The 72,089-nt window shown below is 45.4% G+C and overlaps 1 protein-coding gene across 1 annotated transcript; it reads left to right on the top strand.

Moving 5' to 3' along the window:
- Positions 1-22,284: 22,284 nt before the first annotated feature.
- Positions 22,285-67,685, top strand: LOC137299236 (forkhead box protein N1-like). Its single transcript, XM_067967899.1, has 8 exons — positions 22,285-22,348; positions 37,526-37,704; positions 45,836-45,967; positions 48,445-48,557; positions 51,822-51,918; positions 63,352-63,559; positions 64,746-65,189; positions 67,273-67,685. The coding sequence occupies exons 1-8, from the start codon at positions 22,285-22,287 to the stop codon at positions 67,542-67,544; spliced, it is 1,509 nt and encodes a 502-aa protein (XP_067824000.1). The 3' UTR covers positions 67,545-67,685.
- Positions 67,686-72,089: the final 4,404 nt, after the last annotated feature.

Raw genomic sequence — 72,089 nt, 5'->3', positions numbered from 1 at the left:
AATGTTATCTGCTTTTAATATAACAGGTCATTGACTGTCTTCCTTCTCTCTCTCTCTCTTTTTTTGGGGGGTTTGTATATTCGGTGGCCTTTTAGGTGACACCTCTCTGTCTGCTCACTGTGATTGCCTTGGCAACGGGCAGTAATCACCAGGTATTGTTCTGTGATTTACAAATGCGAAGGATTCGAAAATTCCATTTCCACACCATTCACCTGAGGAAGGAGGAAGCCTCCGAAAGCTTGTGGAATTTAAAATAAATTTGTTGGACTATAACTTGGTGTTGTAAAATTGTTTACAACTTTTTATAATATGATGACCAGGCTTATTGTTCTATGTCGCTTTCTTGATGAGGGGTCTTGCAACCGTGCTTGGTGAAGGGAATGTTTCTCACAGAGCAAATCAGTGATCTCCAAATCATTCTCATCAAACCAGTCTTAGTCTTTTCTGGTTTTGGCGCCAGGGTCTTACTGGCTGCAGGGTATAAGGCATCCCTGAAGGCTTTTCCCATCCATTTAGATGCCGCCAGAAGCTGTGTTGACAGTGATGAGGGGTCTTCCATCCTGCTGCTTTAAGTTTGGTGACATTTTCACAGTATTACAAAAAGAGTTTGCTGTATAGTGAAAGACAATAAATTAATTTTTCATCTCACAAGATGAGACACTGAAAAGAAAGATTTGCATTTCTATAGCGCCTTTCACAATCTCACGTCATCCCAAGGCGCTTTACAGCCAATGCAGTTCTTTTACAACGTAGGAAACGTGGCAGCTAATTTGCGCACAGCAAGATCCCACGAACAGCAACAAAATAATGACCAGATAATCTGTTTTAGGTGTTGGTTGAGGACAAATATTGGCCAGGACACTGAGGAGAACTCCCTTGCTCTTCTTGGAATAGTGCCGTGGGATCTTTTACATCCACCTGAGGGCAGACGGGGCCTCGGTTTAACGTTTCATCCGAAAGATGGCGCATCCAACACTGCAGCACTCCCTCAGTTCTGCACTGGGAGTGTCAGCCTGGATTATGTGCTCGTCAGTGGAGTGGGACCTGAACCCACGACCTTCTGATCAAAATGGTGGAGAATGATCTGATGAAGGTGGAGGCTGATGGAAGGCCTTGAAAGACCAGGAGGCCTTCGTCACGGTTGTGAGAGGAGGGAGCCGGGGAATGCGATGGACCCAATCAAGGGCCCTGCAGAGGGGGAAACTTCTTCTGAGGATAAAGGAGAATATTTCAGAAATTCTGGTTCAGAAGATAGAGTCATCAGAGCAGATTTGAATGAGATGGAGAAACTGCGAGAACAGGATGGGAAGAAGCAAAGTTGTGGGAATCTTTGGGCTTGTAACAGATATTACTGGAACGACCATCATCGGAGATAGAGAGAAGGCCAGAAAAGGAAGGGAGGAGTCAGATATGGACGGGGTGGAAGGGGAGGGAGGGATGGGTAGAAATTGCAAACATAGTCAACAAAATTCTCAAGAACAGAGCGTGAGCAGAAAGCAGCACCCACACAGTCATCAGTGTAATGGAAGAAGAGGTGAGGGACAGGGCCAGAGTACAACTGAACTAAGCATTCAACATACCAGACTAAAGGACAGGAATAGCTGTCTTTCGAGTAATGCTTGAATTGTTTATGGATATTATTGGAAGTTAGAGATTAAATTTCAGCCTTTTACTCAGTGGAACTACATTTGTCTCAATAAGATGAAACCAGTGCAGTGAAAGGTGAAAGATAATGCTGAAAATAATTTGACAGAAGACTGGTGAAAGGCTTTGCAAATTCATCACTGAGGAGTTGTGTCACACAGTTCACAGGCAGGCCTAGTGCAAGGATTATTTCACACTTCTTTATCACGTTTCTTTTGTGAAATTTTGTGTTCCTCAGTTGAGAAACATGAGCGCTGAACAATGGAACACACTGGATCCACAGTATCCGCATCAAACAGATCCAGGGCAGGTACAGCACGGGTTAGATACAGAGTAAAGCTCCCTCTACACTGTCCCATCAAACACTCCCAGGGCAGGTACAGCACGGGTTAGATACAGAGTAAAGCTCCCTCTACACTGTCCCATCAAACACTCCCAGGGCAGGTACAGCACGGGTTAGATACAGAGTAAAGCTCCCTCTACACTGTCCCATCAAACACTCCCAGGGCAGGTACAGCACGGGTTAGATACAGAGTAAAGCTCCCTCTACACTGTCCCATCAAACACTCCCAGGGCAGGTACAGCACGGGTTAGATACAGAGTAAAGCTCCCTCTGCACTGTCCCATCAAACACTCCCAGGGCAGGTACAGGGTTAGATCCAGAGTAAAGCTCCCTCTACACTGTCCCATCAAACACTCCCAGGGCAGGTACAGCACGGGTTAGATACAGAGTAAAGCTCCCTCTACACTGTCCCATCAAACACTCCCAGGGCAGGTACAGCACGGGTTAGATACAGAGTAAAGCTCCCTCTACACTGTCCCATCAAACACTCCCAGGGCAGGTACAGCACGGGTTAGATACAGAGTAAAGCTCCCTCTACACTGTCCCATCAAACACTCCCAGGGCAGGTACAGCACGGGTTAGATACAGAGTAAAGCTCCCTCTACACTGTCCCATCAAACACTCCCAGGGCAGGTACAGCACGGGTTAGATACAGAGTAAAGCTCCCTCTACACTGTCCCATCAAACACTCCCAGGGCAGGTACAGGGTTAGATCCAGAGTAAAGCTCCCTCTACACTGTCCCATCAAACACTCCCAGGGCAGGTACAGCACGGGTTAGATACAGAGTAAAGCTCCCTCCACACTGTCCCATCAAACACTCCCAGGGCAGGTACAGCACGGGTTAGATACAGAGTAAAGCTCTCTCTACACTGTCCCATCAAACACTCCCAGGGCAGGTACAGCACGGGTTAGATACAGAGTAAAGCTCCCTCTACACTGTCCCATCAAACACTCCCAGGGCAGGTACAGCACGGGTTAGATACAGAGTAAAGTTCCCTCTACACTGTCCCATCAAACACTCCCAGGGCAGGTACAGCACGGGTTAGATACAGAGTAAAGCTCCCTCTACACTGTCCCATCAAACACTCCCAGGGCAGGTACAGCACGGATTAGATACAGAGTAAAGTTCCCTCTACACTGTCCCATCAAACACTCCCACGGCAGGTACAGCACGGGTTAGATACAGAGTAAAGCTCTCTCTACACTGTCCCATCAAACACTCCCAGGGCAGGTACAGCACGGGTTAGATACAGAGTAAAGCTCCCTCTACACTGTCCCATCAAACACTCCCAGGGCAGATACAGTTCAGTTACACATAGAGTAAAGCTCCCTCTATACTGTCCCAGCCATGCGCCTCAAAAGAACACCCCATACTATAGCCACTACAAGTGAGGATGCCAATTTAGTGCCAAATTGTGTGGTACTTTGTACTGTGGGCCCATATACACTAAGAACTGGATTAAGACTGCCCAAATCATTTGAGATTGCAGGCAGAGGGCACTTCCATCTATCAGTCTGGGCTGCATTTGAACTTCAGCCCCAGATCTGAGATGATAGTAGATGATGAGGGAATTAAGAGTCTGATGTACATTAAATTCATTTGAGTTCTGATGTAATGTTTGCAAATTGGAATCTAATGCAGCCAAGCTACAAACTCAGTATATTCTATCCTGCACTTACACAGCTGTGGAAAAAGCCCATCACTTGCAACATGACAAGCAAGCCATTAGTTCCTTGTAATGCCAGGTGCAGTAAAGTATGCAACGTTTAAATTAACTTATGCAGCCATGGGATCAAATCTGTGCCACTTTCTGTAGCTGCCAGAGCACCTCAGGACACAGCTGCATGTCTGTACTGTACTCTACTCCATTCTCAACATGTCACAGATCATGTTTCTTTATTACTCATCTCACTGCCTGATGCTATATCTGTATCTGATATCAACTGGATCTTGTATTTAGTTTCTGCTGGCTAGATTTTACAGTATTTACAATACTGCTTTGCAGCCATTTACCTATCTGGTTCCAAGGATGAGACAAATTCTTTCACCACATCAACATTGTCCACCTCTCGTCCACTGAAACCCTAACCCACGCTTTTGGCATCTCTGTACTTGATTTCTCTAATGCCACCCCAAATTCCGGTAACTCTTAATTTATACAAAATTCCACCGCCAACATCCTGTCCCACTTCCCGTACCCCAGGGCTCACCAACCTACACTGGGTCTCTATCCCTCAATACATCGAATTGCCCCTAATTTGCAAATCTTCCCTGGCCTTTCTCTCCCCGCCCTCCATGACCTCTCAACCCATAGGCCTGGCCTGAGCCCTTTGTTCCTCCAACTCCTTTCTCTTGTGCATCTCCCCTCCACTCTACCATTTGTGGCAGAGTTTACAGCCCTCTCAGCATTACTGATTGGCACTCCCTCACTAAATCCCTCCGCCTAGCCTTCTCTCTCCACTTTTAATAGCTTCTCAACTCTAACCTGTTGAACCATCCTTTCAGTCGCCTCTCCTAACTCCCCGATCCTAATGCCCAGTTTCTCTCCGCCACAAACACTACATTCAGGAGATGTTTTGTAACATCTTCTGTTTTTATAAATTGAGAAACCTGAGCAAAGGGTCATGCCCCATTGTGCAGGGCACCAACGGGTAGGAGATGAAAGGAGGTAAATCCAGATGTAGTTATTTGATGGGTTTTAAAGCTTATAGATTGTAGGAGGAAGGAAAGACTGAGGGAGGGAAGGAGTTCCACAGTTTTGAGGCTCTTCAAAAGAACGAATTAGAGTATGAGGGGTGAGTCTTGATTTCAACACAGCAACACATTCAAAGAGGTTGGAGTTGGGATGATAATTAGAGAGGACAGATGGGCACGAGCAGTTTTACAGGGGAGGGGGATGATACCTGAGTAGAGGGAACCATTGGTGGGCGGGGAGAGAAAGGCCAGGGAAGATTTGCAAATTAGGGGCAAGGATTTCTGAATTCAGTGTATTGAGGGATAGAGACCCAGTGTAGGTTGGTGAGCCCTGGGGTACGGGAAGTGGGACAGGATGTTGGCGGTGGAATTTTGTATAAATTAAGAGTTATCGGAATTTGGGGTGGCATTAGAGAAATCAAGTACAGAGATGCCAAAAGCGTGGGTTAGGGTTTCAGTGGACGAGAGGTGGACAATGTTGATGTGGTTGGCCTGCAGGAGAGTCAGCTGACTGAGCACGGGCTGAGGGGGGAGGAGATTGAGGGAGCAATCGGTGGGTCTTGTGGATGAGTTGAGTTTGAAGAGGGCAGGGAATGGAGATGGGGGAGAAACTGAGGGCCAGGTTTCAGGAATGGAGTGGGGAGGAGACAAGGACAGGTTAGGGGCAGGGAGCAAGGCGGGGGGAAGGGGTGAGGGAGAGAGGAGGTGGTGGAGGCCGTTGTGTGGATGATCTCGATCTTTGATATGAAGGATCCAGCTCTCAGTATTTGGTGCTTGAAGTGAGGGGTCAGGGGTTTAAGGAGATTGGTAATTGAGACAAAGACCCTAGCATGGTTTTACCTTCCAAGATGATTCTGGAATAATAGGTGGTTGAGGCTGAGGAGGGGTGCTTGACGTAGTTACGTCAGTTCTGGTGATTCATAATCAGGCCAATTTAGTGCCATAATTGTCAAGTTTACACCTTTGATCTTGAGGGAGAGGAGGCAGGGGCCGTACAGGGCACTGAGAAACGGTAACTGATTTGATGGGGACAAGGGTACCAAAGACTGAGGTAAGGGAGTAGTTGAGCAGAGCTATCAGATGGTGGATAGCCAAAGGTGGGGAAAGGTGGAGTTAGAGAGTGAGTTTATGAGAACTGGGGGAGAGTTTTTCCAGGGGTGGATGGAGAGAATAATGGGAGTGGAGGAGGAGAGAGGGATGTGGGTGAGAGAGACAAGGAAGTGGTCAGGCATTAAATGTATTGTCAGTAATTGAGATGTCATAGAGAGAGAGAGAATCCTACTCTACTGTCTTCCCATTATTTTTTTTAAACACCCACCTGAGCTGACAGACAGGACCTCGCTTTAATGTCATTTGTAGATCGACGCCTCTGATAATTCAGTCGTGCCTTGGTGCTCACCCATGTGTCAGTTTAGATTACGCTCATCATGGTGTAGGGCTCGAACCACATCGAGGTTAAAACTTTACTGAGCAATATTGCTTTTCATTTACGCTGCTGATTACAAATCTTTCCTGGACTTAGAAATGTACAGAGCTGAGTAGCTGAGCGACACCTCCTACCTAAAGCGTGACAGCTACTCCAGCCTCTCAGAGAGTCACTCGGCCCCTCGGATACTAACACACCGTGACCAACACATCAAAGCTGAAGCAAAAGAGGCTGAATGTGAAGTTTTGTTGAGTAAACAGTCAGTTCATCTACCCGAGGAGCTGAGGAATTGGGGTTAAGTGTGTTGCACCCAGCTGCCTCCGATACCACACAAAAGAATGCAAAGATGAGAATAAATTCACATTTTCTCATGTAGCATTGCCTCGGGCACAATACAAGCTCGTATTTACTGCACCCAGCTGCCATTCTTATCCATCTGATGTAACCATTTATTTTTTACCCTCCCATTGCTACTCAATGGCATTTCCTCCCATGGGCTGAAGGATTTGCATTCAGTCTGGGGTCAGTGGAAAAGGTAAGAGAAAAGCGTTGTCATTTTGTTTGCGCTGAAGTTGTTGAAATACAAGCCAAAGTAAACTTGGGCAAGCTGCCGCTCATTTCACCGGTGGTATTAAATATAAAAGCGGCCAGCTAGCAGGAGAGGACAACATTAACAAGGCTCATCAGCTTGCAGAGTTCAAAGATGGTACAAGCCTCTCTTGGACACACTGATTTGCGATTTCCACCAATGGACACAAGTAGCAGTGGACCAATAATCAGCAAACAAACTCCCGGTAGGACCAAGATTACCCAGTTTGTTATATCTCGGTTTTGTTTTATCTCTGCAAGTTTAAAAAATGTTCTTATCCACATGTCAGTAAGCTGGTTTATACTTGTCGCAACTAAATTGTAGCTTGTTGCAACTAACCAGGAGTGTGGAGTGGGATTGGGAGGAATGGAAATGAATGATCGCAGAGGGGAACCTGGCCCTTCACCTCTCAGTGTTTGTAAGATCACATCAGCAAAGCATTCGGAACACAGAATACAACAAGCACATCCCATAACATCCGAATTCTTTCATGGTGTAGAAAACTCGAAGTGATGTTTCTTGTGAAAAAATATTGAACAAAAAAAGACTTTGGGCAAAATTATTACAGCAAAAAAGGGCAGTGGGAAGGTTAAAGGGTCTTTCAGTATCACTGCTTCAAGTTTACTCAGTGCAAATATTGTAAAAACTATTTTGAATGATTAAATATTCACAAGAATGTTTCTGCTCATGGATGAATGTGCTGAGCCAGATATTGTTTGTATTTAGAACTGTATTTATATTTAAAAACAAATGACTAATTGAATAGGAAGATTAATTTATTATCTCTCCCTGAGGGAAGTGCTCACAGATCAATCTAATTTCCAAGGAGACGAGTAAAGGGAAACATCGACCTTTCAGACTAAATTAAAAGAGAACATGCTGGAAATGCACAGAGGCCCCGGTTGCCCAGGGAGACCCCTCGGATACAACATTTAACGGCAGCAATTCGGAAGCAAAACTTTCTTAAAAACAAAATCTACTTCCGTCAGTTTTTTCTCCACTTCTTTCCTGAAAGTTTGCCTGCTTGGTGTCACCGGACAGCGGCCACCGGCCACACTATGGTTCCAAATTTAAATGGCTATTCTTCATGTCTGAGCCTAGACCATGAGTAATGAAAGGCTATTCGACCATGTGGCACATCACAACTGAGCCCGATTTTGTCCTCACCTGATGTCCACACATTGTTTTCCAGCTGGAATCACTGGATTGGGATCAGGAAGAGGAAGCCCTGTTTCTCCTTTTCCTAATTCAGGCAGGCTGAGGTCAATTGTAGCACCCAAACTATAGCCCAACTGAGATCAGCTAACTCCGCACAGACCAGAGTCCAAAACTTGAGCTCCCTACTCTGTGCGCCTCAGCTATTCCCTGCTTTAAAGATCCAAAACATCAGAGAAACTGTCAGTCATTTCTAAAAATGAAGACCAAAGCAAGGTTTTGTGCAGATAGCTCGAGTGATGGACAGTGTTGGGCAGAATCCACAGAAACTGATAAACTGCCCCACTGCATACTGGCATCATCTTAATGGGGCAGGAACACGTAACCAGGAATCACTGAAATCAGGGTTCAGAGCTGGAGGATGTGATGGTCATTATATTGAGTTTGAGTTTTGATTGGTTAGAAGTTAGGACGTGATAATCTCCCCTTTTAGACCCATCCAATTTCCATGTGCAATTGACCCTTTCACCAATGGGAACAGTTTCTCTCTATCTACTCTGTCTAGACCCTTCATGATTTTGAATACCTCTATCAAATCTCCTCTCAACCTTCTCTGCTCTATGGAGAACAACCCCAGCTTCTCCAGTCTATCCATGTAACTAAAGTCCCTCTTCCCTGGAATCATTCTAGTAAATATTTTCTGCACCCTCTCTAAGGCCTTTACATCTTTCCTAAATTTAGTGCCCAGAACTGGACACAATACTCCAGTTGTGGCCGAACCAGTGTTTTATAAAGGTTCATCATAACTTCTTTGCTTTTGTACTCTATAACTCTATTTACAAAGCCCAGGATCCCGTATGCTTTTTTTAACTGCTTTCTCAACCTGCCCTGTCACCTTCAGTGATTTGTGCACATATACCCTATTAGCCAGGTTAATGCCTGAATGTTGTGATTCAGTTTTGTTTTACAGATTTCAGAATATGTTGCATTTTGCACTTTGTTATTCCTCCAAGAAATAAAGTATATCCAATGCCAAATGCAGTCTGTATGTGACAGCTTCACATTAAACATTTATACTTATGAACAAAAAGCGAAATACTGTGATGCTGGAAATCTTAAAAATAAACAGAGTGCTGGAAACACTCAGCAGGTCAGGCAGCCTGTGTGGGGAGAGAAACAGAGTTAACATTTCAGGTCAAAGGTCTTTTGTCAGAACCGCTTGGCATTGTCAGACTAGGTGCGACGGAGACAGAGAAACTGGGAGAAGGGAATGGAGTCCTTGGGTGGGAAGAAATATAATCGAGGTAGTTGTGGGAGTCAGTGGGCTTGTAGTAGATATCAGTGGACAGTCTATCCCCAGAAATGGAGATAGAGAAGTCGAGGAAGGGTAGGGAAGGGAAGAGTCAGAGATGGATCACATGACGGTAAGGGAAGGGTGGAAGCAGCATTGACACAGGAGGTGCAGAGGGGCCGTACATCCAAAGTGAAAAGGAGATGGTTAGAGCCACAAAACTGGAATTGATTAAAGTGGCTGAGGGCGTTGGAGCAGTCATGGATGTAGGTCGGAATGGAGTGGGCAAAGGAAGAAAAAATGGAATTGAGATAAGAGGAAATTAGTTCCATGGGGCAGGAGCAGGTTGAAACGATAAATCTACTGGGACAGTCCTGTTTGTGTATCTTGGGAAGGAGGTAGAAGTGGGCTGTGCGGGGCTGGGGGACCACGAGGTTGAAGGTTGTGAGTGGAAGACCTCTGGAGGAGATGAGGTCTGGGAGGTGATGGCTTGGTATTCAGTAGTGGGTCATGGCCTAGCGGTCATGGGGTTGGGGGTAATATATTATGGTCATGGTCTAGGGGTCATGGTCTAGGGGTCATGGTCTAGGGGTCATGGTCTAAGGGTCATGGTCTAAGGGTCATGGTCTAGGGGTCATGGTCTAAGGGTCATGGTCTAGGGGTAGGCAGGAGGAGTTGTCAGAGAGTTTGCCTTCAGCCTCTGCGAGGTAGAAATACTTTTGCCACACAGCAACAGTGCCTCACCTGTCAGCAGGTTTGATAACGATGTCAGGCTTGGGCCTGAGATAACAGAGAGCTGCGGGTTCAGAGGGAGAGAGTACAGTGAGTGAGGGGAGTAAAGAAATTGTCACGGCCGATGTCTTGCATACAATAGATGAACAAACGGATTTTGGCATCCAAGTACACAAGTCATTAAAAGTTAACTCACGGGTAACAAAAGTGATCAAAGAGGCAAATGGGCTAATGGGCTTCATCAAAAGGTTTAGAATATAAAAGCAAAGAAGTCCCACAGCAATTACACAGAGTGTGGGTCAGATCTCATTTGGAATATTTTGTTCAGTTTTAGGTGCCCACCTTAGGAAGGATATACTGGCCTTAGAGAAAGACTCGTGGCCATTTGCCAGGATGATGCCAGGGCTGAAGTGAATGAGCAATGATGAGAGACTGCGTTGTATTCCCTGCAGATGAGGAGATTAGGATGATCTGATTGAGGGTTTAATATAGTGAAGGGAATGGGAAATAGCCCTTCCTCTAGTTGGGGAATCCAGAACAAGGAGACAGAGTCTTAGAGCTTAAGCAAAGTCAGTTAAAAGGAAATCCAGGAAAACCTTGATACAAAGGATTGAGGGAATGTGTCATTGCATTACCCCAGGATGTCATAGATACAAAATCAATTGATACTTGGGGAGAAAGGATGTTAAAGGACATGGAGAAAAGACAAGGAATTGGGGTTAAAAAGATAAAATGCAGCAATGGGTGACAAAATGGTGGAGCAGGCTCGATGGGCTGAATGGCTGATTTCTCTGGCTAACACTTTTCCATTCTGGATTTGACAGTAGCTGTTCTCGTGTATCGATGACTGGAATCAAGATCCCTGTAAACAGTTTCAGTGCACTGCATTTATATTCTGACTCCAAGTAAAATTGACAAGTCTTACATATGTAATCAGGAGCTGGATCATATCATCAGATGTTAGTGTATTAAGAACACTTGCTGCCTGTCTTGCTGGGATAATGTTATATATTTGAGAAGTGACTTGTCGAGTTGGAATGGCTGCCCAGTGACACTAATTTACTTTTGTTTCTCTCACAACACCATAAAACCACCAGAGTAAAGAGACTGTAGAATTCACCACTTTGTGGTATGTAATCAGTGACCCTTTCTAACTCTGTTGAGAATATACTTGAAAGATGTATTATACCTCGCTGGAATTGACAGCGCATTCATCTTCCAACAGAAAATGTGAATGGAATTGTATTGTTGGAGGGTTTCAAATAGGGAGATGTTGCCTCTTGTGCATCCCCGATTTTAATCGCTCCACCATTGGTGGCCGTGCCTTCAGCCCTAAGCTCTGGAATTCCCTCCCTAAACCTCTCCGCCTCTCTCTCCTCCTTTAAGACACTCCTTAAAACCTGCCTCTTTGACCAAGCTGTTGGTCACCTGTCCTAATATCACTATCTTTGAGTCAGCTTCCCTTTTTCCTTACACCTCTGTGAAGTGCCTTAGTACTGTTTTTCTACATTAAAGATGCAATATAAATGCATGTTGTTGTTCTGTGATATTCAGAGTACTAACCATTATGGAGCTGTTCCTTCTGACATGGTTAGAATGAAGAAAGAAACTGCAGAACTGCCCAGTCCAATCCTGCTTTCAGCACACATTTCCATTTTAAGCTGGAATTGCTCATCAAGTCCAATTAAATCAAAACCAAATGATATTTTGATCCATGGCAATAACATAAAATTTCTTAATATTTTCCTAAGATTAAAATACAATGGCCACGAAATTCGGACGTGCCCATTTCTGTGGGCACTACAGTCGATTTTTCAGCCTTTACCAATATGGCGAGAGGCGCACTTCCGGCTCGTAACGAGCATGCGTTTCCTGCCCGCCATATTGGAGGCTTAGGAGGCAGTTTAGTACCCAATAAATGGGCACCGCGCAGCCAAATTCCTAGATCAATATTACAGGGAGAGTGTAGATGAACTTTTTGTTTAAATGCAGTGCTGTGGAGATGTAACTTACAGGAGGGTTAACGGAATGATTGTTTGGGTGCTGAAACTTTGCAGTTTTCATTTGCTTTTTCCATACTGTCCCAATCAGTGTTGGATCAAAGAAAGCCATACTTAATGATGGAAAGAATCTTTGTGTGTCCTTGCATCAGATCTGTGTGTGATTTCATCTTTCAATGAGTGTACCTAAAACTCAGTTGCGTTCTAGCTCACAGTTTTTGGGTGACGATGAGACTATGTCACATTACCAGGCCACTGCTGCCCTAACCAGATTTTTCTTCCTGTCCCAGTGGGGAATCATTTCTCCTCCATTTAGTACCTCTCCTCAATGGTATGACTAAGATCAGAAAGGCATCATGTGGGGAATTATGCTCTGTGCTCTATGCTTCTTGACACAGGAGGCTGAAGCTCTACTGTGCTGCTCCATTTCATCTACTTTTCTGCTTAATTACACATCACTCAACATCGACGTTACGCATGTCTTTAGGAAGGCCTTGTGCAGGAGACTATTACTGGTGTAAGACTAGATTGCTCTGTGCAATTACCCACAACTTTCCCAGGTCCAGTTACAAGTCTGCTGAAGCAGCACAGACTCAATACATCCATCTCTATCTCTAACCAGCTTGCCTTTTCTTTCTCTCCCATATCCAGCTCAGCTCAGGGTAACCTGTGTCTGGACTTACCCTATCATACAAACAGTCTGAGTAGCACAAGAAAACATTAATAAACTTACAGAATGGGCGTGTAATTGGCAAATGAATTTCAATATAGATAAATGTCAGGTGGTGCATTTTGGTAGGAAGAATAAGGGGGCCACGTACTGCTTGGATAATAAGAGTCTAAATGGGGTAGAGGAGCAGAGGGATCTCGGGGTACAGATACACAAATCACTAAAAGCAGCGACACAGGTTAATAAGGCCATAAAAAAAGCAAACCAAGCACTGGGGTTCATTTCTAGAGGAACAGAATTGAAAAGCAGAGAAGTTATGTTAAACTTGTTTAGAACTTTGGTTAGACCACTTGGAGTACTGTGCATAGCTCTGGTCTCCATATTATAGAAAGGATATAAAGGCATTGGAGAAAGTGTAAAAAAGATTGACTGGGATGATACCAGAACTGAGAGATTATACCTATCAGGAAAGATTGAACAGGCTGGGGCTCTTTTCTCTAAAAAAGAGAATGTTGAGGGGTGGCCTGATAGAGGTCATAGAGTCATAGAAGTTTACAACATGAAAACAGGCCCTTCGGCCCAACATGTCCATGTCGCCCAGTTTATACCACTAAGCTAGTCCCAATTTCATGCACTTGGCCCATATCCCTCTATACCCATCTTACCCATGTAACTGTCCAAATCCTTTTTAAAAGACAAAATTGTACCCGCCTCTACTTCTGCCTCTGGCAGCTCGTTCCAGACACTCACCACCCTTTGAGTGAAAAAATTGCCCCTCTGGACCCTTTTATATCTCTCCCCTCTCACCTTAAATCTATGCCCCCTCGTTATAGACTCCCCTACCTTTGGGGAAAGATTTTGACTATCTACCTTATCTATGCCCCTCATTATTTTATAGACTTCTATAAGATCACCCCTTAACCTCCTACTCTCCAGGGAAAAAAGTCCCAGTCTGTCTAACCTCTCCCTATAAGTCAAACCATCAAGTCCCGGTAGCATCCTAGTAAATCTTTTCTGCACTCTTTCTAGTTTAATAATATCCTTTCTATAGTAGGGTGACCAGAACTGTATACAGTATTCCAAGTGTGGCCTTACTAATGTCTTGTACAACTTCAACAAGACATCCCAACTCCTGTATTCAATGTTCTGACCAATGAAACCAAGCATGCTGAATGCCTTCTTCACCACCTGATCCACCTGTGACTCCACGTTCAAGGAGCTATGAACCTGTACTCCTAGATCTCTTTGTTCTATAACTCTCCCCAACGCCCTACCATTAACGGAGTAGGTCCTGGTCCGATTCGACCTACCAAAATGCATCACCTCACATTTATCTAAATTAAACTCCATCTGCCATTCATCGGCCCACTGGCCCAATTTATCAAGATCCCGTTGCAATCCTAGATAACCTTCTTCACTGTCCACAATGCCACCAATTTTGGTGTCATCTGCAAACTTACTAACCATTCCTCCTAAATCCTCATCCAAATCATTAATATAAATAACAAATAACAGCGGACCCAGCACCGATCCCTGAGGCACACCGCTGGTCACAGGCCTCCAGTCTGAAAAGCAACCCTCTACAACCACCCTCTGTCTTCTGTCGTCAAGCCAATTTTGTATCCAATTGGCTACCTCACCTTGGATCCCATGAGATTTTAGCTTATGTAACAACCTACCATGCAGTACCTTGTCAAAGGCTTTGCTAAAGTCCATGTAGACCACATCTACTGCACAGCCCTCATCTATCTTCTTGGTTACCCCTTCAAAAAACTCAATCAAATTCGTGAGACATGATTTTCCTCTCACAAAACCATGCTGACTGTTCCTAATCAGTCCCTGCCTCTCCAAATGCCTGTAGATCCTGTCCCTCAGAATACCCTCTAACGACTTACCCACTACAGATGTCAGGCTCACCGGTCTGTAGTTCCCAGGCTTTTCCCTGCCGCCCTTCTTAAACAAAGGCACAACATTTGCTACCCTCCAATCTTCAGGTACCTTCCCTGTAGCTGTCGATGATTCAAATATCTCTGCTAGGGGACCCGCAATTTCCTCCCTAACCTCCCATAACGTCCTGGGATACATTTCATCAGGTCCCGGAGATTTATCTACCTTTAAGATTATGAAGGGGTTTGATAGGGTAGATGTAGAGAAGATATTTCCACTTGTGGGGGAGACCAAAACTAGGGTCCATAAATATAAGATAGTCACTAATAAATCCAAAAGGGAATTCAGGAGAAACTTCTTTACCCAGAGAGTGGTGAGAATGCGGAACTCGCTATCACATGGAGTAGTTGAGGTGAATAGTGTGGATACATTTAAAGGGAAGCTGGATAAACACATGAGGGAGAAAGGAATAGAAGGATATGCTGATAGGGTGAGATGAAGTAGGGAGGGAGGAGGCTCGTGTGGAGCATAAACACCAGCATAGACCTGTTGGGCCGAATGGCCTGTTTCTGCGCTATAAAATTCTATGTAATTCTAGCGCTGGTTACTTTCTGTGCTTTGTTGTGTAGTGTTGCCGTCACACTTGGGAGTGTCTCCAAAGACAGCCAACTCTCTAATCACCCGTCAAGCACCAGGACTTAATACTAGTTAATAGACTGGTAATTACTCTACCAGTCAGTGTTTGTATTGGCTCTGGTTTATAGTGGCAAACAGAAGCTGAATTTGGGGTAGAGGAGCAGGTGATTCAATTCCTGTTTGTCGTGATAAACATCATGAATTAAAAGCATTTGGCTGAACAAAACTTGGTTTTGTTAGATTGTTTTTAAAATATTTTTTCTTCCCATCTATGCTGAAGGTGCTGAGTGTTACTGGGATTGGATTCCACAGGTGCCTGCAATCCTCTGACACCTCAGCCATTCACTATGTGTGAGTCTAGACAGCCTGTCAGCCAGCTATTCATTCACTGAGGCATCACACCAAAGCACAATTCTAAAACAAAAGAAAAATACTGCGGATGCTGGAAATCTGAAATAAAAACAGAAAATGCTGGAAACACTCGGCAGGTCAGGCAGCATCTGTGGAGAGAGAAACAGAGTTAATGGGGCCGATTTTAGCACCCGCTCTCGGGTGCGTTCTCGGCGGGGGGGCCTCGAAAATCCCGAAATGGAGGAGCGGGACCGGATCGCGCCTCGATCCCGCCCACGTCCGGGTTCCGCGCTGAAGTGCAGGGGTGCGTGCGCTGCCCCCGCTGGTGGGAATCCCGCAGGCAATTAAAGCCAGCGGGATGCCACTTGAGTGTATTTACTTTGGTTGTTCAGGTCATTAACTGACCTGATTAAGGGACTGTGTGTGATTTTGGATAAACATGGGACTGTTTCACACACTGGGGGCAACAGTCCCAGTTGAAATGGACGTGTTGCAGCTGTCAGCCTGTGGCAGCTGCAAAGGTCCATTTGACAGGTGGGGGTGGGTGGGGGGAGACCCTCAGCCATTGCAGGAGGCCGCTCTGTCACCTGGGACAAAGTTTGGCCTCCACCACCCTCCTCCTGATGGTCAAAGTCACCAACCTGCACACTTACCCCGGGGTCCAGAGACATGTACCTACCTTGCGGACCCCCTCAGATGTCCATCTTGCGGATGGGGGCCGCTGTAGCTGCAGTCATGACCTCCTCGGAGGGCGAACAGCATCACCAGCCTCACCAGCCTCGCCATCCACCTCTGACACATGGAGCTCCACAACAGAGTGCTGTGACACATCCACCTGTACAGCAGGAGGGAGGGCTACCGCAGAGAGAGATGCGTCGCAGAGGGCACTACCCTCGCCACACGTTCCACAGACTGAGGGTCAGTTCCTGGACCTCTCTGAGCAGCAGTGCACACGGAGGCTCAGAGTCACTCGACATGTAGCCGTGGACATCTGCAGCCTCTTTCATGCCGAGCTGCTCCTGGCTGGCCCGTGCACCATCTTCCTACCTGTCGCTGTCAAAGTCACCACTGCCCTCCCGAACCTCTGCTCCACAGCCTTCCAGGCTGCAGCCGGGGACATCCCCGATGTCTCTCAGTCGTCTGTGCAGAAGAGCCCTGCAAATACACCTACACCCACTCTGCAGTGACACACTGGGTGGCATCAGTGGTGGGTCCTCATAGGGATACCCAGGAGCGGGCATTATTCCACAAACCGGACAGGATTCGCGAAGACATGGCAGTATTGGTGCCAACATAATGTGTGATGTGAGTTGTTCTTTAAGTCAATAGATGTAAGAACCATGACAGACCCTCAAACACCCTTGTGCATCCCCTTCATGCTCACGACATGTTTGTCTTACGCTGCCTACTGCACATATGTGATGCATGCCCTGTGGCTGCAGCACAGGTGGTGGCAGGTTGAGTGAGGCTGGCCGTGAGAGAGATGCACGAGAGAGTGAGTATGGGATAGAGCCATGAGATTGTATGAGGGTTGGGTTGCGTGGTAGTGGTGGGGTGAGTACTCGCGAGGTGAGTAGGTGCAGGTAAGATGAGGATGGGGTTTGAGTGGGTGTGAGAGGTGATGTGACAGAGTAGTGTTGGCAGTGCTGAAGGAGATGTGGGGTGGGGGCAGTGTTGTGGCAGACGGAGTGTAGGGGAATGAGTAAGTGTTCTCACTGTGGCTGACCTACTTAGGTCATTGGAGCGCCTCCTGCACTGTATGCAGGTGGGCGATATGTTGGTGGCGCAGGTGACCTCCTCTGCCACCTCGAGCCAGGCCTTCTTGGTGGCAGAGGCAGGCCGCTTCCTCCCGCCCGCCGGGTGGAAGATCTCTGTCCTCCCCCTCCTCCTCACCCCATCTAATGATACCTGGGGTGAGGCATCATTAAACTGGGAGCAGCCTTCCCCCTGGGCTGCTCCATGCTGTAATTTTTGCTGTTTGTGGCAGCATCTGTCAGTGGAGGACTGCCCCTTTAAATAGAGCGCCTCCAGCTCACAGATCTTACTGCACATGCGCAGCCCGCCCGACGCGCAGATCAGCATTGGGGAACCCGGAGGAGCAGGTAAGTGGTTCCAATTAGTGTGTTGCCTGCTACGATCGCGCGGGCTACCCACTAATTTCACCGGGCGCGCTGGCCCACCCGCCCAGAACCCGCACCCCTGGTAAAATCGGGCCCAATGTCTCGAAACTGCCACCCTCTGGATGTAACTAACAGGGTAGATAAAGGGGAACCAGTGAATGTTGTATATTTGGATTTTCAAAAGGCATTCGATAAGGTGCCACATAATAGGTTGTTATGCAAAATAAGGGCTCATGGGGTTGGGGGTAATATTTTAACATGGATAGAGGATTGGTTAACGGACAGAAAACAGAGAGTGATAAACGGGTCATTCTCAGGTTGGCAGGCTGTAACTAGTGGGGTGCCGCAAGGATCAGTGCCTGGGCCTCAGCTATTTACAATCTATATTAATGACTTAGATGAAGGGACCGAGTGTAATGTGTCCAAGTTTGCTGATGATACAAAGCTAGGTGGGAAAGTAAGCTGTGAGGAGGACACAGAGAGTCTGCAAAGGGATATAGACAGGTTAAGAGAGTGGCAGATGGAGTATAATGTGGGGAAATGTGAGGTTATTCACTTTGGGAGGCAGAATAGAAGAACAGAATATTTTTAAATGGTGAGAAACTATTAAACTTTGGTGGTCAGAAGAATTTGGGTGTCCTGGTACAAGAAACACAGAAAGTTAACATGCAGGTACAGCAGGCAATTAGGAAGGCAAATGGTATGTTGGCCTTTATTGCAAGGGGGTTGGAGTACAAGAATAAGGAAGTCTTACTACAATTATACAGGGCTTTTGGTGAGACCTCACCTGGAGTACTGTGTACAGTTTTGGTCTCCTTATCTAAGGAAGGATATACTTGCCTTAGAGGCGGTGCAATGAAGGTTCACTAGATTGATTCCTGGGATGAGAGGGTTGTCCTATGAGGAGAGATTGAGTAGAATGGGCCTATACTCTCTGGAGTTTAGAAGAATGAGAGGTGATCTCATTGAAACATATAAGGTTCTGAGGGGGCTTGACAGGGTAGATGCCGAGAGGCTGTTTCCCCTGGCTGGAGAGTCTAGAACTAGAGGGCATAGTCACAGGATAAGGGGTCGGCCATTTAAGACTGACCTGAGTCGTTAAGTATATTCAAGACTGAGATCGATAGATTTTTGGACTCTAAGGGAATCAAGGGATTTGGGAATCGGGCGGGAAAGTGTAGTTGAGGTCGAAGATCAACCATGATCTGATTGAATGGTGGAGCAGGATCGAGGGGCCGAATGGTCTACTCCTGCTCCTATTTCTTATGTTCTCTGGTGACAGTGCTGTGGATTGCTAAACCATGCAATCACCTTCACGCCCACCTCATGCAGTGAAAATGACATGTTCCCTGAAGATAAGTTTCTATAGTATTATAGATCTAGTCATTTGAGGTGCTCCAAAGCACTGCCACAGACTCGACTATTCCAATGCTCTCCTGGCCGACCTCCCATCTTCCACCCTCCATAAATCTCAACTCATCCAAAACTCTGCTGCCCGTATCCTAACTCGCACCAAGTCCCATTCACCCATCACCCCTGTGCTCGCTGACCTACATTGGTTCCTGGTCTAGCAACGCCTCGATTTTAAAATTCTAATCCTTGTTTTCAAATCCCTCCATGGCCCTCGCTCCCTCCCTATCTCTGTAACCTCCTCCAGCCCTACAACCCTCCGAGATCTCTGCGCTCCTCCAATTCTTGCCTCTTGCGCATCCCCGATTTTAATCGCTCCACCATTGGCGGCCGTGCCTTCAGCTGCCTGGGCCCTAAGCTCTGGAATTCCCTCCCCAGACCTCACCGCCTCTCTCTCTTCCTTTAAGACGCTCCTTAAAACCTACCTCTTTGACCAAGCTTTTGGTCACCTGTCCTAATATCTCCTTATGTGGCTTGGAGTCAAATTTTGTTTGAAAATTGCAACTGTGAAGCGCCTTGGGACGTTTTACGACTTTAAAGGCGCTATATAAATGCAAGTTGTTGTTGTTGCTTCTCCACATGGGGAGGGAGGCCATCAGAGAACAAATTCACCTGGCTGCTATTTGAAGTTAAATGGAGTCAAATCCTTCGGGTAAAATGATAGGCAGACTCCTTGGGGGTGATTTTAAAACGGAGCCGGGAAGGGTGATTCATTTACCACTCGAGCGGGAAAGTCCAGTCCAATTATTGATCACTTTCTGTGTGAAGATCTTCCTCACATCAGTCCTAAAGTTCCCTTTTACCAGTTTTAATCTCTGTGAGCATTAAACCATGTGATCATTCCATTCAGTTGCTGCAGTTTTTGTTTGCTTTTTTGACATTCAGTAATTCGCCATTGATTGTGATTTGCTGTTGATTAATCGAATCTCCCAAATGAAAACCTGATTTCAACAAAGCCCTTTAAATAACTTACTGCAAAACTGGGCTTTCGCTCTTTTGAATCCCATCAGTTATCATGAGACACCACACGAAACAGCATGGTCACCAAAGAATATCAATAGAGCAGAATTATTGAGGAGGAAGGAGGCTCGCAGCATGGGGAAGCCCCAAACCCCAAACCCTGTAGAACAGTGGAGAGAAAAGATTACTGAACAGCTGAACTCCCTCAGTACTGACCCTCCGACAGTGCAGCGCTCCCTCAGTACTGACCCTCCGACAGTGCAGCGCTCCCTCAGTACTGACCCTCCGACAGTGCAGCGCTCCCTCAGTACTGACCCTCCGACAGTGCAGCGCTCCCTCAGTACTGACCCTCCGACAGTGCAGCGCTCCCTCAGTACTGACCCTCCGACAGTGCAGCGCTCCCTCAGTACTGACCCTCCGACAGTGCAGCGCTCCCTCAGTACTGACCCTCCGACAGTGCAGCGCTCCCTCAGTACTGACCCTCCGACAGTGCAGCGCTCCCTCAGTACTGACCCTCCGACAGTGCAGCGCTCCCTCAGTACTGCACTGCGAGTGTCAGCCTGAGACCATTACTATGGGCCGGAGAGAGATTTTCAGAGGCTGATGGTGGATTTCTTTCACCAGAAAAAAATCAGATTTTATTTTGATTACCGTAAGGATTTTGTCATCCAGGAGATTCTATCGAGGGTTATGTGGATGGATACAAATAAATGTAAATGTTTGTGTACAGTGTACAGTTGAATTTGTTGTTTGTATTTTTGTACATATATGAAACATGCTGCAGTGTTTGGTGTGAGACAATGTTATCTGGGCCTAACTGTACAGATGTTCTAGCACTCACTCTAATCGCATGCTTCACAAAATGAACAGCAGATCAATGTTGAACAAAGACATCTTCATCCCTGTGAACTTTCTTAATAGCTTCACCTCGCTGTTAACCCCATGCATTAGTCAGTAGGAAATCTATTTCTTCAAAGCCAGACACCACTGGGGCGATTTTAACCTAACCCACCCGCGAGGAAACTGAGGGGATTGGGTAAAATGTCGTGCTACTACCCCCAGTCGCAGCTGCCAATTTGCTCCAGTGGCTCATTGGAAAGTAACCGTGTGCCTCTCCTCTTCACAGGTATTAGTGGGGTCAGTGTGTGTGCCCTGTTCACGTGCCTTTGGAAATCTCATTCAACGTTTGCACTCACAATCTTCTTAACATTGCTCAACTCTTTATGACAGGTCTTTTTATTGCGAACGATTTATTTGTATCCATCCACATAACTCTCGACAGAATCTCCTGTGTGACAAAATCCTTACGGTAATCAAAATAAAATCTGATTTTTTTTGTGAAACAAATCCACCATCAGCCTCTGAAAATCTTTCTCCAACCGTACGGCCCTCAGTAATGGTCTCAGGCCGACACTCGCAGTGCAGTACTGAGGGAGCGCTGCACTGTCGGAGGGTCAGTACTGAGGGAGCGCTGCACTGTCGGAGGGTCAGTACTGAGGGAGCGCTGCACTGTCGGAGGGTCAGTACTGAGGGAGCGCTGCACTGTCGGAGGGTCAGTACTGAGGGAGCGCTGCACTGTCGGAGGGTCAGTACTGAGGGAGCGCTGCACTGTCGGAGGGTCAGTACTGAGGGAGCGCTGCACTGTCGGAGGGTCAGTACTGAGGGAGCGCTGCACTGTCGGAGGGTCAGTACTGAGGGAGCGCTGCACTGTCGGAGGGTCAGTACTGAGGGAGCGCTGCACTGTCGGAGGGGCAGTACTGAGGGAGCGCTGCACTGTCGGAGGGTCAGTACTGAGGGAGCGCTGCACTGTCGGAGGGTCAGTACTGAGGCAGTGCTGCACTGTTGGATGTGCCATCTTTCAAATGAGACATTAAAGCAAGGTCTCTATCTCAAGTGAATGTAAAAGATCCCATGGCACTATTTTGAAGAAGTGCAGAGAGTTCTCCCAGTGTCCTGGGTCAATATTTATCCCTAAACCAACATCGCAAAAAACAGATTATCTGGGTCATTATCACATTGCTGTTTGTGGGATCTTGCTGTGCGCAAATTGGCTGATGTGTTTTCTACATTACAACGTGACTACACTTCAAAAAGTACCTCATTGGCTGTAAAGTGCTTTGGGACGTCCCGAGGTTGTGAAAGGCACTGTATAAATGCAAGTCCTTCTTTCTTCTTTCTATACGATAACTGATTTTACCTGGCTGGTTTTGTTTTGTGAATTTTTCTCAAACTTTGTTATGTTTGCAGAGCAGCATTGAGCAGGATCCAGAAAAGGCGACGGCCATTCTTCGAGCAGTGGACAGACATGGAGTCCACCACAGCCCAGCTTCACTGAGCTGCCTGGCCAGGAGTCAATGGTCCAGCACCGTGGTAGATGGCATTCACCAACTACAAGTACAACTTGGAACAAGAAAACACTATGGTCAATCGGCAAACAGGTACAAGTCGACGTTAACTAGGTGTAGTTAATCACCTGAATACAGCAGTGTCCATCAGAGTCACTGTGGCTTCTACGAATCACATCTCTGACTCTGATCAACTCCCATCTGATTAATTCAAAGCATTGGGTTTGACCATTCTGGTCCTTCTCAATCTCATCATTGCTACTACGGGCAGTGCTCCTCTGAACATTCCTCTTTTGTTCTTCACCATTCTTCATTCTGTTCCTCCCTCATGCATCCTCACTGTGTTAAAATCAATGACCTGCTCTGTTTGATTCTTTCCCAGGACCTCAGTACTGAGGAACTCCTCACCTCCTTCAGTCTTCCTGCTTCCTACAAGTTTTTAAAACCCAAGTTCAGTATCTCTTAATCACCACTTCCTGGTTATTCCTTGTCTTCGCCTCTGTTCTTCAACCATGGTCGGGGCCTGCACAAAGAGCCTGGCTCTTCACACACTTTTATTCTGGATTCCTTGTGTTTACTATAACGTGGAGTCAGCCACTTATTCTCAGTTGGCTAAAGTTATGTTAACTCCTTTTTTCTGTCTATTATTTGGCTGAATATTAAGTTTTATCATTCCATATGTTCTTGTATAGCTGTGAGATTTTGTTGATTTGAAGAATAATAGAAACTGACGGTGCAAATCAAAGTTCCGGTAAAGATTGCATTGAAGAATTTTTGTTCAAATCTTCCTACAGGTTAATGTCAGGTTAAAATCAGCCAGTTCCATGTTATTTTAGCCAGTGTTTTATTATTCATTTCAACAAACTTAAGACACGAGCTTCAGACTTAAAGGAAAGTCAGTGTAATATAATTGTGCCAGTTCTTAATTTAAAATGACATCAAGGACCATATATGGTGTGGGGGAGGGTGAATCACAGGTTTAGATTTCACCTTCGAGAATAAAGTCTCAAGTGAGTTGACCATAATGTCCAGGTTATCCCAGCGATGATGTAGATGGCTGCCAATGTGTTATGAGGCACTAATTCAATCAAAGTATGAACCATAGGAGTGAAACTATCCCAGTCTCTAAATATCAGTAAAACTGCAAGATTGAATTATTGCCTCCTGTGCAGTGCTAGACAGCAGATGTTCATATTATGGGCTATAAGTTTATTAAAAATGTTTTTGTTTTAATTTTACAAATTTCCACATTAGGCATTGGATGTACTTTGTTGAGTTTAGGGTAGATTGGTCATGGGTTGGTTTTTCATGTGATATCTACAGTGATACTCAGTTACTGCCGTTTAGCTCAAGATTATAATATGGCCACCGTCATTGGAATCTTTCATCGCATTTGATCCCATCTTTCTAGAATCCCAACCCATGACAACTGTTTCGTAAATGAGTCCAGAGTTCTGGCCTCAATCGTCCTCCCTGGCAACTCATTCCAGCTGTTGATCACCTTGGGAACTGTTGTGATAGATCTAAAAATTTATACTTTATGTCTATAATATGGAATCAACCATCAAACATCACGTCAGTGACATGTAGTCAGGATACGACATATTGTCAATTTGAAGAGGCAGTTTCTCAACTCTTCTACTGAACATTCTGCCTCTGTGGACCAGTCAGTAGGAAATCTACCCATTGAAAGTCAAATATCAGAGGTGTAATCAGAAAAATATCTCCCAATTGACCTGGCCAGATAATCTCAATGCAGCAAAGTTTCAAGTTTCGAATGGCACAGGATAAATGTCCAACACGTGGCATTTCCTCATGACATTGTTGTATTTATATTACAAACTTACTGTAATTTTAGAAGGGTGAGTAATCTATAATGTCATGTTGGTCTCCTGTTGCCTCTTTCTAGGGGTAACCTGTCCGCCTTTTAAAAGTTCCTTGACTGGGGATTAAATTAAATATTAAGGTTCCACAGCCCCAAAAATGTTAAAGTTCTTCCAAAGTGGGATTCAGTTTTTAGCTTTGTGGCTCATTGGCAACTAAATATTTCAGATGTGATAAATGTTAAAGACTGCGGACTTGCTTGTCTTGATCAACATTCGAGCTCCATGTCCCACAGCTCAGTAAGACCGCGTTCCATGTGTACATCACTCGGTGAGCACAGAGTTACCTTAACTGTGAGGGCTGTAATGTGCTAATTACACAATTTCTAATATTAAAAACACGCAACAATTAGTCTCAAACCTTGTCATTTTAACTAGCTTTAACCACAACAACTTGCATTTATATAGCGCCTTTAACTTAGTAAAATGTCCCAAGGCACTTCACAGGAGCGATTATCGAACAAAAATTGAGCCACATATTAGGACAGGTGAGCAAAAGCTTGGTCAAAGTGGTAGGTTTTAAGGAGCATTGTAAAGGAGGAGAGAGAGGCGGAGAGGTTTAGGGAGGGAATTCCAGAGCTTAGAGCCTAGGCAGCTGAAGGCACAGCCGCCAATGGTGGAGCGATTAAAATCAGAGATGAGCAAGAGGCAAGAATTGGAGGTGCGGAGAGATCTCGGAGGGTTGTAGGGCTGGAGGAGGTTACAGAGATAGGGAGGGTTGAGGCCATGGAGGGATTTGAAAACAAGGATGAGAATTTTAAATTTGAGACGACAAGTGATGTATTCTGTTTGATGCCATTAATATTAGGAGTGGAAGAAAATAATCGTTGGAAGTTAGGTTGTGGGGATTGTTATCCCTATATTTCCAGTACTTTCTTGCCAAATGTGGGATGAATGATCTGGAGCCAGTTTGAGACCTCACATTCGATGGCTTTTCATTTAAAAACTCGATGGTACTATTTGAAAAACAGGGAAGTGTTTTGGTCAACATTCTCCTCTCTAGCAACACCACCAAATACAGATTAACTGGTCATGGAGTTTACTGCTGTTTGTGGGATTTCGCTGTGTGTAAAATGGCTGCCACATTTGCCTACATAACAAGTTACTGCACTTTCAAAGCAATTCATTGTCTGTGAAGTGCTGAGATTTATATTATTTTGGTGGCTTGGCACTAATATTTGAGGAGATAGATAATGAGTTCAAATTTAGATGTTCAAATCCCCATGTAAAACCCTCCCTGCAAGATCCAGTTTACAGTACTGAGGGAGTGCTGCACTCTCGGAGGTGTCTTTTGGATGAGACACTAAACCTGCCTTCTGAGGTGGACGTAAACAATCCTCTGGCACTATTTTGAAGAAGTGCAGGGGAGTTCTCCCCGGCGTCCTCGCTAACATTTATCCCTCAAATAATACCACTAAAAAAACAGATTATCTGGTCATTATCACATTGCTGTTTGTGGGATCTTGCTGTGTGTAAATTGGTTGCCGTGTTTCCTACATTTAAACAGTGATTACACTGCAAAAAAAGTACTTCATTGGCTGTAAAGCGCTTTGGGACGTCCTGAGGTTGTGAAAGGCAAATCTTATTTTAACCAGAACCAGGATGGGCAATATTTTGTTCACAACAGAAACTCTAAGAAAGTGAATGTTCGGTAATTGAAGTGTTATCAGATGATTAAAAATGTTTTCTTTTGTTTTGTTAAAAGAAAAAGGTTTCTATCCTTCCAACAATTCCATGCAGGGAAACACCTGCAAAATGTAATCCTTTGAAATATAGAAGAGATTAATCACTATGATTTATCTCCTGTTAAAATGTCATTTCTCAGGATGACACAACAGTAGCTCAATTATCTGACATGAAGATGGCCTCAGTTCAGATTTTTCGCTATTAGTCAGAAAGGAAGAGGGCCAATGTTGCTTCCAGAGAATGAGATGCAAATAAAGTCTGTGCTGAGGCTTGTCCAGGCTGTGGGGTAGCTGGGATCCACAGCGAAACCTACCTCAGCTGAATGGGAATTATTAAATATTAAATATTTCAATATGGTTACAATAACTACCTGACACAAATCCAGGAGTCTAGTTTTTCACTGGTGCTATTTGTATAATTTTCCCATTGACATATGATAAACATACTCACATTGTGAAGTGCGGAGGCAGAGTCCAATGATTATTGAATAACCCTCCAAACAGTGGAGATACATTTTGGTTCTTTTATACCATCATTCATCAATATCATATCGAAGAGTAGAAGCTAACGTCAACAAAGTTAACACTTTTGAGTTAACACTCCCATTAAAATAGCAGAGACTAATTTTAGTACGTGGTTTACTTTCGTATAATAACATCACAATGGTAATTTCTACCCCATCGAGTGGTAATGGGGAGGGGAAGGCCTGTGTTCAGAGAGGTGCCAGCTTGTTGCCTTGTGCAATAGAGGGCACACACCTAACCCATTTGGAAAGCATCACTGATACCAACACCTTACTGGCCGTATCACTGGAAACAGGCTTTAAGCTGCTTATAGAGATGGAGTTGGAGTTGGTGCATGAACAGATGTGTTCAGTTGTCATGAGCTAAGTGGCTATTCTGCATTCACATAGATTCCATTACACAATGTCCACCCCGGCATTACTTCAAGGTCAAATCATGGGCTACCATTGTATTTCACTTCAATCCCCCCCACCCCACCCCCCCCACCCCGGTCCTTCATGACATCCACATGAATAAATGGACAAATTAGAATAAAACTGACCCCTCCCCCATCCCAGCTTCGAATTCACCTGGACGTATTATACAGAGTTCAATATAGGTCAGTGTGTCTCCGCCAAGGACACTTGTCTGAGGGTAAATTACCCACGCTCCATTCTCACAGTTTATGTCGTTTGATTTTCCCAATGTGTGCCTGCCTTGTAACAAACTCCAGTCTGTCTGGTCAACAATGCACTTATGGAGTTCCCAGACAGGAAGGAGAAGAATCAGGACACAGAGATTCTACGACCTGCACTTGATCACAAATTACATTCAAAACTAATATCCATTATTATCCTTGCTCTCTGTTGAACGCTGCTCACTGATGTTCAATTATCCTTTAGGTTGGCTTTAGGAAGCTTTAGTTATGCTGGTTTTTAATTTTTCAAGTGCATTAATAAGAAAACGATGGTTCCCCGCCACACAACTCGCTGCACTGGATAACTGCTTCTGTTCAGTTCTGCTACAGAATCAAACATTTCTTTTGAGTGCAGGTTTTTTTAATGTTATGTTTTGCTGAGTGGATAAAGTGATTCTTTTATTTTCCACCCTTATTGAAATTATTTCACTTAACCTAAATTTCGTCAGCATCAATATTAACACAAACCTAAAAACTAAGATTTCACAGTTGGCTTTTGACAGCACCAAAAATCTAAAGTCATTATTAGGGCAAACTGTTTGAATGGTAGCCAAGAATTAACAGCATGCTGTAAAACAGGGTGGTATAATCAGACACAGCCCTGTACAACAACATCTCACCGTTAGTGGAGAAAAAACATTCATTGGTACTTCACAAAGGACTGGATAAAAATCGACACACAGCTAAAGGAGGAGAAATTAGGAGAGGTGACCAAAACCTGGTGGAAGAGGTGGGTTTTAAGGACAGTATTAAGAGGAGAGGGAGGTGGAGGGGCATTGGTGGAGTTCCAGAGAATGGGGCCTAGGCAGCGGAAAGCACGGCTGTCAATGTTGGTGTGAATGCACGGGGCTCCTTCCGAAAGACTGTGTACAATTTGCAATGTATCCTGACTTATATAATCCCCTGAGGTGAATAAGCACAGGTAGGGAGAGCTGAAACTGCAGTTTATAAATCAAACATTACAAAGTGCATTAATCAGCGCTGAACAGCTGCGCTCCACAAATCACAATCCCCATGGTACCGATCAGACTGGAATGTCATTTTACATAGTGTACACGATCACCTTTGTCTACACTTAACCAGATATCTGGCCAGCTGTTTTTAGAAAGGAATTCATTAACGTGGTAGTGTTAATTACTTTTTATTTGAATCTCTACTACATGTCTGGCAATACAATACTGTCACTAGAAGGAAAGAAAGACTTGCATTTATATAGCGCCTTTCACAACCTCAGGACTAGAGAGGGTACAGAGGAGATTTATGAGGATGTTGCCAGGACTGGTGAATTTTAGCTATGAGGAAAGATTGGATAGGCTGGGGTTGTTTTCTTTGGAACAGAGGAGGCTGAGGGGTGATTTGATTGAGGTATATAAAATTATGAGGGGCCCAGATAGAGTGGATAGGAAGGACCTATTTCCCTTAGCAGAGAGGTCAGTGACCAGAGGGCATAGATTTAAAGTAATTGGTAGAAGGATTAGAGGGGAGCTGAGGAGAATTTTTTTCACCCAGAGGGTGGTGGGGGTCTGGAACTCACTGCCTGAGAGGGTGGTAGAGACAGAAACCCTCAACTCATTTAAAAAGTATTTGGATGTGCACCTGAAGTGCCGTAACCTACAGGGCTACGGACCAAGAGCTGGGAAGTGGGATTGAGCTGGGTAGCTCTTTTTCGGCCGGCATGGACACAGTGGGCCGAATGGCCTCCTTCTGTGCTGTAACTTTCTATGATTCTATGAGGATTTCCCAAAGTGTGTTACAGCCATTGAAGTACTTTTGAAGTATAGTCACTGTTGAAATGTAGGAAACGCAGCAGCCAATTTGCGCACAGCAAGATCCCACAAACAGCAATGAGATAATGACCAGATCATCTGATTTAGTGATGTGGGTTGAGGGATAAATATTGGCCAGGACACCGGGGAGAACTCCCATGCTCTTCTTCAATATAGTGGCCATGGGATCTTTTACATCCACCCGAGAGGGCAGATGGGGCCTCGGTTTAACGTCGGGTTATATGCTAGGATTATATGTTCAAGTCTCTGGAGTGGGAATTGAACCCACAACCTTCTGACTCAGAGATGAGAGTGCTGCCCAAGACTGACAGGGGTTTCAGGGTGTGTGAAATTTGCATACAATGCTCACTTGAACTGTGACAAACGCCCAACAGTTGTGTCTGGAGAGACCATTTTGAGCTCTACAATACTGGAGTGAAGTACAGTGATTACAGGTCGAGCACTGGCAGTGCAGTGCAGGGAGCTGGTTCAGATGGTGAATTGAGCATTGCACAAGAGGCTCATCACACAATAGGATATTGGGACTAATATGTTAAATAAGTCGAGGGAGAGCTTGTATTTATAGTGCACAAATCACCTTTCCAGGTCATCGCCAGCACTACACAGTCGGTGAATTATTTTTGAAGAGCAATCACTATTATTTTATAGGCAAACATGGCAACTTATTTATGCACAGCAAGATCTCACAAACCGCAAATTAGATAAATGTCCAGTTAATTTGGTTAGGTGGAGGGATGAATATCGGTCAGAACACAGGGAGAACTACCTGCTCTTCTTCGAATAGTGCCAGCAGATTCTTTTCCATCCACTTGAACAGGCAGACGGGGCCTCGGGGTTAATGTCTCATCCGAAAGACAGCACCTCCGACAGTGCAGCACTCCCTCAGTACCGCACTGGAGTGTCAGCTTTGATTATGTGTCAAGTCTCTGGAGTGGGACTTGAACTCAGAGGCGAGAATGTTACGACTCAGCCAAATGGCACTCCATAAACAGCAGCTGTAATGACATTAGCAGAAAGATTTCTTCAAATCTCTGGTCTTACTCAAGTTGTCAGTTTGGTATTCTGTCTCCTAGTTCTGTGATTACAGTTTAATAAGTTAGTTACATCTACAATATTGAACATTCATATTATCATCGTATCATAGTAGGTAGAGCACAGGAGAAGGCCATTCGGCCCATCGTGTCAGTGTTATCTTTTTGAAAGAGCTATCCAATTAGCCCTATTCCCCTGCTCTTTCCCCATAGCCTATAAATGTTTTCCCTTCAAGTATTTATCTAATTTCCTTTTGAAAGTTATTATTGAATCTGCTTCCACCGCCCTTTCAGGCAGCGCAATCCAGATCATCACAACTCACTGCATAAAAAAATGTTTCCTCATGTCGCCTCTGGCTCTTTTGCCAATCACCTTAAATCTGTCCCTTCTGGTTACCGACCCTTCTGCCACTGGAAACAGTTTCTCCTTATTTACTCTATCAAAACCCTTCATGATTTTGAATACCTCTATTAAACCTCCCCTTAACCTTCTCTGTTCTAAGGAGAACAATCCCAGCTTCTCCAGTCTCTCCACATAACTGAAGTCCCTCATCCCTGGAACCATTCTAGTAAATCTCCTCTGCCCCCTCTCTAAGGCCTTAAGCATCCTTCCCATGCTTTAATCTTAAACGGGGCAGACTGCACCAAGGCAAGTTATTGATTCTCAGTGGTGAACACATAGCCACAGTTCCTGTGATTGGAACGTTGCACAGCATCACGTCAATGTGCTTGAGAGGGCGGTGATACCTTCACAAGTAAAGTGCGGGTAGTTCTTTATTAACTCTGGGGTACGGAAAGTCTGAAGTATTAAGGTATTTTCCTCTGGAAGTTCTGGGGGCTGTGCAAGTTGCCTCTGGATGCAGCTCTCTAGGTTTGCTTATTTTGGCCTACATTGGGCATTAGTTGTTAGTTATTAAGTAACTAGTTTTGTCCATCTAGTTTTGTTTTAAAAAAAACCTTGAAGTAAACTGCAAAACTGTAGAGGCAGCGGGTCATCAACAATAAACGCCTTCACCCTGAATGAACTTAACATAAGAACATAAGAACATAAGAAATAGGAGCAGGAGTAGGCCAATCGGCCCCTCGAGCCTGCTCCGCCATTCAATAAGATCATGGCTGATCACAGGAAACTAGAAACACAATTAATTGGAATGTCACACTATGCATTCCACACATTCTTCATGTTCATTTAGAAATAACTGGACAGCTCACAATCAATAGTAAAAATCTGTGATTTACACTAACAGCTCCAGTCCATAAGTTGTAGCCATCAGCTTAGTTTCACATCTCCGCAGCTTAAAAGGTTTGGAACTGTGACGACACCAACCGTATCTAAGGTGGGAACTGTCCTACAACACCTGGCATTGTCACTGTTCCCGATGTGTTAAACCTCACTGCACAAAGAATTGAGTAATGCAGTATCTGTATAAATTATGACTTGACCCTTCCTGCCACATTCTGGGACATTTTAAACAACCCAAGCAGTGAAATAATAATCAAGTAATCAATGAAAAAGAATAATCAAAAAGACAAATGGAATGTTAGCCTTTATAACTAGAGGGCTAGAATATAATGGGGAGGAGGTTTTGCTACAGTTATACAAAGCCCTGGTTAGACCACGTCTGGAGTACTGTGTACAGTTCTGGGCACCGCACCTTAGAAAGGATATATTGGCCTTGGAAGGAGTGCAGCGCAGATTCACCAGGGTAGAGAGAAAGAAACTTTTCCCGCTGGTGGGGGAGTCTAGGACAAAGGGACATAGCCTTAAAATCATAGCTAGGCCATTCAGGAGACAAGTTAGGAAACACTATTTTTCACGCGAAGGGTGGTAGAAGTGTGGAACTCCCCCACAGAAAGCAGTAGATGCTCAATTAATAATTTTAAACCTGAGGTCGATAGATTTTTGCTAGCGGAGGGTATTAAAGGATATGGAGCCGAGGCAGGTGGATGGAGTTAAGATACAGATCAGCCATGATCTGATTGAATGGTGGAATAGGCTCAAAGGGCTGAATGGCCTCCTGTTCCTATGTTCCTACGAAATGAACCATGGTACATGGACTCATTGCCTGATTGGGTTCCGGCATTACCCTTTCATCTCCTGTAGTTAGGTTTGAATCCCACTCTGACTGATGTGATGAATTCTCCCTTGTCTGCCAGCTGTCAGGAGTTGGGCCCAGTCTCAGTCCAGGTCCTGATGGGCATGAGTCCATTGCACAGAACTGCTGCAAAACGTGAAATTATATTTGCGGTCCAATCAAATACAAAATGCCTGGGGTGGAGTGGGAGTATTCATCTGTGGTTAACCACATTAATTAAGGCAGTACAGTCAGACCGTCACTCGGCACTTGATTTGGGCAGGCTTGGTGGGACTTGTACACTTTTTTATTACTAAGTTTTACCGATCTAATGAATGTTGTTTCCACAACAACAGCTCATCATTAATGCAGTGCCACTCATGTCGGAGAATTGGAACCCTTCAGAACAGGGAGAGGATGGCAAGCAGAAGATAGGAAAAGATTCAGGGAAGTCCAAAGGTGGAGGAGAGGTTCTTAAGATACTTTTGAAGGGAGGGAGAGAGGATGTTATAAAGGGATATTGTAAAAAAAAATCCTGAACTCCCCATTCTGCAGACTCCATTAGCTTGGTAAGAAGGTGTGGGGCAATCACCTGATTCATAGTCAATGCAGGAAATTTCACTTCATATAAGTTTCACAGTAAGATTACTGAAAGGTATTAACAGCATGTCTGATATGGTAGCTGTGTTTATCAGACATTTGCTTGTGAATTAATATCACAAAATTCATCTACAGGGACATTATCAGAATATTGAATTTCATTTAATTTTTCTATAAAGTATTGATAAATTACTTTTTAGATTCAGGCAGCGAAACCTTCTTCAAGCAGGAGAGTGGCTTGAAAAAGTGATGTCACTTGTCAAAAGTTGAATCTGTTCCAGTCCCAAAGTAATTGGACCTGAAACGATTCTTGGAATAAGTCCAGCAGCTGTAGAATTACAGTAATCTACAGCTGAACCCTGTGATCAAGCTCATACTTTTGGAAAACTTAAGCTTTCTGTGATTTTTAATGAAATTGCTTGATGTTTTTAGCATTGCTCCCATTCGCAGACTCTGCAACATGAACGCACTGATACAATTCTACAGTTTCAGTCCTTCCGGTTTCTACGTTAACTCATTCAATGCTGAGATCCCTCAACACCTCTGATTCTCAAGTGACACCTGCACAATTTGTGTTCTATAACTTCCTAATCCTGATTCTGTGTAATAGTTGAACAATGTCGTTTACACCAGGTGTGACGCTCCTTTTGAGAATCTGTTAGTCCCTGGGCAGGTTTCACTACTCCAAACATTCCCTGCAGCCAACCATCCTGTCCAGATCTCCATCAATGCTTCTCTTCAGATGACTGCTAGAAGATATGTGGCATCAACCAGGCTCTTATTTTCTTCCCATTCTCCCTCTGAAATACGCAGGTGCCTGGCCTACACTCAACCTTCCCCAACAATGGACTGATATCAGGAACTAAGCCTGGGGAGAGAGGGGAGGGGGTGAAGCTTTAATACTGGTGTTCTAACACACTGCATCGTCACACTGCTCTGCTGAAATAATCTTGATTACCAATTACCTTTTAACAGCTGAATTCTCTAACTAACTAAACTTGTTAAAGTTAATTTCAATGCACAATAGAAATAAGAAAATAATCATATTTTTTGATTGTCTTGAACTTCCTTTGCTTTTATGGTACCAGGGATGAGGGACTTCAGTTATGTGGAGAGACTGGAGAAGCTGGGATTGTTCTCCTCAGAACAGAGAAGGTTAAGGGGAGATTTGATAGAGGTGTTCAAAATCACAAACGGTTTTGACAGAGTAAATAAGGAGAAACTGTTTCCAGACGGGTAGACGGGTCGGCAACCAGAGGACACAGATTTAAGGTGATCGGCAAAAGAGCCAGAGGCGACATGAGGAAACAATTATTTACTCAGCAAGTTGTTCTGATCTGGAATGTGCTGCCTGAAAGGGCGGTGGAAGCAGATTCAATAATAACTTTCAAAAGGGAATTCGATAAATACTTGAAGGGAAAAAATTTACAGACTATGGGGAAAGAGCAGGGGAATGGGACTAATTTAATAACTCTGTCACAGGCACAATGGGCCAAATGGCCTCCACCTGTGCTGTACCTACTATGATACTTTTATCTGACCTGGTAGATTTCTTTAGTTCCTCCTTACCTTCATTATGTCCTGCCCTCTTCAACCCCCACACATCACACACTGGATGAGTCAACCTGCTCGGAGACTTTCTGTCAATACTGGTAGGTTCTGTGCCCACTAGAGTGGAGAATGGTTTACCCAAAGATTGTCCTCCCTATTGGGGAAGTGCCTCTGCTCTGCCCTTCGATGAGCTTTCTCTCCAGTCCTCCTCATCACACAATACCAAAGCTCATGAAAGCCATGCAAGGCAAATTGAAATTTGCCATGTGGAAAATATCACATGGGTGAACCAGCAATCTATTACTCTGACATAACATTACATAGAATTTACAGCACGGAAACAGGCCATTCGGCCCAACACGTTTATGTTTATGCTCCACATGAGCCTCCTCCCTCCCTACTTCATCTCACCCTATCAGTATATCCTTCTATTCCTTTCTCCCTCATGTGTTTATCCAGCTTCCCCTTAAATGTATCTACACTATTCACCTCAACTACTCCTTGTGGGAGCGAGTTCCACATTCTCACCACTCTCTGGGTAAAGAAGTTTCTCCTGAATTCCCTATTGGATTTATGAGTGACTATCTTATATTTATGACCCTTAGTTTTGGATTCTCCCACAAGTGGAAACATTTTCTCTACGAGTACCCTATCAAACCCTTCCATAATCTTAAAGATCAGGTCACCCCTCAGTCTTCTCTATTCTAGAGAAAAAAATATTGCAGTCTGTTATGGTGATATTTTCTAACTAATTATAACCATGAAAATACACTGTACAAAGATTAGCAGATGAATACCAGTCATCATTGTATGCAATTACTTTGTTTGCTATTTTTATGCTATTTGAAAATAGCTAAGTAATTTCTCTGTTAAAATAGCAATGGGATTGCACACATATTCATTAAACATTCATACGCTAATCTTGCACAACATAATTTTAAGGTCTATGAATTTAAACAAATAAAACTTGAGGTAGAGCAACTTATAGCTGCATCAAAAGTTAATGTGATGGTCGTGTCACTTTATCTGCACAAAATCCTCTCGCACACAGTGTCAGATTGTGCCCCACATTGCCAGATTGTGCCTCACAGTGCCAGATTGTGCCCCACAGTGCCAGATTGTGCCCCACATTGCCAGATTGTGCCCCACAGTGCCAGATTGTGCCCCACATTGCCAGATTGTGCCTCACAGTGCCAGATTGTGCCCCACATTGCCAGATTGTACCTCACAGTGCCAGATTGTGCCTCACAGTGCCAGATTGTGCCCCACATTGCCAGATTGTGGCCCACATTGCCAGATTGTGCCCCACATTGCCAGATTGTGCCCCACAGCTACTGATCTGACAGATGTCATTGTTGGTTATATAATAGAAAATAAAACTGGTCATTTGCTGCATTGAGAATCTGTCCCCAGCTCGTGTGATGCAGCAGTTTCACTGCTCCTTTTAAATGAATGTGGTTGTGCTTTTGTGTTTTTGTGGAGGGAGCTGACTGCTCTAAATTGTAGCTTTCTTTTTTGGCCGGGTACAATTAAATGCCTTGATGGGAGAGTTAATGTATCAGAGGAGTGACCTTTAATGGGCTGATCCAGTGCTCTTTCCCAGTCGGGCTTTCCCGGTGAAGAGTTCAGTATGGTTTTCATTCCCAGTAATCAGTTGTGGATTCTCACTGGATATACTTGCAGTGATTGGATCAGCATTATTAATAGAGTGCACAGACTATCTCTGTCACTGTGATGCTTGCTGTTGACAAAAAGAAATAGGTTCAAAACAGATTAAACCTGAGCCTCCATATATATTGTCAAAAAATAACTGATACACAAGACTGATTTGATGGCAATAATCTAATCTGGGGGTTCAGCTGTTTAACTGTTTGAACTTTGCTCTTGCAAGTGCTGATTTCATTGATGAGACTCCTCTGTGCCAGGTTCCCATTATTCTACCTAGAATTGTAGAAGTGGTTGATACATTCAACTGTGTTAATCCTCTCGATAGACTATCGAAATAACTGACATCATGCAAATACACATCCTGGTAAAATTAATTAAGGTCTCAGGCTTGAATTACAAATTGATCTCAAGTCAAATCCTGAGAAATGTAATACCTTGCAGCTGACAAGAGGCTCCATCACAGGGAGCCTAAATTTAACTTGGTGTTTGGTTAGACCTGCTGTAAACGTTTTATGAAGCATTTGTCAGTTTGCACAATATCGGATATCGCTGGACAGGAGTACATAAACCACGGCATTGTCCTCACTTGGCAAATCACCAAATGGCTATTAGGCATGACTAGTCATGCAGTACTGATGGATCCGATAGTAATCTCATTTGGCTAATACTTCTTTAAAACAGCTCCCCCCCCACTCCAGTTTATCTCCACTCCGCTCCTCATGGGTGGACACAGTTCTACAGGTGCCAAAAGTTCTCCAGTGCCTCACCCAAATGGCCAATTTGCGTGTAAGCCTAGTGATGGCAGGCTGTTTGAACATCGAGAACGTCACGTAATCTAATCCTGATCCTATCCTCAACCAGTGCTCACTCCCAGGGACTCTCCAGCAAGAGTCTGTGGATAGTGAGCAGAGAATGTGGGCTTTTTTTCCCCCCCTCTCCCTCTTTAGCACAGGCTGCCAAGGCCAATCGTAATGACCCAAGCTTAGCCCTGGCGATCAGCTAACTCAGCACTGATTGGGAATTGAAATTGTGATCTTGCTGTATCCCATTTACCTTGAACTTATCTGTAAATAAATAGTGCTGGCTGCCCAGATGGCTCAGTGAGTCATCTCCACATCATGAGTTTATCTAGTGAGTGACTGAGCCATTCAAGTCAGGAATGTCCTAGGTTTGATACCCAGTCTGCTGATATCAATACAGGGAAGGAAAATTTACATAGAATTACACAGAAACGGGCCATTCAGCCCAACTGGTCTATGCTCCATACAAGCCTCCTCCCTCCCTACCTCATCTAATCCCATCAGCATTTCCTTCTATTCCTTTCTCCCTCATGTGTTTATCCAGCTTCCCCTTAAATGTATCTACACTATTCACCTCAACTACTCCTTGTGGGAGCGAGTTCCACATTCTCATCACTCTCTGGGTAAAGAAGTTTCTCCTGAATTCCCTATTGGATTTATTAGTGACTGTTTTATATTTATGGCCCTTAGTTTTTGGACAATTAGCCAAGGTGCCCACTCCTGATCACTATCCGGTGAGCCTGGTTAGAAGCGCATGCATGGACATTGGGAGAGGACAGAATCTCGTTTGCCTGTTGTAGTCACACAGATTCACACTTGTATAGTGACCAGGTACCAGATTGTGCCTGGTGTTCATGGACGTGTGTTCCAGCAAGGAATCAATAAATTTAGGAAAGGAAAGAGAAGGGAAGAAAACTGGCAAGAAAAAGAATTTATGCAGATGTTTTGTATGATAAATAAAAGTGACCAGTTTGCTTATTTAATAACAGGCTTTTTGGTGAACCAGTCTCTCCAGATTGAGCAGCTGCCAATAATGAGTGCTGCACCCCATGGTCAAGCAGACATGAACTACACGCCAGGAGCATTAGATAACGACTCACTTCTGAACCAGCAACTGGGTGACATTGAGCAAGCTGCGGTGGACACCCCATTACGACTTGTGCACACAGTGAGTTCTGGATTTTATATATTTCTACTCTGTGCACACCAGCTTCCCCAACCCCTCCTCTCCCTGGGCGGCCAGCCACACACCCAGTGTCATTCATGCGGATACCCCTCTATGCTCACGGAGCAGGAGCTGTGCAAACTGAGATACCCCTTGTCAATTGTTTTTCCTCCCATCTCCTGGACCCCTGTAGACACTCCCAAAAGCAGCTCAGATGATTCTAATTGGAAAATGTAACCAGTGTTGGACCTGAGTTGACGGTCCAGTGCTGGCACAGGTGTGATCACCCAATTTTTATGACCCTATAAAACCTGCAGTTCACAGGAATGTCAAGTGAGCATCTTAACCACAAATTAACCACTGTCAGCCTTGGCGTTACCATATTGAAATAGTGATTAAAGGAATGTCATTCAGATGTGTGAAACTGTCCTATGCTATTATCACAGTTATTGTAGGATAATCTTTCCTACACTTAGAGAGAGAAAAATATCCCCATCTACAAGTGGCGAACCTCAGTGGTACTGGACCAAAATGAATGGAGGTAATTCATGCCTGATACAATATTTCATGACTGTACGGCAATGTAACTGATGCATTAGACGCTACTGTAGGAAGAGAGTAAATCATGATTAATAGAGTGAGATTTACCCCTGGTCTTCAAAGTATCGGTAACGTTACACCCCTTCCAGTGATTGAATTCTGAATAATCATCAGCTGTGGCATCATTTATTCTGATGGGAAACAGCAGACTATGAGTAATAGAAATGGAAAAAAATACTGACAGAAACTCAGCATTTGTCTGATTCCCATTAAGGCAAAAAACCCTCACTCCTGTCACCCTGACTTATATTTAAAGCAGCGTTACTCTGGCCAAACTTTTAAACATTTTTTTGGCACAAACAACGTAATTTGTTGTGCTTGTACAAGTTCCAGTTACCTGGACAAAAAGAGAGAGAAGTACATATTAGGAGAAACAATGAAACGGGGGGTTTCTACAAGTGAGAGCCATTTGGCAAAAAAAAGAATGACATCACCTGGATCGCTGTGCGAGGACGCGCAGTAACTCGCAGTGTGCCTGACAGCTCAGGCCAGCTTGTCCGTCCTCTCACACATCACAGCAAGGAGCCAGCTCACACCTCAGGGGCACGGCAGCTATCAGGTTTCATTATTGTAAACAATTTTACAACACCAAGTTATAGTCCAGCAATTTTATTTTAAATTCACAAGCTTTCGGAGGCTACCTCCTTCCTCAGGTTTCATTATCACAGCTTCATTCTCCATTCCGTGTAGAAGAACTGTGAGCTGTGGCTCTTTGTATGGCTCAGCCCACAAACTCAGGGTTCGGACGGTGTCCACAATTGCAAATACCCTGCTGTGGTGAGCAGTGTAGGTTTTCGGAGCTGGATAAATAGATGAGCAGAATGGCCTTTCCTTACCTGTACCTATTTTGTGATCTTGTAATCCCCAGGCTTCTACACTCTCCCTGATCTCTTTTATATGTAATGCTGTATATCATATTTACATTACATAGTATTTACAGCACCGAAACAGGCCATTCGGCCCAACTGCTCTATGCCGGTGTTTATGCTCCACACGAGCCTCCTCCCTCCCTACTTCATCTCACCCTATCATCATATTCTATATTTAATTACATTTTGCTGGTGGAGCTCTTCTTGTTGAGTATGCCCTCCCCTACTGATGATATTGGGGAGGGCCTTTGTTTTCGATAGTGTTAATCAGTCATTCTAATGATGATCAAATAACTGGAAACACTGCGACAGTTTCGAATAGAATACTGAATCATGGGTCTCCAATGGGGAGTTTGTTAATGCACCAGCCATTTGTAGAGATCAGGAAGATTCCAGATTGGATTCCCGCTCTGTGCTGTGTTAGCTGCCCCCGCCCCCTGGGCTGGCAATAGAGACACAAGACCTGGCCTCACTACCCCCGGGTCAGGACGGGACAAGTCACAGGGTTCCCTGCTTCTAATGACCATCTGGCGGAGCCCAGTTGGAAAGTGTCTATGTGCAGATGTTGAGTGAGGACAGGATTGGGATTAGCTGTGATGCCCCACTGTTGAATATTCCACTGACACACCAGGGGTTAAATCCACCTTGGGGGGGGGGGGTGGGGGGATCGCAAAACAAGCAATAGCGAATCGGATGCCTGGTTTACATTGAAATCAATGGAAAAGAAAACCTGGGGGAGTGGGGAAGGGGGGAGAGGGGAATGGGGGAGAGGGGAGGAGAGAATGGGGGCATGGGGAGTGAGGTACGGTAGCGTAGTGGTTATGTTACTGGGCTAGTAATCCAGAGGCCTGGACTAAAATCCAGAGTCATAAGTTCAAATCCCGTCACGGCGGCTGGTGAATTTATTAAATAAAAAATCTGGAATTAAAAAACTAGTATCAGTAATGATAGCCATGAAACTACTGGATTGTCGTAAAAACCCATCTGGTTCACTAATGTCCTTTAGGGAAGGAAACCTGCCGTCCTTACCCGGTCTGGCCTATATGTGACTCCAGACCCACAGCAATGTGGTTGATTCTTAATTGCCCTCTGAAATGGCCTAGCAAGCCACTCAGTTGTAAAAATCTCGCTAGGGATGGGCAATAAATGCCAGCCTTGCCAGCAATGCCCACATCCTGTGGACGAATAAAAAAAAAAGGGAGGGGGGATTGGGGGAAGGGGAGTGGAGAGTTGGGGAGGGGGAGTGAAACAGGCATCCGATTCACTCTCGTTTGTTCTGCGCTAAGGCCCAGGGCAAATTTCACCCACATTGTCCTCACACAGAGCCTGAAGAAAAGGCACCTGGTTGAGATACCAAAGGGCAGTTGGTATCAGTGAAACTACCTGAACCAAGGAGGGGAAAATACTGAAGCCTTGTACCTGACCGACTTTTAATTTTTCAGGGTGAAGTTTCTGTGGTGGGTGCACCAATCTAAACTAGAGTTTTCAGTCCAAAGTGATTGATGGTAACATGAGGCAGGGTATCTATGAGTATTTGTGTTGGCTGAAACAGGACGTGACATCATTGGTCCAAACTGGAGGCAAATGTGCCTCACAATCACCTGTCCCTCAGAGGCTACCATTGGTCAACAAAGATTCAAGCGTAAAGACATTAAACCATCTCACAGGCGTAAAACGGACGCAAAAAGGACCAATTTGGTGACGCAGCGTTCTGCGTCCCAAGGATGCCTGAAAAACGCCCAACCCGTTAGGCGGCTTCCATATGCTAATGAGGAGCATAATGCCTGTTTAAGGTCCCTTGCAAGAAATTGGGCTGCCCTCAGAGGAGCCTCGAGCATGGGGGCCTCGAGCATCGGGCCTCGGGCCTGCTCCGCTCAGGTTTTCGAAACGCGGATGTGGTCTAACCACCGAAAGGGTAAGTTACATGTTTTTTAAATTTCTGTGGAGCCAGGAGGGACTGGAGCAGGAGGCTCCTCCTGGCTCCGCCATCATACTTCCGGCAGCCGTTGCTGGCCGCGATCGGCCCCCCCTCCCACTGTCCTCCCCCCGCCCCCACACTCCCTGAGGGTCACTACAGACGAGGCAAGCAGCCTGGCCTGAAATTGAACATTCTGTCGGGCGAGCTGCCTGTGGAGGGGCGACAGGGGTCCAGCCGCTCGCCCTGAACATTTAGATGAGGCCCCAGGACCATTTCTTGAGGTCCTTGGACCTCCATCTCCAGGATCGGTCCCTGCGCCCGTCCAGCGCATTAAACACGGCCGAAAGGAATTTCTCTTGTTTTTGTAAATGACTTACTCCAGGACTTGAAGATCAGATTGTGATTGATAAATGTCCCATCTCTTTATTAATGATCAGCAAATACCACACATTCCATGGTTTACCAGAACTACCCAATGGGTACGACATGGTTACACCAATAGTCTAGATATGGCTGTTGCTTGGGCAGGTACCCTAGACCTTTCTTTTTCATGTGATTCTTGACTCTGGACCACTGCCTATCCTGTTCAAATGTTGGCTCTTTTCCTCAGGCCCAATTCCATGGTATCACCAGGTCCAAAGGCTAAAGGGCACCATTGATAACATTTAAATGGATTCAGTCCGTGAACCACCAGAGGTTTTAAGGGAAAAATCGTTACAGCCCCACAGGAAGTTATTTGCGGTTTAATGTTTTATTTAGCAGTTATCTTCCAGCAAGCTCCAAGCACAATCCTGTCAGAAACAGTCATGGCTTCCAATAAATCTCTGCATTGCTTTCAAACACCTCCCAGTAACTGAACCTGATGCTGGAGGGGTCCTTTAATCTGATCAGAGGAAATGTCAACAGTGCTTAAAACAAAAATCTAAAATGATTCCTTCTGGAAAAAAAAAATAATATATGAATGCAGGAAGCTCATCACATGGAGGTAACTGAATCCCATTCCCTGCTCCGTCATGTTCAACAAGAAGGCCAGTCAACTCACTTGAAATGCAAAAGCCAGTCAGCAGAGAGTGGACAGAATCGTCGCTGTGACATTGTGACCTCTGTTGGGATTGGGCCAGGAGTGAGTCCAGCTCGCTCCCATTAACCTCAGTCAGCTCCCTGCACGTGTGGAATTAGTGCAGAATGATTCTTACTAGCTGGGGATGGGGAAGCCCAGCAGCTTATAAAGGGCTGCTGCTTGCCCTTAAAAGAGAGGTCCCCCCTTTGCAAGAGGATGCCTCAGTGACGTCCTGCTCCAGGAGTGGCCCGTCATCAAAGCCAAAGATCAAAATGTCTCCCCAAGAGAGTGATTGCAGATTCAGTACAGTTTGCAGCAGCAGTCTCTCTTTAAGAATTGATCACGTGTGCCATTTAAAAGTTGGGAGACACACATAGACTATTAATAAATATTTAAAGATCTGAAAGAATAACCGAATTTTAATAATGGCACATGTTGGTGATCGAATTGGAACAAAATACGTTCTTTGTTTTACAACTTTAAACTTTGCAACTGAAGCATCTTCTCTTTGTCTCTAACTCATCGTCACACAGCCTTATCACACATTACCTCAACACTTCTGAGAGTAAATCTCTGCAACATAATGAATCAACATAAGTCAGGAGCCACAGATCCTTTACAGGGTCATAGATGTGGCAGCATTACCATACCCACAGGCCCCGCTGGAACTCACCGCTTACTGCGAAACACGGGCATTGAACAGACAAATCAAAGAACCCATTCCTTTACATCTGAAAGCATAATAAACAGTACCAATTACAACTCAGCTGTCACAGGCTTCAGTGCTTTAAGAAAGGTCCAGTAAGCCCCAATATTTAGGGAACATAGACAATCCAATGAAATAGAAAGACTTGGAATACAGAGCAAGCCAAGCGATAACCACAACCTCCCCAGAACTGCTGAGGTGGATTTTGATGCCATTAGTGTTCTATTGGGTAATGCAGTAAAATACTCACAGGTCTAACTCGTGTCAGTCTGCTGCACACTACAGGCTGAAATTGTAAAACGCGCCATTCTCAATACTTGTATTAAATGAATGAAGAGTAGCGGCAAAAATATAAGAATTTAAGGAAAGATCCGTTTAGCACAGACAGGGAATTAATCATAGAATTAGAGGACATTTGGAAAGTTTGGCTAGAAAGTGAAAATGTAAAAGATTACAATGGTCTGTGTCACCTAATCCCGAGGGATAGATTTCTGTAAGTGGTTCCAGGCAATCTGAGGATTCAGTTGCTTGACTAGTAATGTAAGAGTCTCAAGCAGCTGGATGAAAGTGCCAATCATCTTAGTGCCTCACAAGCACTGGTAAACCGTCACGTGGGCGGGAGGTCCGCGCTGTGATTCTGTGTCTCGCTCGGACCAGCTATCCCGCCCATACGCTGCCAGTCTGTGTTAGCTCAGGGCAAAGGGTAAGGATCAGAGAGATCAGGACATTGGCATTCAGCGAGGGTTGGGGGCGGTATTGTCTCGATCTGCTGCTGTAATTCTGTAGGAGGCCTCTGGAGACTCCCCACTGAATTTCAAGGGCCTGGGCCTTTTAAACCTAACAACGTGGGTCACAAAGCCACAATCCGCTGCTCTCAGAGATCCTGAGAACAGCTGGGGAGACCGAGTCAGGTCATACAGTTCAAGACTGTTGGCTGTGTGGTGATTGCAGACGTAGATAAGGGGGGACGATTTCCCTGTGGAGCTCATATCGGGCGGGCCATGCCCGAAGGAGTCGGCGAGGGTCCCGTGCCCTTCACATGGCCAGGCCTAATGTACATTAATTTGGTGAGTTGTCAGCATGAAACACACTCTCTATAGGCAGCTCACCGCTTGGGAGCATCGGGAGTTCCAGTGGAGAGGCTGCCACTTAAAGGCATCCAGCACACCTTAAAGGGGAGGTGCTTTTCTAGTGGTGGACAGCGACCAGCAAGATTGTACCGAGGCAGACAAATGACTTTGAACCCCCAGCCTCTCTGATACCACAATGGAGGCACTGATTGAACAAGTGAGCAGCAGGAAAGAGGCCCTCTCTCCCTCTCCTTTGGGCAATAGGTGACAAGACAAATCAGTCAACAGGCATGGAGAGAGGTGGCAGAGAATGTCAATGCTACCAGTATTATCCCCAGGACCTGGCTGCAATGCAGGAAAAAAATGTAATGATCTGACCAGAACTGTTAAGGTAAGGTTCCCCTTCACATCTCTCATATTCTCTGCAAGACCCTATTCTAGCCTCAGGATTAACAATCCTTCACTTCCTGGCTTCCAATGGCTCTTCTCAAGTCAGTGGGAAGCACTTCTCTGGGCCTCCTTTCTGTTTACACTCACACCCTCAAAATCTACCTCTCCCTCTTGGCCTCACTCACTGTTTCTCCCTCTCATGGTGCACATGATGTTAAGCTGCCTCATGCATCTTGAAAATCCTTTAAACCGGGCATGTACTAACCCGGGAGAAGCTGGCACACAACAGGAGGGAGGATAGGAGGAGGTCCTGCCACTCTTCAATCATTGGAAGAGGATGCCAGCCACATTATTGGCAGACAAAGGGCATACAGTATTAGGAAGGGCCAGGCTGGGGATCAGGCACAGCGAGGTGCTGGGACATCTTATGTTCCTGTTCGCTTTCTACAAAACTCTCTCTGTCACACAGTCACACACAAAGCCTGACAACCTGGTGCTGCATTGCACTGTCACACGTCTGCTCCTGCTTACCCTTACTCCGACATAGCAACATAGGAATAGGAGGAGGCCATTCAGCCCCTCGAGCCTGTTCCGCCATTCAATTATATCATGGCTGATCTGTATCTTAACTCCATCTACCCGCCTTAATTCCGGCAACCCTTAATACCCTTGCCTAACAAAAACCTATCAACGCTGACCCTTGTCCCTCTCCCCCTTTTTCTAGGTCCATCAGACGGGTCGGGCCTTTCAGTCGCACAGACTGAGGAGGAGAACCCCCCAGAAAATGGACCATCATTTGCTCTCACGCTTCCTAGCACCCAGCACAGAAATGGGCACCCTGCCCGGCACAGTTAGAGAGTTAGAGGGGTCCACACTGAGTGATTCACCCAGCAGAAGTGAGCAGGAGCAGGTGGATAGGACGGGCCAGGAAAGAGCTAACCAGAGGGCCAGGTCACGTCACGTCACATCATGTCGTGTCACGTCGCAGCACTGCCGAAGGGGACAGAGATGCAGACTTTAGGGGGCCCAGCCCTTAGGAAAAAACTGATTTCTTTGCGCCAGCAATTGCTGATTGCCTGTCAGGGAACTTCTACAATGTGTCGGAGAGAGTGGAGGAGCTCATCTAATGAGCAGGCGTTTATACCCGGTCCAGATGTCACATAATCTGTTAATGCTTTGACCATGTACAATTGATCAGTACCAAGAACAAAGCCCAGATTAATCTACTTGAGCTGGATTTGTAGATAAATTCACCTCCAAGACTCCATTTTGAAACTTAATAAGAAAAGACAATTTCTAGTTCTAAGTCTAGCTATTTCAGAACAGCGTGAGATAAAGTACAAATGTCTTGTTACAGCCTCAATACAGCAAAATACACCCAATGCCGATATAGAACTATCAATGGATGCACTGCCTCCAGACTAGGGTATCCCTCAGGCAACAGGATCTCCTGTTAACCAGCCTCGTACAACCGTCTCAGTCATTCATTGTGCTTCATTTCTGGTTTTTATTCTTTTACAGATTCAGAATCCCAAGTACGAGACCAACACTCTGCCTGAGCGTGGGCCGGAGCAGACAGGACAACGTAAACTGCTGTGCTTTCAGTCACAGGCTCAACATGTCTACTGCCCTGTTCAGCCCATCCAGCAGAAGGTACGTTCATCCAACAGAGACCAGCACCAAAGTATCCCAACTCTGGTCTATTTATAGTGTTGGAAAATGGTCAGATAGAAACAGATTGGCTTTGAGCATGAAAATGGTCGTGCCCATTTTTTGAAAGTTCCACTGAAATTTGGAAGAATACTGGGGGCAAAATTGGACCTCGATTCACCCATTTTTCGAGGCATGAAACAGGGTCAAAAAGGTCCAATTTCATAGGACGATGTCACACACCCAAGGTCACCTGAAATACGTCCAACACTATATTGGCTCAGGTAATATTCAGGCATCCCTGTGGCTGCCTTAGACCCCTCCCATATGCTAAACGAGGGGCCTGTGCCTATTTAAGGACCCCGCTCCGAAATAGGTCAAGAACTAGGTGACATTTACGCTGCGCGAGCTCCAACTAGTTTTCCCATCTCTACAGCAACCTAACCAGTGGTCCTAAAGGGACTACTGCAGCTGTCGAAGAACATGGGAAGTGAACTTTTTCCATTGCCTTAATGCTTCCCCCCTGTTCATCTCCCATCGCCCCCCACCCCCCCCCTCCCCAAGAACCTAACTGAGGGCCACTGCCAGCGTCCGACTGGACCAATCTGGTTCCGGGCTGGACCGGCGAGTTAAATCGGGATCTGATTTACGCCCACAGCTCGCCAGATTCATGGTCCCACGGACCAATTTCAGGTGATCTTGCTGCCCGTTTCACACCCGTATCCCGGTGCTTACCAATTTCTTCCCTCCCATTACTTTTAAACTTTTAGAGCAAGTGACTAAATTTAATAGGTTTATGAGTTATTTTCAATCCTCTTCTCTCCCCAACGCCTCACACCATTCATTGGCTGAGAGTTCAGGCAGATGGCAATTTGCTGCCAGCCCTTTGCCTATTTCACTTGTGGTAACTGGGCACCCCTGGGTAGCTCTCTGATTTTTACTGTTTGTCAATGAGGGACAGTTTGGCCTCTTCTGCTCATCTCCCTCTGAAGTCACGATCGGACCTTGAGTTTGGTGTGAGGAGAGTCACAGGTGTGAATTGCACCCGGGCCACTCCAGAATACAACACAACGGAACAACAACAAGCAGGCAGCTGGGACATTAATACCTCACATGGGTTTAAAAGTTGAAAATGTTTCTATCTATTCTCAGACATGTGACTGGAGTCTGGGTTTTACAACGTTTAAGACCACATGGTGTAAATTGCATATTATTCCGATGGAGAGAGCTGGTCACGGAGATAACGCTGTCAGCCATGGGGAGCTGTTAACTGGCACTTGCTTCAAACACCACATCAGGTTCATCTCCAAGACGGCTTCCACCTCCAGAATATATCCCACTACTCACCCTCACCGCCACTAAAACCCGCATTCAGGTCAGGGAGCAGACTGTGTCCATGTGGGAAGACTATTTGAATTAGATAGGTTAGGGAGTCCCAGCCACATAAGCATAGATGCACTAAACTTGATATCAGAACTGAGAGGTTATAACTATCAGGAAAGACTGAACAGCCTGGGGCTGAGGGGTGACCTGATAGAGGACTTTAAGATTATGAAGGGGTTCAATAGGGTTGATGTAGAGAAGATGTTTCCACTTGTGGGGAGACCAGAACTCGGGACCATAAATATAAGATAGTCACTAATAAATCCAATAGGGAATTCAGGAGAAACTTCTTTACTCAGAGAGTGGTGAGAATGTGGAACTCGCTCCCACAAGGAGTAGTTGAGGTGAATAGTGTAGATACATTTAAGGGGAAGCTGGATAAACACATGAGGGAGAAAGGAATAGAAGGATATGCTGATAGGGTGAGATGAAGAGGGGTGGGAGGAGGCTCATGTGGAGCATGAACACCGACATAGACCAATTGGGCCGAATGGCCTGTTTTATGCCGTACATTCTTTGTAAAACCTATGTCTGAAGATTGAAACAGGAACCAAATTAGTCACTTTCATACTTGCCTCTGCTTTGGCCGATTTGGCTCCCATTTGTAATTATAAACGCTGTATTAGGATGGTGTCAGTCTTGCCTCTGAGTCAAGGGTTGTGGATTCAAACCCCACTCCAGGGCTTCATCACATAATCTAGGCTGGCACTCCCAGTGCAATAGTGTGGGAACGCTGCATTGTTGGAAGTGCTGAACCTCAGATGAGGTGTTAAATTGAGGCCCTGACTATCTGTCCTGGTGGCTCAGATGGATATTTATTACTATTTATTACGGGTGTCCTGGCCAATATCCTTCCCTCAAACAACATCGCCAAGAGTAGATTAACTGGCAGTTTATCTCACTTGTGTTTGTGGTATGTTGCTGTCCAGAAATGACTACCGATATAACAGTCGTTGCATTTCAAAATCATTTGTAATACGTGAAGCACTTTGGAGATGTTTGATTGAGAGATTTATATGGGTCTCTGTAAATCCAGGTCATTCTTTTATTAGAGTCTATGTTAAACTAATTGGTGATCCTCTTGTATTGTTTTGCAGTACTCTGGCATTGCCAGTTACCCCGTGGCCCAGTACCCCTATCAGAGGATAGTACCTCACGTCACCCAGGACTCACAGCATCTGCTCTACCCAAAGCCCATTTACTCGTACAGGTAAAGTCCGAGCTGGTGTTCGAGTCTTTACCATTGCTCTCAGCCACCATTTTCAAACAGTTTCTTGTGTGAAAATTGATTCCAATCTGAAACATAACCCTAACCCTCACTAACTAGCACTTTATAAAAACAGAAAATGCTGGAAACACTCAGCAGGTCAGACAGCATCTTGGGAGAGAGAAACAGAGTTAACGTCTCAGGTCGATGACTATTCATCTGAAGTTGAAACAGGGAGTTCCTGTGAGTGTATCAGTATTGCAGGGGGTCCCCAGGAGTGTTGCTATGTTTGTAGGGGATCCCCAGGAGTGTATCAATATTTGCAGGGGGTTCCCAGGAGTGTTGCAGTATTTATAGGGGGTCCCCAGGAGTGTATCAATATTTGCAGGGGGTTCCCAGGAGTGTTGCAGTATTTATAGGGGGTCCCCAGGAGTGTATCAATATTTGCCGGGGGTCCCCAGGAGTGTTGCAGTATGTATAGGGGGTCCCCAGGAGTGTTGCAGTATTTGTAGGGGATCCCCAGGAGTGTATCAATATTTGCAGGGGGTTCCCAGGAGTGTTGCAGTATTTGTAGGGGATCCCCAGGAGTGTATCAATATTTGCAGGGGGTTCCCAGGAGTGTTGCAGAGCTTGTTTGGGGTCCCCAACAGTGTGCAAATATTCTCAGGAACGTTTGATATCCCAGTGATTTAAGGGGTTTCATGGTACGTTCATATCTAACCAAAGCCACTGAGGCTCACAGTCCAGGCAAACCCAGAACTAGTTACTGAAACTGACTGCCCATGTGAACTAGTTACTGAAACTGACTGAGCTCCTACCACAATCCATAGAAATCAAATGTCCAAAAAACAATTAAATGTGAATTTTTAAAATTAATTCTCGGGATGTGGGCGTTGCTGTCAAGGCCAGCATTCATTGCCCATCCCTAGTTGCCCTGAGAAGGTGGTAGTGGTGGGCCTTCTGCTTGAACCACTGCAGTCTGTTTATTCTTTCTAGCGTGTTGAAATAACTGAGGGGCTTGCTAGGTTACTTCAGAGAGGAGTTAAGAGTCAACCACGTTGGTGTGGGACAGGAGTTTTGTTTCAGTCTTTACGGTAGAGGACACTAAGAATATCCCAACAGTGGACAAATGGGGGGCTGTAGTGGGGGAGGAGCTAAATATGATTAAAATCACTAAGGAATTGGTACTCAGTAAATTAATGGGACTCAAGGCGGATAAATCCCCTGGACCTGATGGCTTACATCCCAGGGTCTTGAGGGAAGTGGCAGTAGGGATTGTGGATGCTTTGGTAATAATTTTCCAAAATTCTCTGGACTCGGCAAAGGTCCCGGCAGATTGGAAAACTGCTAATGTAACACTGTTATTTAAAAAGGGTAGTAGGCAGAAGGCTGGAAATTATAGACCAGTTAGCCTAACATCTGTGGTGGGTAAAATTTTGGAGTCTATTATTAAGGAGACAGTAGCGGAACATTTGGATAAACATAATTTAATAGGACAAAGTCAGCATGGCTTTACGAAGGGGAAGTCATGTCTGACAAATTTGCTTGAGTTCTTTGAGGATATAACGTACAGGGTGGATAAAGGGGAACCAGTGGACGTAGTGTATTTAGACTTCCAGAAGGCATTCGACAAGGTGCCACATAAAAGATTATTGCTCAAGATAAAGAATCACTGGATTGGGGGTAATATTCTGGCATGGGTGGAGGATTGGTTATCTAACAGGAAGCAGAGAGTTGGGATAAATGGTACATTCTCGGACTGGCAACCAGTAGCCAGTGGTGTTCCGCAGGGGTCGGTGCTGGGTCCCCAACTCTTTACAATCTATATTAACGATTTGGAGGAGGGGACCGAGTATAACATATCAAAGTTTGCAGATGATACAAAGATGGGAGGGAAAGTAGAGAGTGAGGAGGACATAAAAAACCTACAAGGGGATATAGACAGGCTGGGTGAGTGGGTGGAGATTTGGCAGATGCAATACAATGTTGGAAAATGTGAGGTTATGCACTTTGGCAGGAAAAATCGGACAGCAAGTTATTATCTCAATGGCGAGAAACTGGAAAGTACTGCAGTACAAAGGGATCTGGGGGTCCTAGTGCAAGAAAATCAAAAGGTTAGTATGCAGGTGCAGCAGGTGATCAAGAAGGCCAACGGAATGTTGGCTTTTATTGCTAGGGGGATAGAATATAAAAACAGGGAGGTATTGCTGCAGTTATATAAGGTATTGGTGAGACCGCACCTGGAATACTGCATACAGTTTTGGTGTCCATACTTAAGAAAAGACATACTTGCTCTCGAGGCAGTACAAAGAAGGTTCACTCGGTTAATCCCAGGGATGAGGGGGTGGACATATGAGGAGAGGTTGAGTAGATTGGGACTCTACTCATTGGAGTTCAGAAGAATGAGAGGCGATCTTATTGAAACATATAAGATTGTGAAGGGGCTTGATCGGGTGGATGCGGTAAGGATGTTCCCAAGGATGGGTGAAACTAGAACGAGGGGGCATAATCTTAGGATAAGGGGCTGCTCTTTCAAAACTGAGATGAGGAGAAACTTCTTCACTCAGAGGTGGTAGGTCTGTGGAATTTGCTGCCCCAGGAAGCTGTGGAAGCTACATCATTAAATAAATTTAAAACAGAAATAGACAGTTTCCTCGAAGTAAAAGGAATTAGGGGTTACGGGGAGTGGGCAGGAAATTGGACATGATTTTAGATTTGAGGTTAGGACCAGATCAGCCATGATCTTATTGAATGGCGGAGCAGGCTCGAGGGGCCGATTGGCCTACTCCTGCTCCTATTTCTTATGGTCTTATGTTCTAGGAGTCAGGTATAGGCCCATACTGGGTAAGGACGGCAGGTTTCCTTCCCTAAAGGACATTAGTGAACCAATTGAACAGCATCAGGCTGGGCTGTTTTGCCCTAAATATCCTGTTGACACTCATTATCTAAGCACGCTGTTGAAGAATGAATGGCCTCCTGAGTGAGGTACTGGAAGCTGCCAGTGACCCAGAAATGTTGACTCAGCAAGGAGTCAGCACTTTCAGCAGAGGGGCAAATCAGCAAAATTAAACGTTCCCAATGTGTGGGATTTGTTTTACAGGACGGATAATTCTATATTTATTAGTCCCATTATTGGACTGATTGGTAACACAATTTTAATTATTCTATGGGTCAAATCAGAACAAGGCACTGTGAGGGTAACTGAACAGGTAGAGATACGAATTTGATCTGTGATAAATAACGAGCTCATTCTTTGTTTCTTTCAAGCATTCTAATCTTCATGGCACTGAAGAACAGTAAAATAGGGAGTTTGCCCGTCAGTGAGATCTATAACTTCATGACTGAGCATTTCCCTTATTTTAAGGTACGTCAACCATTTAACTATGAATTCCTATCATAACAATTGCCACTTCCTCAATGATTTAGCAATCAAGCCAGCACCATGTGGTGACCAGGAAGATCCCAGGTGTAAAGCCCAAACTGCGCTGAGTCAACTGAACACAGCCAAGGCAACAGCTGGAGTGGAGAATTGGTCTGCGTAGTCCTGTCCTAGAGAGGGATAATGAGATTGAGCGTGATTGTTGAGTATTATTGAGCGTGATTGTTGAGTATTGTTGAGCGTGATTGTTGAGTATTGTTGCCATGATGTGGAGATGCCGGTGATGGACTGGGGTGGACAAATGTAAGGAGTCTTACAACACCAGGTTATAGTCCAACAGCTTTAACAATACTCAACAGCACTCACCTGATGAAGGAGGAAAGCTCCGAAAGCTTGTGATTCCAAATAAAGCTGTTGGACTATAACCTGGTGTTGTAAGACTCCTTACATGAGTATTGTTGAGCATTTTTGACCGTGATTGTTGAGTATTGTTAAGCATTACTGAGCGTGATTGTTGAGTATTATTGAGCGTGATTGTTGAGTATTATTGAGCGTGACTGTTGAGTATTATTGAGCGTGACTGTTGAGTATTATTGAGCATGATTGTTGAGTATTATTGAGCATGATTGTTGAGTATTATTGAGCATGATTGTTGAGTATTATTGAGCGTGATTGTTGAGTATTGTTGAGTATTATTGAGCGTGATTGTTGAGTATTATTGAGCGTGATTGTTGAGTATTATTGAGCGTGATTGTTGAGTATTATTGAGCGTGATTGTTGAGTATTATTGAGCGTGATTGTTGAGTATTATTGAGCGTGACTGTTGAGTATTATTGAGCGTGATTGTTGAGTATTGTTGAGCGTGATTGTTGAGTATTATTGAGCGTGATTGTTGAGTATTGTTGCCATGATGTGGAGATGCCGGTGATGGACTGGGGTGGACAAATGTAAGGAGTCTTACAACACCAGGTTATAGTCCAACAGCTTTAACAATACTCAACAGCACTCACCTGATGAAGGAGGAAAGCTCCGAAAGCTTGTGATTCCAAATAAAGCTGTTGGACTATAACCTGGTGTTGTAAGACTCCTTACATGAGTATTGTTGAGCATTTTTGACCGTGATTGTTGAGTATTGTTAAGCATTACTGAGCGTGATTGTTGAGTATTATTGAGCGTGATTGTTGAGTATTATTGAGCGTGATTGTTGAGTATTATTGAGCGTGATTGTTGAGTATTATTGAGCGTGATTGTTGAGTATTATTGAGCGTGATTGTTGAGTATTATTGAGCGTGATTGTTGAGCATTGTGCTGGTCCCCGCTGTCTAGTCGCAAACATGTGAAGAATGATCACTTGAACAAAACCTTCAGGAGAGGAGAACATTGGAAAAAGGAAGTTTCATGCCCACCTCTCCACAAGTGAAACTGTAAGTACACAAACGGTGCATTCCCTGAAATGTTTCCCTCAGAGTGAAGAACTAGATTGCACTGATTATCTGTTGATCTGATGAAACAGCTTTATAATTCTAAAAAAAAATCAACATAAACACAATGTCAAACTCCTGGAGCCCAGTCACCGTTGGTAGCCCTGTGCCGTGATTTCCCGTTGGTTTGTTCATTCACAGACTCTCAGGTGTGATGACCCAGCTCGGCTCCCACTAGAAAATTACAGTGAAATCCAAACCACTTGTTTCCAGAAACATTTCAATGTGATAAGTTAATTTCTCATGGCAGTTTATCTGTTTGGAAGAGGTTGTCTTCATGATGTGTCCATTAGTGATGACTACCAGTCAAAGACTTGATAAGGACGTCAAAAGGGTTTTTTTTGTACAAAGAGTGAAGGAGCAGAAATGAGATTTTGTGTTTCCATGTCCTCGGAAAATAGCAGTCTTGTTTGTGTTTTTCATAAATCTTCATGTGCACCTAAAAAGTTCAGATCAGATGAAAATAAATCAGTAATTATAATTTATGAGGAATTAAGAAATCGGATCCAGAGCAGCTGCGATACCATATAATAATCTGATAAATCATTATGTAATATCTCACTGTCAGATGAGGAGATAAGAGGGAGAGAAATTCCTCCACTTTAAATTGGGAATCTATTACACAAAGAGGCTTTCAGTCTGCAGGTTTATGTTTCATTCCAGTCATTCCCTGAATCACCGCAGGCTCCTTTATTCATTTTCATGTACAGTAAGATCCTCAGGTGTCCCTGTTCCAACTCTCTGGACCAAACAAGAGTGAGGGGCAGGTTGGGTCTGCACTTCCCATGTGGCTTCCTACATAGATAAAGGTCTGAAAAGGCGAAACTGCTCAGGACCAACCCTGCTCGCCACGTTAACCAATTAAATGCAGCATTGTCAGGGCTGGGGTGGAATGTGAGCTGTGAGGAGGATGCAAAGAGGCTTCAATGTGATTTAGACAAGTTGGGTGAGTGGGCAAGAACATGGCAGATGCAGTATAATGTGGATAAATGTGAGGTTATCCACTTTGGTTATAAAAACAGAACGGTAGATTATTATCTGAATGGTGATAGATTGGGAAAAGGGGAGGTGCAACGAGACCTGGGTGTCCTTGTACACCAGTCGCTGAAAGCGAGCATTCAGGTGCAGCAAGCAGTTAGGAAGGTGAATGGTATGTTGGCCTTCATTGCAAGAGGATTTGAGTACAGCAACAGGGGATGTCTTACTGCAGTTGTACAGGGCCTTGGTGAGACCACATCTGGAGTATTGTGAGCAGTTTTGGTCTCCTTATCTGAGGAAGGATGTCCTTGCCATGGAGGGCGTGCAACGAAGGTTTACCAGACTGATTCCTGGGATGGCGGGACTGACGTATGAGGAGAGATTGGGTCGACTAGGCCTATATTCACTAGCGTTTAGAAGAATGAGAGGTGATCTCATCGAAACATATAAAATTCTAACAGGACTAGACAGACTAGATGCAGGGAGGATGTTCCCGATGGCTGGGGAGTCCAGAACCAGGGGTCACAGTCTCAGGGTATGGGGTATGCCATTTAGAACCGAGATGAGGAGAAATTTCTTCACTCAGAGGGTGGTGAACCTGTGGAATTCTCTACCACAGAAGGCAGTGGAGGCCAAGTCATTAGATGTATTCAAGAAGGAGATAGATATATTTCTTAATGCTAAAGGGATCAAGGGATATGGGGGAAAAAGAGGGAACAGGGTACTGAGTTAGACGATCAGCCATGATCAATTTGAATGGCGTAGCAGGCCCGAAGGGCTGAATGGCCTACTCTTGCTCCTATTTTCTATGTTTCTATGGCTACCAGTATATCACCTGCCCACCCCTCTCAACCCAGGCAATCACTTGCCCACCCCTCTCTACCCAGGCAATTACCTGCCCACCCCCCTCAACCCAGGCAATCACCTGCCCACCCCCCTCAACCCAGGCAATCACCTGCCCACCCCCCTCAACCCAGGCAATCACCTGCCCACCCCCCTCAACCCAGGCAATCACTTGCCCACCCCCCTCAACCCAGGCAATCACCTGCCCACCCCCCTCAACCCAAGCAATTACCTGCCCACCCGCTCAACCCAGGCAATCACCTGCCCACCCCCCTCAACCCAGGCAATCACCTGCCCACCCCCCTCAACCCAGGCAATCACCTGCCCACCCCCCTCAACCCAGGCAATCACCTGCCCACCCCCCTCAACCCAAGCGGCACCAAACAGCCCAAAGGAGCTCGAGAAAAACAAAAGATTTTTTAAAAATAACTCTTTGCAAATAGGTAAAAAGTCTAGCCAACCGTGTAATTTAGGAGATGAAATGCACACGTGGATAATCAAGAGCGGGCAAAGGGAACAGTTCACATTCTCCTGTAGTGTGGTGATATATTCCGCCTATTAATACAGGACACACAGCCTTCAGCAATCAACTAGCAAGAGTTGATGGCAACGTTGTGTGAATAACCCCTAACATGAAAATGTGCCACTCACAGTGTTGTATCCTGCATGGGTCCCAGTTTTTCCATGGTTTCACACAGTCTGCCACACACAGGAGTCCAGCAGAGGCTGATTTCCCCCATGTTTTCCCCTCCATCAGCTGCACCTCACAGTGTAAATGTCCAAACCTCCCTGGAGCTGCGTCTAGGTGGAGTTGTGACAATCCATGTCTGTGAACCTGCCTGTCCCTGTTAAGTAAATGGGATCTGGCATTCAGTAACAATTGGGTCTGTGCATTACACAGCAGAGTTCGACAGCAACCCACAGAAATGGAGGAAGGGGACCGGTGGTGTGGGTCGATTCTGTCAGGTATTGTCAACGTGCCCTAAACACAGTTTATCTGAATAGAGCTTCTATCATCCAAACAAGTTTCCTCACTGACCTCCACTGGCTCCCTTTTCCTGGTAGGTTGATTTCAAACTTCTTGTCCTAATCCTCAGACTCCTGCTGTTCTCAGGCAGTGCGTGGCCATTCCTTTAAGAATTGTAAAGTTTAAGAGCGATCTCACCTTTATGGAAAATTGACCTCACCAAAACACGTAATTGATACTTTATCATAGCTATAAGACTTGCATTTATTTAGCACATCTCACAGGGGTCTGTATACACTGGGGGTTGATTTTAACTTGTGGCGGGATCAGTATGAGGCAGGGGGGGGTGCGGGGTGGGGGAGAGGGGGAACGGGCAGGCCACCCAGAAGTCTGAATGCTCGTGAGGCCAGGCCCATTTCGAACTGCCGGGGCTAATTTTAATATCTGAAATATTTTTGGTGGTGTTTCACACCTTACCCAAAAGACAGTCCCTCTGACAATGCAGTACTCCCTCAGTACTTCATGAAGTGTCAGGCTAGATGGTGTGTCTCAGTACTACTGTGGGGCTTAAATAGAAAGAAAGAAAGAACTTGCATGTATTTCTATCGCACCTTTCACGACCTCCGGACGTCCCAAAACACTTTACAGCCAATGAAGTACTTTTTTGAAGTGTAGGCACTGTTGTAATGTGGGAAACGCAGCAGCCAATTTGTGCACAGCAAGATCCCACAAACAGCAGTGAGATACATGACCAGATAATCTGTTTTTTAGTGATGTTGGTTGAGGGATAAATATTGGCCCCAGGACACGGGGGAGAACTCCCCTGCTCTTCTTTGAAATAATGTGGAGATGCCGGTGATGGACTGGGGTTGACAATTGTAAACAATTTTACAACACCAAGTTATAGTCCAGCAATTTTATTTTAAATTCACAAGCTTTCGGAGGCTACCTCCTTCCTCAGGTGAACGATGCGGAAATGAAGTCCTCGAAATGAAGTCGCATTTATAATTCACAGAACAATGCTGGTGATAACAGACAGTTTTTTCAACTGCCCGTTGCCAAGGCAATCAGTGTGCAGACAGACAGGTGTTACCTGCCAGGTCTCAGAATATACAAATCACCAAAAAAAACAACAAACAAAAAAAAACAGAGATAGAGAGGTAGAAACATAGAAAAGACAGCAACTGACCCGTTATATTAAAAACAGATAACATTTGTTCGCTGGTGGGGTAACGTGTAGCGTGACATGAACCCAAGGTCCCGGTTGAGGCCGTCCTCATGGGTGCGGAACTTGGCTATCAATTTCTGCTCGACGATTTTGCGTTGTCGTGTGTCTCGAAGGCCGCCTTGGAGTACGCTTACCCGAAGGTCGGTGGCTGAATGTCCTTGACTGCTGAAGTGTTCCCCGACTGGGAGGGAACCCTCCTGTTTGGCGATTGTTGCGCGGTGTCCGTTCATCCGTTGTCGCAGTGTCTGCATGGTCTCGCCAATGTACCATGCTCTGGGGCATCCTTTCCTGCAACGTATGAGGTAGACAACGTTGGCCGAGTCACAGGAGTATGAACCATGCACCTGGTGGGTGGTGTCCTCTCGTGTGATGGTGGTATCTGTGTCGATGATCTGGCATGTCTTGCAGAGGTTACCGTGGCAGGGTTGTGTGGTGTCGTGGACGCTGTTCTCTTGAAAGCTGGGTAATTTGCTGCGAACGATGGTCTGTTTGAGGTTGGGTGGCTGTTTAAAGGCGAGTAGTGGAGGTGTGGGGATGGCCATAGCGAGGTGTTCGTCGTCATTGATGACATGTTGAAGGCTGCGGAGAACATGGCGTAGTTTCTCCGCTCCGGGGAAGTACTGGACGACAAAGGGTACTCTGTTGGTTGCGTCCCGTGTTAGTCTCCTGAGGAGGTCTATGCGATTTTTTGCTGTGGCCCGTCGGAACTGTCGATCGATGAGTCGAGCGTCATATTCCGTTCTTACTAGGGCGTCTTTCAGCGTCTGTAGGTGTCCATCGCGTTCCTCCTCGTCTGAGCAGACCCTGTGTATTCGCAGGGCCTGTCCATAGGGGATGGCCTCTTTGACGTGGTTAGGGTGGAAGCTGGAAAAGTGGAGCATCGTGAGGTTGTCCGTGGGCTTGCGGTAGAGTGAGGTGCTGAGGTGCCCGTCTTTGATGGAGATTCGTGTGTCCAAGAAAGAAACTGATTCTGAGGAGTAGTCCATGGTGAGCTTGATGGTGGGATGGAACTTGTTGATGTTATCGTGTAGTCTCTTCAGTGATTCCTCGCCGTGGGTCCATAGAAAGAAAATGAAATAGTGAATAGTGAAATGAAATAGTGCAATGTGATCTTTTACATCCACCTGAGGGCAGACGGGGGCCTCGGTTTAATGTCTGTCCCTCAGTATTGCACTGGTGTCAGTCTAGATTATGTGCTCAAACCTCTGGATTGAGACTTGAACCCATGGGCCTTCTGATTAAAGGCGAGAGTGATACCCACTGAGCCATGGTGAAGCTGAATCTACAATTAATGTTCCTGTGGCAATACTGAGTGCCAACCAAGCTGGACTGACAGGATCCTTTGTAAGCATAGAGTCAGCGAGAATCCAAGTGAAACTACCCCACTGATCTGCTGATTGCCTGGGGCCAGAATGTTAATCTGTGGCTAATGAAGCCCATTTAAGCATTTGCTCCTCATTGTGACCACATGCACATTTGTTCTCATCTTTGAATAGGTGTCACTTTAGATGTATGTTATCTGGAAGTCCCAGATTGCAGCTCTATGTACCGGATCATATTACCGTTCGTATCTGCTGTGCGTGGAACTAATCACCGCTCACCGACCACTCCTCGGGCTAGATTCTGGAATTACTGACAAATTATCTGCCAGAATCAGAACACTACGCCCCTGGTACATTCAACAACACAGATGCACGTAACCCCATCACACCACAAAGTGACAGGTCTCTCGTACGTACGCTAGAACACAATTAGTGCTGCAGTACTTTAGATTTAACAAGTAGGCCATGTTTGTATGAGCAGGCTGCAGTGTTGCCTTGTGACCAGCAGGTAGAGCTCAGTCACCACTCTGAGAGGGCCTCATTCAGATGGTTCTCACCAACAAAAATCCAACGAGACTTAAAAAAAAGGTCCACAACCAGACATTACTCCCGTAAATGTACAACACATCTTGCCTTCCCCGGGAAAGGAATGAACCCTTAGATATTCCTTCCTTCTGATGTTAAAAATGCTTCATGGAGCGAGTGAAATTCCAGCTTATTTCTTAGCTCTAAGCTTTTTTTAATTCGTTCATGGGATGTGGGCGTCGCTGGCGAGGCCGGCATTTATTGCCCATCCCTAATTGCCCTTGAGAAGGTGGTGGTGAGCCGCCGCCTTGAACCGCTGCAGTCCGTGTGGTGAAGGTTCTCCCACAGTGTTGTTAGGAAGGGAGTTCCAGGATTTTGACCCAGCGACGATGAAGGAACGGCGATATATTTCCAAGTCGGGATGGTGTGTGACTTGGAGGGGAATGTGCAGGTGGTGTTGTTCCCATGTGCCTGCTGCTCTTGTCCTTCTAGGTGGTAGAGGTCGCGGGTTTGGGAGGTGCTGTCGAAGAAGCCTTGGCGAGTTGCTGCAGTGCATCCTGTGGATGGTACACACTGCAGCCACAGTACGCCGGTGGTGAAGGGAGTGAATGTTTAGGGTGGTGGATGGGGTGCCAATCAAGCGGGCTGCTTTGTCCTGGATGGTGTCGAGCTTCTTGAGTGTTGTTGGAGCTGCACTCATCCAGGCAAGTGGAGAGTATTCCATCACACTCCTGACTTGTGCCTTGTAGATGGTGGAAAGGCTTTGGGGAGTCAGGAGGTGAGTCACTTGCCGCAGAATACGCAGCCTCTGACCTGCTCTCATAGCCACAGTATTTATGTGGCTGGTCCAGTTAAGTTTCTGGTCAATGGTGACCCCCAGGATGTTGATGGTGGGGGATTCAGCAATGGTAATGCCGTTGAATGTCAAGGGGAGGTTGTTAGACTCTCTCTTGTTGCCTGGCACTTGTCTGGTGCGAATGTTACTTGCCACTTATCAGCCCAAGCCTGGATGTTGTCCAGGTCTTGCTGCATGTGGGCACGGACTGCTTCATTATCTGAGGGGTTGCGAATGGAACTGAACACTGTGCAGTCATCAGCGAACATCCCCATTTCTGACCTTATGATGGAGGGAAGGACATTGATGAAGCAGCTGAAGATGGTTGGGCCTAGGACACTGCCCTGAAGAACTCCTGCAGCAATGTCCTGGGGCTGAGATGATTGGCCTCCAACAGCCACTACCATCTTCCTTTGTGCTCGGTATGACTCCAGCCACTGGAGAACTTTCTCCCTGATTCCCATTGACTTCAATTTTACTAGGGCTCCTTGATGCCACACTCGGTCAAATGCCGCCTTGATGTCAAGGGCAGTCACTCTCACCTCACCTCTGGAATTCAGCTCTTTTATCCATGTTTGGACCAAGGCTGTAATGAGGTCTGGAGCCGAGTGGTCCTGGCGGAACCCAAACTGAGCATCGGTGAGCAGGTTATTGGTGAGTAAGTGCCACTTGATAGCACTGTCGACAACACCTTCCATCACTTTGCTGATGATTGAGAGTAGACTGATGGGGCGGTAATTGGCCGGATTGGATTTGTCCTGCTTTATGTGGACAGGACATACCTGGGCAATTTTCCACATTGTCGGGTAGATGCCGGTTTTGTAGCTATTCTTCATCAGATGGACAGTCATATCTGGGGCCAGTATCTTAAGGTTTGGGGGCTCCACAGATGAGCTGACGATAAAGAGAACGTTTTTTTTACTCTTGCACTCGAATTTGCTTTTAGCCCAGAAAATCTTCCAGATTTCCCTGAGATTGTATCACGTTGACAAGGTGATAATTAACAATATTTACTGATTACTTGGATGAGGTAACTTACTAAATCACCACTCAGTAGATGGGTAGAATCTGCCTCTTAATCTCCTCTGTTCTAATTAAAACAGCCTCAGTTTTCAAGTCGTTGTATTTGTATTTCCTCACACCGGGCAACATCCCAGTGAGTCCACACACTATCCTCGCTAAATCCTCAATACCTTTCCAATAGTGTAGAGCCCAAAACTGCACACAGTCCTCCAACTGTGGTCTTACTAAATAAACTCTGTATTACCCACATAAATGTAAAGAATTCTCTATTTATACTTGGTCGTTTTTATATGTTTAATGTAGCTAGCAGAACTTGAAATATTATAGGCACACAGCATTACTTTACAATAATCCAGCAAAACACTGCGTATTATAATGCTGTAATCACAAATTGAAAGTCAGTCATCAATCTTATGCATTATTTACAGACTATTAAAGCAACAATCCCCAACACCAAACAATCCCAACACCAAACAACCCCCAACACCAAACAACCCCCAACACCAAACAATCCCAACACCAAACAATCCCCAACACCAAACAATCCCCAACACCAAACAATCCCAACACCAAACAACCCCCAACACCAAACAATCCCAACACCAAACAATCCCAACACCAAACAATCCCAACACCAAACAACCCCCAACACCAAACAATCCCAACACCAAACAATCCCAACACCAAACAATCCCAACACCAAACAACCCCCAACACCAAACAATCCCCAACACCAAACAATCCCAACACCAAACAACCCCAACACCAAACAATCCCCAACACCAAACAATCCCCAACACCAAACAATCCCAACACCAAACAACCCCCAACACCAAACAATCCCCAACACCAAACAATCCCAACACCAAACAACCCCAACACCAAACAATCCCAACACCAAACAACCCCCAACACCAAACAATCCCCAACACCAAACAATCCCAACACCAAACAATCCCAACACCAAACAACCCCCAACACCAAACAACCCCCAACACCAAACAATCCCAACATCAAACAATCCCAACACCAAACAATCCCAACACCAAACAATCCCAACACCAAACAATCCCCAACACCAAACAATCCCAACACCAAACAACCCCCAACACCAAACAATCCCAACACCAAACAATCCCAACACCAAACAATCCCAACACCAAACAATCCCAACACCAAACAACCCCCAACACCAAACAATCCCAACACCAAACAACCCCCAACACCAAACAATCCCAACACCAAACAACCCCCAACACTAACCAATACCAACACTAACCAGCCCCCAGAGAGGTATAAGGCAGGATGTATAAAAAGCAAATCCCACCCAGGAAGTGTCAGTTTTCCCCAACATGACAATCACCCTGAGCAGACTTTATACGTTTCCCTGAATGTTCCAGTTGTTTATGGTGGAGTTTTCAGATTTATACTGGGTGTGTGCCTCAGGTTCAAACATTGGCTGAATTTGTTCATTAAACGTCGAGAGGGAGCGATTGATTTTATTCAGTTTCATTCTCTGAATTGTGTTCTGGTTTAACTCTGTGTTATGGTTTCAATGCCTGGTTGATTCTTTGAAGGTACATTACAATTCCATTTAAAGAAATTCGTGTTAAACTTCAAAAAATCCTACTTTAATCCATCCTTTCTGCCATGGATATACAGATTATTTTTGTAGAATCCTATCCATATCATGGTATAACATTTTGTGGTCATACTAGTAAACTGGACACTTTGTACTCAGTCCTACATTACAGTGTGACCATTAAAGACCCCCCCCAAAGCTGATTACATGAACTTCCCCGATGACCCCCATGGATAAATGCAGCGCTGAATGGAACAGACCAGAAAGTCCGAGGTTCAATTCATGTTCTTTGATGAGTCACCTGATCTCAGCCCCTGGGTTAGGGAGGGGAACATCAGCCAGAGTTCTTCAATGGTATCGCTATCTAGAGACCTCCCTGCGGGAAAGGGCGTGGGTGCAGATGTTGAGTGAGGACAAGATTGGGCTTGGCTGTGATGCACCCTGTAGTTGAATAGCTTGCTGATACTCTCTGCCTGGGCTTGTATGTAAAGAATAGGAATTTAGCCAAAGGTACCAGAGGGTGGTCGGCTTCTGTGTAACCGGACTCCAGCAACAGTCGGAGCGTTTGGAAGAGATGGGGAGGAAACTGGTAAAAAATAAAGTAAAGTTTGTGTCCAACTGACTGTTGTTCCAGACAGCGCCAGACGGCTGGAAGAACTCAGTGCGGCACAACCTGTCTCTGAATAAGTGCTTTGAGAAAGTGGAGAACAAGTCCGGGGGCACCTCCAGAAAGGGCTGCCTGTGGGCCCTGAACCCCGCTAAGATCCAAAAGATGCAGGAGGAGCTGCAGAAATGGAGGAGGAAAGACCCAGCAGCAGTGAGGAAAAGCATGGCTAAACCAGGCAAGTGGGGAACGCAGGGAACAGGCTGTGGCCTGCACTGGTTTATGTAATAAATTCAGCAGCTGGCTTCTCGCCTGCTTCATTTATACTGGGGGTTAACCCAGCAGGGCTCCAGACACCAGTTCCATTCCATGGATCAGCTAATGAGAAGGAACAGATGGTGCCTGACCTGCCGAGTGTTTCCACCATTTTCTGTTTTTATTTCAGATTTCCAGCATTTTCAGTATTTTGCTTTTGTTGAAGAAAGACTTGCATTTATATAGCGCCTTTCACAACCTCAGGAACTCCCAAAGCGCTTTACAGCCAATGAAGTACCTTTGAAGTGTAGTCAGTGTTATAATGTAGGAAACTCGGCAGCCAAATTGGTGACTGATCACTGGGGACTGTGAGTGACCAGAGGGTGACTGGTTATTGGGGACTGAGAGTGATCAGAGGGTAATTGGTCATTGGGGACTGAGAGTGATCAGAGGGTAATTGGTCATTGGGGACTGAGAGTGATCAGAGGGTAATTGGTCACTGGGGACTGTGAGTGATCAGAGGATGACTGGTCACTGGGGACTGTGAGTGACCAGAAGATGACTGGTCACTGGGGACTGAGAGTGACCAAAGGGTAACTGGTCACTGGGGACTGTGAGTGATCAGAGGATGACTGGTCACTGGGGACTGTGAGTGATCAGAGGATGACTGGTCACTGGGGACTGAGAGTGACCAAAGGGTAACTGGTCACTGGGGACTGTGAGTGATCAGAGGGTAACTGGTCACTGGGGACTGTGAGTGATCAGAGGGTAACTGGTCACTGGGGACTGAGAGTGACCAGAGGATGACTGGTCACTGGGGACTGAGAGTGACCAAAGGGTAACTGGTCACTGGGGACTGTGAGTGATCAGAGGGTAACTGGTCACTGGGGACTGTGAGTGACCAGAGGGTAACTGGTCACTGGGGACTGAGAGTGACCAGAGGATGACTGGTCACTGGGGACTGAGAGTGACCAAAGGGTAACTGGTCACTGGGGACTGTGAGTGACCAGAGGGTAACTGGTCACTGGGGACTGAGAGTGACCAGAGGGTAACTGGTCACTGGGGACTGTGAGTGACCAGAGGGTAACTGGTCACTGGGGACTGAGAGTGACCAGAGGAGCTGCACTGTATGTAATAAATTAAATTAAATTCCAAATTATTTTTTACAGATGAACTGGACAGATTGATTGGAGAAAAACCTGATAAAACAAAGTCTTTAATGATGGTTTCACCTCCTCTGAATGCTCAAACGCCATTGTCTCCACTGCATGTTCGGGACCAGCCCCAGTGTCTGGGACACATGCAGCCTCAATGTGCAATTCCACAACCTCAGCTTCACCCATACAGCGAGGCCAGAATGCAGGTGGACACTAACCAGGATTACTCAGATCATGCACGACCTCATCAATCTCAGCTCTACATCCAAACCAGAACACAGGTCAACACTACTCAGTACTCCCCCATCCCGGGCCAGACACCACCAATTCACAGCATCCCGGACATCAGCAGCCAACTGCTCATGGCCAAGGATATACAGGACATCCTTATAGAAGGAGATATCAGTACAGATATCGATGCACTCAATCCTAGTCTTGTAGACTTTGAACTTCAAGGTAAACCTCTCAACGTCAGGCTGATAATCCCTCTGAATATTAAAAGAGGCTCCACATCAGAATTCAATTTATTACCTCATTACCTTTAAAGAGACATGGCCACCAAGAGATTGGATGTTTAGTCGTTAAGAACAGCCCTTCCCCCCCTCCCCCGATGATTCAGTTGGTGAGGGAGGTCTCTGTTGAAAGTACCATAAGATTTTCTCTCTCTTATGGAATTCCCTCCCTAAACCTCTCCCCCTCTCTCTCCTCCTTTAAGACCCTCCTTAAAACCCATCTCCTTCACTGAGCTTTCGGTCACCTGTCCTAGTATCTCCCTCTCTGGCTCGATATCCATTATTTCTGATTACACCTCTGTGAAGCACCTTGGGCTGTTTTTCTGTGTATAAATGTAAGTTGTTGTAGTTACAGCGACACCACGAGTTGGAGAATGTGATTACAGTGATGCAAGTCCACAGGCCGTTATTATAATGGAGGTGGAGCAGGTGTGATCATTTTCGATGTAATGTTAATATTATGCAACTTAATTTTCATACTACAGTCACCAAGAAGGAGAGAGATTAGAACTGGCTTTATTTACATCTAAATGCTTAACATATTATACTCTCTTCCTGTAACACAGTGTTAACCTGGTTAAATAGTGCAGAGAGGAATTGTTACAAGTGCATTAGTGAACTGGCTGATGAGATTTCCAACCTATGGTTATCGAATCAGTCAGAATATGACAGCTGATAAAATATCACAATCACTTTGGGGATACTGATTAATTATTCAACTGACTGGACACAGTAACAGTGCAGTTACATTGTCAGGACTTTATTATTAATATTCAGGGTTCAAAAATTAAATCTACGCACTGAAGGTTTAGTTGGAGTGTGAAATAACGTTTGGATTCCTGTCCCTGATTCACACATCAACCAGAATAGTTCGACCACCCACACCGTCCCCACCCACACCGTCCCCACCCACACCGTCCCCACCCACACCCCCCACCCACACCGTCCCCACCCACACCCCCCACCCACACCGTCCCCACCCACACCCCCCACCCACACCGTCCCCACCCACATCCCCCCACCCACACCGTCCCCACCCGCACCCCGTCCCCACCCGCACCCCGTCCCCACCCCGTCTTAAAGGAGGAGAGAGAGGCGGAAAGGTTTAGGGAGGGAATTCCAGAGCTTAGGGCCCAGGCAGCTGAAGGCACGGCCGCCAATGGTGGAACGATTAAAATCGGGGATGTGCAAGAGGCCAGAATTGGAGGAGCGCCGAGGGTTGTAGAGAGATAGGGAGGGGGTGAGACCATGGAGGGATTTGAAAACAAGGATGAGAATTTTAAAATCGAGGCGTTCCCGGACTGGGAGCCGATGTAGGTCAGCGAGCACAGGGGGTGATGGGTGAACGGGACTTGGTGCGAGTTAGGATACGGGCAGCAGAGTATTGGATGAGCTCAAGTTTACGGAGGGTAGAAGATGGGACGCTGACCAGGAGAGCATCGGAATAAAAGTCTGGAGGTAACAAAGGCACAGATGAGGGTTTCAGCAGCAGATGAGCTGAGACAGGGGTGGAGACGGGCAATGTTACGGAGGGGGTAGTAGGCAGTCTTGGTGATGGAGTGGATATGGGGTCAGAAGCTCATCTCAGGGTCAAATAGGCCTCCAAGGTTGCGAACGGTCTGGTTCAGCCTCAGACAGCGGCCAGGGAGAGGGATGGAGTCGGTGGTGAGGGAACGGAGTTCGGGGTGGGGACCGAAGACAATGACTTCAATCTTCCCAATATTTAGTTGGAGGAAGTTTTTGCTCATCCAGTACTGGATGTCGGACAAGCGATGTAACAAATCAGAGACAGTGGAGGGGTTGAGAGAGGTGGTGTTGAGGTAGAGCTGGGCTGTGAGCAACTAAATCAGCACAGACTGATGAAAACTTTATATTCCTCGTCTTTAAAACTTTACTGATATTGTTTTGAAATACTTCACAACTTTGGATTTCAGAAATAGTCAGAAATAGTCACTACTAAACTGGAATTTAATGAATCCCAATTGCCAGAGCGGCTTTGCAGGATTAATCTATCGTTTAATTTGCAGGTAATCTGTGGGAGGAGCTAAAGGATGACAGTTTAACCCCAGATCCACTGGTCTCAATTGCAGTGTCTCCACAATGTCCTTCATTCTTTCCGTTCTGCTGGAGCAGCTTCCCGCCAGACAGCAGCAGTGCAGTTACCCGCCCTCGGAGCAGCGCAGAGCACAGCCTGGCCGATCTGCAGCTGGCCGGTATCTACAACACCTGCACAGACTTAGGCAACAAGCCCAGCTCTCATCTGAGCAACACCACCTCCACACCAATAACTCTGATATGATCAAGGTCTACGTATCAGTGAACACACTGATTACAGCACCCAAAGCCGGACAGCATTGATAAACTCCCAGGAGGCAACCAAAAAAATCCTGAATAAAGTGATCCACTGCTTTCAGAAGTGGCTACACAAAGTCCCCCTGAACCTACTGACCAATCACAGCCAGCACTGGACAGGCACTTATCTACAACCAATCATAGAGCAGGAGTGCACAGTTTACAACCAATCATGGGGCAGGGGTGCACAGTCTACAACCAATCATGGGGCAGGAGTGCACAGTCTACAACCAATCATGGGGCAGGAGTGCACAGTCTACAGCCAATCATGGGGCAGGAGTGCACAGTCTACAACCAATCATGGGGCAGGAGTGCACAGTCTACAACCAATCATGGGGCAGGAGTGCACAGTCTACAGCCAATCATGGAGCAGGAGTGCACAGTTTTTCAACCAATCATGCGGCAGGAGTGCACAGTCTACAACCAATCATGGGGCAGGAGTGCACAGTCTGCAGCCAATCATAGGGCAGGAGTGCACAGTCTGCAGCCAATCATGGGAACAGTACGGCTATGGAACAGGCTGGTTTGATGTTTCTGAGATTGCTGGTAAAGCCTCTCGTCCTCTATACTTCTGTAAAGTTGAATTTAAAATATTCTTGAATGAAACATTTGCTCATCTCTCACTCACAACTCGTAAAGAAGACCAATCCTGCTCACTGTGTGTTCCAGATTTACCCTTCTGCTAGAAACACCCACCATCGGCAATCTTCTGGATGTATTCAAGAAGTTGGAGGTGCCATCCCTGAAATGAGATTAAATCGAAGCCCTGTCTACCTGTTCAGGTGGATGGTAACGCTCTCCGGGCACTATTCAAAGAACAGCTGGACTTTTCCTGATATTCCTCTCTCAACTAACACCACCAAGAAATATTAACTGCTTATTCATCTCATCGCAGTTTGTGGGATCTTACTGTGTGTGAAGTACCTGCTGTGTTGCCTATATAATCACAGTCGCTGCACTTCAAAATCATTCATTGTATCTGAAGCGCTTTGAGGTGTTTCTGAAGGACCTTATCTGGTGCTTTATAAAACACAAGTCTCACTTTACTTACCTTCACATAGAATCATAGAATGGTTACAGCACAGAAGGAGACCATTCGGCCCATCGAGCCTATGCTGGCTTTTTGTAAGAGCAATCCACTTAGTCCCATTCCCCCACTCTTTCCCCATGGCCCTGCAAAGTTTTTCCCTTCAAGTATTTATCCAGTTCCTATTTTGAAAGCCACGACTGAATCTGCTTCCACCACCCTTTCAGGCAGCACATTCCAGGTCATAACTACTCGCTGCGTAGAAAAGTTTTTCCTCATGTCGGCTTTGGTTCTTTTGCCAATCACCTTAAATCTGTGTCCTCTGGTTACCGACCCTTCTGCCAATGGGAACAGTTTTTCTTTATTTACTTTATCTCAACCCTTAATTATTTTGAACACCTCTATCAAATCTCCTCCGCTTGAGGGAGAACAACCCCAGCTTCTCCAGTCTATCCATGTAACTAAAGCCCTGAACCATTCTAGTAAATCTTTTCTGCACCCTCTCTAAGGCCTTCACATCCTTCCTAAAGTGCGGTGCCCAGAACTGGACACAATACTCCAGTTGTGGCCGAACCAGTGTTTTATAAAGGTTCATCATAACTTCCTTGCTTTTGTACTCTATGCCTCTATTTATAAAGCCCAGGGTCTCGTATGCTTTATTAACCGCTTTCTCAACCTGCCCTGCCACCTTCAAAAATTTGTGCACATATACCCTCAGATCTCTCTGTTCCTGCACCCCCTTTAGAATTGTACCATTTAGTTTATATTGCCTCCCCTCATTCTTCCTGCCAAAATGTATCACTTCGCACTTCTCTACGTTAAATTTCATCTGCCACGTGTCCGCCCATTCCACCAGCCTGTCTATATCCTCTTGAAGTCTATCACTATCGTCCTCACTGTTCACTACACTTCCAAGTTTTGTGTCATCTGCAGATTTTGAAATTGTGCCCTGTACACCCAAGTCCAAGTATTAATATATATCAAGAAAAGCAGTGGTCCCAGCACCGGCAAGATAATGCAATAATCGTTGGCGATTTTAACTTTCACATAGATTGGACAAATCAAATTGGCAAAAATAGCCCTGAGGAGGAGTTCATAGAGTGTATTAGGGACTGTTTCTTAGATCAATACATCAGGGAACCAACCAGGCAACAGGCCATTTTGGATCTGGTAATGGGTAACGAAACAGGATTAATTAATGATCTCAAAGTGAAGGATCCCTTGGGAAGCAGTGATCATAACATGATAGAATTTCACATCAGTTTGAGAGTGAGGATCTGGAACTACTGTATTAAACTTAAATAAGGCCAATTATAAAGGAATGAGGGCGGAATTGGCTAAAGTGGACTGGGTAAACAGATTAGATGGTATGATGGTGGATAAGCAGTGGCAAACATTTCAAAAGATCATAGAATCATAGAAGTTACAACATGGAAACAGGCCCTTCGGCCCAACATGTCCATGTCGCCCAGTTTATACCACTAAGCTAGTCCCAATTGCCTGCACTTGGCCCATATCCCTCTATACCCATCTTACCCATGTAACTGTCCAAATGCTTTTTAAAAGACAAAATTGTACCGGCCTCTACTACTGCCTCTGGCAGCTCGTTCCAGACACTCACCACCCTTTGAGTGAAAAAATTGCCCCTCTGGACCCTTTTGTGACTCACAACAAAAATATATCCCTGTGAGGAGGAAAGACTGCACAAAAAGGGTGAACCAACCATGGCTAACTAAGGAAGTTCAGGATGGTATCAGGTTAAAAGAAAAAGCATACAACATGGCAAAGATTACTGGTAAGCCCAAAGATTGGGAAAACTTTAAAAACCAGCAAAGGATGACTAAAAGAATAATAAAGAGGGAGAAAATAAATTGTGAGAGTAAACTAGCAAGAAATATAAAAACTGACAGTAAAAGCTTCTACAAGTAAATAAAAAGGAAGAGGGTAGCTAAAGTAAACATTGGTCCCTTAGAGGATGAGACTGGGGAAATAATAATGGAAAACAAGGAAATGGCAGAGGAATTGAACAGATATTTTGTATCTGTCTTCACAGTAGAAGACACTAATAATATACCAATAATAGTAGAAAATCAAGGGGCAAAGGGGAGGGAGGAACTAAAAACAATCACTATCACCAGAGAAAAAGTACTAGGTAAACTAATGGGTCTAAAGGACGACAAGTCCCCTGGACCTGATGGCTTGCATCCGAGGGTCTTAAAGGGAGTGGCTACAGAGATAGTGGATGCATTGGTTGTAATCTTCCAGAATTCACTAGATTCTGGAAAGGTCCCAGCGGATTGGAAACCGCAAACGTAACACCCCTATTCAAGAAGGGAGTGAGACAGAAAGCAGGTAAATATAGACCAGTTAGCCTAACATCTGTCATTGGGAAAATGCTAGAATCCATTATTAAGGAAGTAGTAGCAGGACATTTGGAGACTCATAATACAATCAAGGAGAGTCAACATGGTTTTATGAAGGGGAAATCATGTCTGACAAATTTATTAGAGTTCTTTGAGGATAGGTGGAAAAGCAAGTTGTGATGAGGACACAAAGTGTCTGCAAAGGGATATTGACAGTTTAAGTGAATGGGCAAAAATTTGGCAGATGGAATATAATGTGGGAAAATGTGAAGTCATCCACTTTGGGAGGAAAAATAAAAAAGCAAAATATTATTTGAATGGAGAAATACTACAAAATTCTGCAGTACAGAGGGATCTGGGTGTCCTCGTACATGAAACACAAAAAGTCAACAAACAGGTGCAGCAGGTAATCCGGAAGGCAAACAGAATATTGGCCTTTATTTCTAGGGGGATGGAGTATAAAAGCAGGGAAGTCATGCTACAACTGTACAGGGTGCTGGTGAGACCACACCTGGAGTACTGCGTACAGTTCTGGTGCCCTTATTTAAGGAAGGACATACTTGCATTGGAGGCAGTTCAGAGAAGGTTCACTAGGTTGATTCCGGGTATGGAAGGGTTGTCTTATGAGGAAAGATTGAACAGGTTGGGTCTATACTCATTGGAGTTTAGAAGAATGAGAGGAGATCTTATTGAAACATACAAGATTCTGAGGGGACGCGATAGGGTAAATGCTGAGAGGATGTTACCCCTCATGGGGGAATCTAAAACTAGGGGGCATAGTCTCGGAATAAGGGGTCGCCCGTTTAAGACGGAAAGGAGGAGGAATTTCTTCTCCCAGAGGGTCGTGAATCTTTGGAATTCTTTACCCCAAAGAGCGGTGGAGGCTGAGTCATTGAATACATTCAAGGCTGAGTTAGACAAATTTTTGATCAGCAAGGGAGTCAAAGGATATGGGGAAAGGGCGGGAAAGTGGAGTTGAGGTAAAAATCAGATCAGCCACGATCTGATTAAATGGCGGAGCAGGCTCGAGGGGCCGAATGGCCTACTCCTGCTCCTATCTCTTATGGACTCCTGGGGAATACCACTGTACACCTCCCTCCAG

This window comes from Heptranchias perlo, chromosome 28, assembly GCF_035084215.1.
Source record: "Heptranchias perlo isolate sHepPer1 chromosome 28, sHepPer1.hap1, whole genome shotgun sequence".
NCBI lineage: Eukaryota > Metazoa > Chordata > Chondrichthyes > Hexanchiformes > Hexanchidae > Heptranchias > Heptranchias perlo.
Note: the sequence above shows the minus strand (reverse complement) of the source record. Positions and strands in the feature narration are given on the sequence as shown.

What these genes read in the sequence shown, in the direction of transcription:
- LOC137299236 (XM_067967899.1), top strand. Translation starts at nt 22,285, where the DNA reads ATGGCATTCACCAACTACAAGTACAACTTGGAACAAGAAAACACTATG. An exon ending in CATTACGACTTGTGCACACA is followed by an intron (nt 37,705 to 45,835) that starts GTGAGTTCTGGA and finishes ATTCTTTTACAG; the next exon opens with ATTCAGAATCCCAAGTACGA. An exon ending in TTCAGCCCATCCAGCAGAAG is followed by an intron (nt 45,968 to 48,444) that starts GTACGTTCATCC and finishes ATTGTTTTGCAG; the next exon opens with TACTCTGGCATTGCCAGTTA.